This window comes from Camarhynchus parvulus, chromosome 4 (assembly GCF_901933205.1).
Source record: "Camarhynchus parvulus chromosome 4, STF_HiC, whole genome shotgun sequence".
Classification (NCBI taxonomy): domain Eukaryota; kingdom Metazoa; phylum Chordata; class Aves; order Passeriformes; family Thraupidae; genus Camarhynchus; species Camarhynchus parvulus.
Window position 1 is genome coordinate 18,580,187 of NC_044574.1, and position 72,089 is coordinate 18,652,275.

Sequence of the window (72,089 nt, forward strand, 5' to 3'; positions counted from 1 at the left end):
AATCTGTCCCCCGTGTCTGTAGCGGGTACAATCAAAACAGGGGTTCCAATCTGCAGTGAGAACCAGGCTACAGAGCTGGAAAACCTGTAAGAGAAAGGACAGTCAAGCCACAGTTGATGGCAGATTCTTCAGCAATGATGACTTTTACAAATAGGATACAGAAGCTTAAGTCTTGATTGGTAAGGTTTGGTCTGGTGTCTCTAAATCCCTTTCAGACCATAGCCCAGATACAAACCAAGGGTGACGACACACACAAACAGAAGGCAGGGTATGGCCTGTTATCAAAGACTGGGTCTTTTTAGTACACTAAGGATAGAAATATCTGAAAATCATGCTCAGTTAATCCATGATGATCATTAGACTACCGAGACAGCTGCTATTAGGTGTCACAAAAAGAGAAATTTATTCACATTTAGTTATTTGTAGGTAACCACTGCTCATACATCTGACCTAATGGTCCAGCATTCCTATGGCTTCCAAACTGCAGCTTGAAGCTACACAGAGAGCTGAAATTGTGCAAATATGCTCAATGTATGCAGTGTGCACTTTGAAATTGAAAAACCACAAGATATTTCCATTTGTGGCCATTGGGCACTGAGCTTGAAAAAAGTCTTGTGTTTATTTCTTGTCTCATCTCAAACAGCAAACCCCTCATCAGATTAATGCTACAAAGAGGAAAGTATAAACATTTTATAAAAGATCAGGGAATAAATGCAAACACAAATAATAACCTAAATTATCTGATAGCTGGGCTCCATCCCTACTTTTTACATTACATATTTATATTTTACATTCGCATGTGACAATGAAATTCTGTTAAATTAGGCTGACAGACTTAGAATGAGTTTCTGAATGCAGCTTGTTCTGAAAGCTTACTTACAGATCATCTCTCCCTCACTCTCATGAAATGATTTCTTCACAAGCTATTAAAGAGGAAGAATTTCAAAAATTTTTCAAATTGGCTGATGCAGAGTAGTTTGACAATTGCATGAGCTTCTATTTGCAAGAGAAATTATTCCCCAGAGAGAACAGCGCTGTTTCCTTTTTGTTTATTTATTTGAGTTTTGTTATGGGTAATGCCCTGAAAAGTTTGAAATGCTTATAGCTCTTTTGTAAGAATACTATAAATAGATGCTTATCTCAGGCAGTAAATATTTTTATTTCTTTAAATAGAAATACCAAGCCAAGGAACAGGATTAAACAGGAAGAATAACTCATGACCAGCAACAGATCTTCCATTTGCTACAGGAAAATGTTTCATTTTATTTTCTTTTTTTGTTTCATAGGAACTGCAAACCAGTTGCTCCATCACAATTCCTGCGGAATGTGGTGCTGCCCACAGCCCAGGGCCAGCCCTGTCTTCCCCACGCAGGTGCAAAGGAGAAAACAGCTCAGCCCTGGGCAGCACCAGAGCTCCAGAGAGAGAGAGGTCACAGGCTGTGAATGGCCAAGGACACAGTGCCTTCACGGCCCCAGCTGCACTGCTGCTCTCTGTGTCCTGCTCCCCTGGCTGCACTGCTGCTCTCTGTGTCCTGCTCCCCTGGCTGCACTGCCTGCAGCAGCACAGATGAGAGCCAGCCCTGCAGGCTTTGGCTGCAGATCCTGGTGCAGGTACCAGGACCCTCTGGATGTCACACAGGGCAGGGGCACACGGCACACACCACACCTCACCAACTCAGGGCGTAGAAGTTTGGCTGCCTTGCAGTCTCCAACTCCACACAAATGCTGCCTGCTCCTGCTGCTGCCTGATAAGCCACCAGCACAGCTGCCTCCCGTGACTCAGAAATGGCAGAAAGTGCCCAAAACCAAAGGAGCATATCAGGTGCCCAAGGATCTCGACTGTTTCCTTCAGACTACAAATGTCCCCTTTTTTCAGCTGCTCCAGCTGCTGCCCTATGTGGAGAAAAGCAGTCAGCTCCATCACTTACTCCCAAAGACAAGGAAACAGAAAGTTTACTTGTCTGGGTGTTGTTCTTATGGAAAACTATTCTATCAAAAAAACAGTGAGAGCAGATCCAACTGCTGGAGACACAAGAAAGGAGGCTACAGCTTGCTATAAAAGGATTCTCCCCTATGCAGTGTTTTCCTCATCATGTTTAACTCTGTGCTGGACAAATCAAACAACAGGATGTCAAACAGCAGAGTAATGCAATAGGAATTGTGTCATTGCAAAACAAGCCCACCAACCAACCAACCCACCCTAAAGGTCACAGCATGGACTGAGAGCTTGTGAGCAGAGTCTGCTACAAAGCTCAGTGTAGAACAAAATTCTTCCTATGCAGTCCAGAGAGCCTTGCAGAAGTTGTTTTGACTTGTCTGTCTTGCACAGCCCAGGAATCTTCAGGATATTGCTTGAAACTCAGGATAAAAAGGATCTGGTAGAACTGGAACAAAAGCAGAGGTCTATGTTTTTTAGAGCAGTGATTGTAACACAAGTGCATGGTCAGGTCACTGTGGGCTTTCTTCCCAGTAACTGCTGTCTGCTTTAAAGGCTGTCAAGCCTATTATTCACACCTCTTTGTAACCAGAAAATTAAAACACAGGCAGTGGGTAACAACAGACTTTAATGATGCACCTGGTTAGTGCTTAGTGACCATCTTTCAGGCTCAAAATGAATGCCAAATCACCCTGGCTATTGCATTCCTTGTAGTTATCATCCCTTCTCCTTTTCAGAATACATCTTTCTGACAGCGGCCCACAGCTACTATTTCCTTTTCATTCTCTGAAGTGCAGAGCACTACAAATACATCATTTCACTTTGCTGCAGTCCTTTCTGTCCCTTTGATCATCTCCTTTACACCTTCTGCATTTCTGCTTCCCTCCCTCATGTGCAGTACATCAAAAGAGAGCAGCAAGTAGGTTTTTCCAGGGACAGAATCCCAGCTGGGGTAGACAGCACAAATGCCACTGAAGTCAGAAACATTGCTGTATTTAAGCCAGCTAAAATTCTGTCCCTAGTATGTATCTCAAAATGCCTTAAAATTCAATAAAAGCTTTACAATTCTCTTTTTTGAGTACTGACTGCTGCCTCAGGAATTTCCTTGTGAAAGTATTAACCTCAATTGCAGTTCACTACTTTGTGATTCAAAGAGTAAACAATGAATGATGCTCCTTTCCTCCTTCCATTTATTGTGACCCCTTAATAAAATGGTTTATACTGCTAAGAAGTAATTTTTCTAATACTACCTAGACTGGATGTTTGCTTCCTGTATTTTACAAACTTTAAACTTTGCATTTGGCTTGTCTTAGGTGAACATTTTTGTGTCTATTTATAAAACTTGATTATAAAAAATTCAAATGCTTTAAACCCAAGCAATTTCATTGTATTACCACACTGCAAGTACAAGTATGGCCTTTCCCAGCTGAGCCATTTGCAGCTTTCCTTTGCAGCTCTTCCCACCTTCATTCACTGGCAGTGAATGAAGGTGGGAAGAGCTGCAAAGGAGGTGGTGCTAGGCTTGGGGTGATGGACAATCCTGGCTTCTCTGAGAGTTCAGCTCTCTCTGAACACTGCACGGTGCCCAGGAGCACAGGCATCTGAAGAACTTGTAAATACCCTGAAGAAATACCAGTTTTCCTGTTTCACAGATTAGGAACTGAAGCCCAGAGCTAAAGTAACACATTCAATATCCCAATATTCAAAAATGAAGTTAGTTAATTCTGTATTTCCCTGGCTAATGATCCGAGCAGTTGGCATTCCTTTAGCTCCACTTTCCCTCATACATAAAGAAAAAAAATTGTTTCTCTCACATACCTGAGTATCTTGGATCTGATGTAGTGTATGATACTGGTAACATTAACACCCACAATTTTATCATTGCAGAAGCTGACAGTCCCATTCCTTACCCAGCTGGCAGAAGACGTGAACTGGGAAAAGGAATTTTCTTTGCAATTTTCTTGCATTGAGAATTGTTCCAGAGTAGTAAAAGCTACTCTTTTCTCTCCACAGAAATCTCACCCTGTTAAATTGATCTTGTGACAGACAAATCCACATTTCAGCTACATCAGTGGAAGTGCTGTGGGCAGGGCAATGCCCCTGAGAGGAGAGCATTTCTTAGTTCATGGGATGATGAAACATATGTGAACTCTCCATGCTCCAGCCAGCTTCTGAGCAGTTTCTGTGCACCTCAGTCTGATGTTGCACTGCCTCAGTACCACTTACTTCTCTCTTAGGAAAGAAATCACTGCTACTTAAAAAAAAAAAAAAAGGCAAAAAAAAAGCAAAAGGGCTTCAGTGGAGCAGACATAGAAGAGTAGATGCTGACTAACCCCAAAACTTCACAGGCATCATTGACTTGTACCCCAACAATTACACTTTAAACTGTTTCTAAATCCACAAAAACTTTTGTATACATCCATATAAAACAGTTTATGTTGCTCAAGCACCAGTTTCCATTTTGATTAATGAAGAAATAAAAATGCAAACTACCTCCGGACAACCAGCACACAAGCGAGCAAACCGCCCAATTGTGCCTTAATAAAACTTCTCCTTCTCCCCTCCCTGTCTGCTCAAATTCACTTATTTTAGATGAGTGCATGAAGTCACTACAAGGCAGATTAATTTCAAAGTTTTGTGGCTTTTTTTTTAATTGCCTGTGAGGACCCAGAGTCAGACCAACAAACTCACCAGGAAAGCATAAACATTCAGCTCGCCCAAAGCAAAAATGCCTAGAACTTTCTCCCCTCCCTTCCTTCTTCCCCCCGTCCCCGCCTCCCTCCCCTCCCACATCTCTCCCGCCTCCCCTGGGCCAGCGTTACCTAATTTCCACACAAACACGCACTTTCTGTCAGCATCACCTCCACGCAGCTCTGGCCTTGTGTCCGGTCACATCTTGGTTTAGGGGAGCAGAGGTGAAGAGCTACAGCTGAGGGGTTCTGCAAGGTAATCAACTTGTTGGATTTTTGCTTTTTGTTTGTAATGCCTAACTAATGGTTAAGTAGATGGACCAAGAAAAAATTCCTGGCAAACTGCCTTGCTGGAATTTGTTGAAGTAGAAAAGCCTACTTTTCTACAATACAAAATACAAACTCAGAAATAGGTTTTAAAACGTTTTGGCTTGCTTGCTTCCTGCAGGGAAACAGATGTAGTTTTTGAGATCAAGATCTAATTTAAAATATGTAATCACTAGAATTTCTTTTAGGCACGGGTGCCATTTGTATGTGTTTAAATACACGTATGCATTGTGATTGAGTTTTAGTTCATCACACTGGACAGGTTTAGCAAGCAGCAGTCCCCTGGGACCCTGTTCCAGCTGTTTCACTCAGCTCCCCACTGGCTGTGTGTGAATTCTTTGTATGCTCCTGTATCTTTTGCAGGCTCGAAATTGCCAAGATGTTTCTGATTCTTTCTCTGGTCACTGGGCTCACCCTGTCTGCCTCTGGTGTCATGACAGACAAGGAAACTGACCCACGCCAGGAGTCACTGCATGAAATACAGAAACAAGTGAACGACCTCTGGCAGAATTTGCTCTACCCAGTAACACGTGGTAATGACACTGATGGGATGATTTACACTACTTGTGAAATGAAGCCCAGCTCCAAAATAGATGCTGACAAGCCACAAGTGACTGGACAAGTCTTATTCAGGCAGAGTTACTCATATGGAAGACTGGAAGCCTTATTTTACTTGGATGGGTTTCCACTGGATAACAACCAATCCAGCAGAGCTATACACATCCACGAGCTTGGAGACCTCAGCAATGGCTGTGATTCTACAGGGGGACACTATAACCCTTTCAGAGTCAATCACCCTCGGCACCCAGGAGATTTTGGCAACTTCCTTCCTAAAGAAGGCAAAATCAGAAAATACAAAACAAACCTCTTTGCCACAGTCTTTGGTCCGTATTCCATCATGGGCAGATCTGTGGTGATCCACGAGCAGGAAGATGACATGGGCAAGGGCAATAATAAGGCCAGTTTGGAAAATGGAAATGCTGGGAAACGTCTGGCTTGCTGTGTGATTGGGATAAGCAACAAGAACTTGTGGGAAGAGAAGCTGCCTGAGGTTATGGACAAGAAGAAGAGAGGGCTCAACAGAAGAACATACAACCAGGCTTAGGTGAAGTGCAAAGTGCCAGCTACAGCCTGGGCAGCACTAAGTAACTCAGGCTGTGCTGTTGCCCACCTAGATATATGGCTGAAGGATTCCTATTTGCTTGCTCCTCTATGAAATGTATATCACTTTTGTAGAGCTTCCTTTATGTAAGCCCATCAATAAAACCAGCATCAGCTCAACATTGTGAGTGTTTTCTTGAAGGAGCAAAGATTCCATTTTATGCAGTTGGGAAGTTGAATGCATGTAAGCAAGACTGCAGATGGATAGGGTGTGTGGGCTAAAGAATGTGTGCTCTGCAAGGGTCTTTTAAGGGATTGTTAGATACTAAAGGAAACAAGTAAGAATTTGCCTCTCATTAGACACTCTTCTGTAGTTAGGTGCCAGCTTGAAAGCAGAAAGGTCTCCATGCTGTTAACAGTGTTGGGTGTTGTGTTGCAAGGCCTTGGTAGTGGATGTCCCCTGGAAATAAGGGAAAGTACAGAAATCTCTGTGTTGAACTTGAGATCCATTATGTTATTCTGCTTCTGTAGGTCTCTAGTCTGTGCCTGTTAATAACAAAGTTATATACAAAAGTTATAAAGCTGCTTAGACAATGATGATAAAGTTAGCAGATCAGGGAGAAATATTATTTTCAAAGCAAAAAAATACTGAGTGTGTTACTTCATACAAAACTGTAGGAACAAAGTCAGTTTGGGCTGGGAGAAGTGACAGTGAAAAGATTTAAGTAAGATAATTTTCAGATTTAAAACTTTCACTTAATAAGGCTTTACATTTTAAATTTAACACAACTCAGAATATTAAAACACCACCCCATGGCTATCATTCATCTAATACTAAGAAGAGAAAAGGAAACAGAAGAGAAAAGCAGGTAGAACAAGTGTATCAGTAAATATTTTTATTAAAGATGACAAAATTTATTAATATGGTTTAACCACATTGTGCTGTTAATCCAAGCAGCAACAAAAGACTAGTTTGCAAATAAATTAAACTGCATAATTTAGAAAGCAAACTACAAAACAGAAGCTGGTAAACAAAATGCTATCTTTTAGAAATGCAGCAGATTTTCAACTTAATCTCAGTTAAGATTTTGAAATACATTCCTGAGCTCATAGGGATTAAAGAAATTCCACTATCTTTATTATACAAATTCCCATATGCTTAAAAATAGTCTCACTTAGAAAAGAAGCAGCATTCTAAAAGATGCTTCTTAATCTGTCATTTTCACACACTTATTTTACAAATTCACTTAACATTATTTTTCCAATAACCACATTATCATACTTTCAAATGAAATCCTTCTCACACATAATGCATGACTTGACCTTTAAGTATGACAACCTCCTTAAAATGAGTTTGTGAAATGCAGCTTCTCCATACTCCTGCTACAAAAATTCCCTCCCCAGTTTGCTTCCTCAAAGCCCAACACCAAAAAGGCTTACATGTCTGGTTGTGATTTCTGCACTTCTAAAATAGGACAAAAAAGGAACACAGGTCTTAAAAAACAAAACCAACCCCTCCAAATCTAAAGTAGAGTTGAGTCCACGAAAAACCACAATTTAAATTTACTGGGAAAAAAAATCGTATTAGCACAACGATATCAATTAAAGCAATATCCGAGGAAGATACTGACAAGAATATTTAATTACTTATCACCTACTGCAGCAACAATGTCTTACTTCTGCAAGTCTCCTTGCTTTGAAGTCTTGTGTCCTGGGAGAAAGCTAAAAATGTAGCTGGAATACACATTTGCTAGAAGAGAAAGGAGAGGGCCAGTATTGCAGCAGTGGCATCACACTGGAAATGAGGTTTCAGAGATCTGTGTATCTTACAGGAATTTAGTGATTGCAAAGATTTTAAAATTACATCTAAGAGGGGGAATGGTGTGAGGACACTTACCAAGCTTCCCTAATTGTTGGGTTGTACATCAGTATGCTCTCACAGAAGAGACATACTGAAAAGAATCAGCACATGAGGCACTAACAAGCTGTTGATCCAGCACTGCTTCAACCTTACACCAAGCTCTTCATTAACTAAGAGCATTAAATGGCTGTTAAGGGACCGTGAGCAAAATACTCATTCTCACCTCTCTGGGTCAGGAAAGACACAGGGCAGGGAAATAGTAAAAGACCCTCAATGTTTCTGAGTTCAACACATGAAATACTGACCCTCTGCTTTGCTTGCCTCAGTTCTGAATGCATTGGTATTTAGCTCTGTGCAGATTCAGTCTGTGAAGGATGGAAAAAATACATCTCAAACAAAATGCTATTTCATGTGGCATTCAGGCATTACAGGAAAAAATCCTGCACATTCTCCTGGAGATTTTAGTTTCTACAGCTATTTTTCTTCTGACTGTCATGAAAATGAGTCAGTAATGCAGTCAGTTACAATTACTGGGAACATCTTAACACTCTTTCAAATATTTAAACTCTTGGGGTTTTTTCAGGTAATGAGGAATTTTAATGGGGAACAAGATAACAAAATGAAAACTTTTTACTGCTTCATATCCCTAATATGCTTAACTATTTATATAACTTTTGTTCCTAAGGACTGCTGCTTAACATCAGTGGAATGCTGCAATGTCCAATTACCCTTAAAGACAAAGTACACATATTTGAAGAGCACTCCAAGTATGGCTTTGTATCCTGCAGACAGACACTGAAAGGGTTACACAAATGCACCTGCTGGGGAAAACACATGAGAACAGAGACAAGCCACATTTTTCACCTTCTGACTATCACTCCTTATATTTATATGTAATAATTTATATACAGCCTTTCTTCTGCTGAATACAAACCGTTCATGGGCTCTGGCACCTTGATTATGGCAGCACCTGCTACCTCATCTTACACATACAGAAGAGTTTGTCACTACTGCTAATATAAACTCTCTTTATGCAGTAGCTGACAAGTGGGCTGTAAAAACTTGCAGCTGGCAGTTATTTGCCAAAGAAGTACTCAGTCTGGGAGGGATTTCCCTTTTTATTAGTAGTATTTTATTAAATTTGCTTTAATTCTCTCTGATTGGTTTCAAGTTCTAGGAGTGAGAAATGAACAGTTACAGACAATTAGGTCCCAAGCCAGCAGAAAAATTGCCTTGACGGCTGCTGGCCCTCAGAAGTTCCACAGCTGCAGAGACTGTTCCTTATGCTACAAACAGGAGAGGAAAGACCTGCCTCCCCTTCCCCAACAGCTGCTAACTTCAATGTTAAGCATTCCCTCGTGCTGCCTTCCTAGAAGCAGAGTGGCACAGCTCCAGCATTAGGACCAAGCTAGGGAATGACACAGCAGCTCCCTTTCCCCCCAGTCATTATAGGAATGTTTTTCTATGACTAAACCCCTTCAAGAGAAGAAGTTTAAAAAAGTGGCAACAATGCAAATAATCCTTCTATCATACCACAGACTGCTGAAATGAGGAGGAAAGGAAGAGTTACCCTTAATTCCAAGTAGTAAGAAAACAAAAAAGACACAAAATTCCTTTAGAAAGGAGAGCACAGATGGAGTAGGCTGAAACCTATCACCCATTAACCAAGCCCAAGGGCCCATTCCAGCTCCTGTGAGTAGAGGAATGCAATTCCAGAAACTGACAGCCAAGTAAGCTGGACAGGACATCACTGGTTCTCCTCTTGCTTTTTCTCTGCTTTAGAAAAGCATTGCTGTTTCTTACAGTAAGACTTCTGGCTTCTTTGATGATGTTTTCTTCAGAGCTTCATTAAATTGGGCTCTCAGTATCTGGTGAAACAACTTGCTTCATTTTCATGAGACGAGCTGGGAGAGGAAAGGAAAACTTTTGTACAGTTGACAAAATACAAAGGTATAAAGGTTTGTAATGAGAGAACTATATACATGCAGGGATGGTTTTCAGAAACATCCTGTAAGGTAATAGTGATCTTATGCTATGGATGTACTGACAGTCACTATATGTAAAGAGAAGCAGAACACAGTCTGAGAAAGAAGCAAAAGCTCGCAGCCTTAAGATGCTTCTCAATTTATCACTCCAAATTTTTCATCCTGGAGAGACATTTCTCAACATTATATACAGTCCAACACTAGGACCATACATGTTTCAGGAGCCTAGTGATAACAAGATAAATCATTATCACTGGCCTCTTTCCTACACTAATGTCAATTACATCAAGCTATATAGAAACTTCAAATCATTACAGAAAACCAACATGACTAAACCTCATCACTAATTCTTTCCCGAAGGTAATTTATGGTTTTGGTACACTACAGCCAGAACTAACAGAAAAACATATTTTTAAAAGAATTATTAACAGTTCCGTATAAAATAATCAACCCTACAGCACAATATTTTACTGATCATATCTGCAGCAGCACAGACACTGCACAAGGATTACCCTGAGATGCTCGAGGGCCTGGATTTCATACCTCAAGCCAAACTGTTATCCAAATATTCACGGTTTTCAGCAGCATCAGATGGTTTCTTGTTTTCAGATTCAGAGAGCTCCTCAAAGCTGTTATTTGTGTCTGCAGTTTGAACACTGAGCCCTCCATGCCTTTCGGCATCCTCTGTATGCACCGCATCCATGGTGCTGCTATTTTGATCCTCTCTTTCATTTGGAATTTCACAATCTCTCTCTAAGGTTTTGTCATTGTCTTTCAGGGCCTCAGTTTCACCAGTTCGTTCATTCTCAGAGTTTGAGGGATCTGTGGGGTCAGATGGATCAGGGCTGGAAAGTGGGAACTCTGCCTCTGATGAATCATTCAGCTCTGCTTCAACTCCCACGTTCTGCTCCCCCACAGGAGCGCCTCCTCTTTTCCCTTCCAGTTCTGCCACTGTCAGTTTAATTATCTGACTTCCAAGCTTGTTTATGTCTTCTTCCTCAGAAGGTAGCTGGGGTAATGAACGGTAAAAATGTTTATTTTGGATTCTGTTATTTAAGTTTGTTCCCTCTGGAGCCAGAGATTCACTTGCAACAGCGTAAGTTTCATCACGTTCTCCCTTCTGTTCTGCTGAAAGAGAAATGGAACAGCAGGACACTCAAATAATTTGGAAGCATTTGTTATATATCTGATCTGAAGAATATTACTACCAGTGCTGGACCACAGAGATGTTTATCTCAGTAAGGAATTTATAAGAGTCCTATCCCTATCCCTTCCCTATCCCTCCCAGGCCTATTTCTTAGACAATAAACAATCAACATTAAATTTCTTGCTGGACCTGGCCCTGTTTTGGAACCCATCTTTCCCTAATACCAACAATTCTAAAAGTCAGACAGTACCATACTGTAGAACAGCAAGGTCAGGAAAACTTTTCTAGAGGAGTATCAACTCCAAGCAAGGCACTTAGCTATGGAAATTTTTGGCACAGCCCCCATCGCTACCAGTTTCAGGGGTTAACACAAGTTCCATTTATTTGGAGCTTTTCACAGGTTTTCATCCAATAATGAAGTTTTGTTATTGGTCCTCCAACACTTCTTCAAACATAAAAGATTATTTTGATTAGGGTAACAGCGTAAAACAAAGCAACAGCACACAAATTTTAAGTATAACATTATGCTAAAATGCAAACACTGAAAAAAGAGTCAAAATAGAGAAAAAAAATCAATGTGCAAACAAACACCCTTGTGAAAAGTGTCCTTTAATGTGCCCATTAAAGGACAGGAAGCCTCATTAAAAATAAGCTTGCAAAGTAAAGTAAGAAAAATTAGGAAATGCCGAAAATAAGTCTGCCTTGAGAGCTTAAAATTACTCTTGTTGTGCAGATGCATTACATTTCACTATTTAAGAATTTACTCCATTTCTCTCACAGGAATCCTGCTTCACACAAGAATGGGACTGCCTGCCTGCAGAGGACCAGCCTACTGTCTCTATCATACCTGCCTCACTTAGAATTTGGGAGCTACTGAGTGAATGAGACCAGGGCTGGCACCAGGGGAACAGACACTGCCATCAACAAGGCTAGGAATGCAACTCTGAAGAGCTGGAATTTAAGTCTGTGGAAAAGGCAGGGATAAATTAACTTTCAAAAGGTGATCACCCACTGGATCTAAGCCTCATTATCTGAGAAGTCAGCTGGAAAACTAAGAGCTTGATGTGCAGTACTGCTCTGCTCATGCTGTACGTCAAAGTGCTCCAAATGAGCCAAAATGTATGTACCTCCAACTAGCACTCCAAATTAGCAGGGACTCTACCTTCCTCTTTGCATGCCTCAGTTTCCTCCCTCTTACAGTAGAAAAACACCAACCTATTACCTTGCTGTAATCTTCTGAAGATAAATTGTCTCAAAGCACTAAATCACCAGAGAAAAGTTCATAGAAGAACAGCACTGTTTTCTTCAGGGAATGCCTGAAACAGCACCCAGGCAGTACAGCAGGGACAAGGCATTCAACAATGGAGGGGAAAAACTCCAAGCAGCTGTTCATTAGCAGCTGAGATGCTCAGGTACAATCCATCCCATGACACTATCCATCCTGTGCAGTGGATAAAGGGAGATTTCGTGGCACAGCACAGGCTTTAATTCATATGATTGTACTCTGTCATTATGCATGTTCACACAGGAACTGCACAGCAGATCCTACAGACATCCACCATCCAGCTTAACAGAAACAATGATAACAAGTGCAGATTAAAGGAGGCTTTGATAAGACCAGGGTAAGCAGATAGACTGGATAAAAAAAGCCTGCAAAAGCCCTCTGATTATCTACAGATCTAGCTAGAGCAACACTTGACGCATTATAAAAAGTTCTGGTGAAGAGTAAAGTGTTTGTTCAAAAGCTAAGAAGATTTCTTGAGTCAAACAGGCACCAAATATCTGTACTACTCTTTAAAAGGCCATAACTGACCAATGTGACATGAGATCTAATACATAACAATAAGTAAGAATTTCATTGTTATTGTGGTTATCAACTGTTTTCACTCAAGTGATCATTCAATTAATAGGAAAATAACAGTGGTTTTGTTTTTATTTCAGTAATACTTTAACCAAGAGCATACTTGTTTGATGAATGATGGTGGATGAACAGACTCCTATTTTCTTCCCAGTTGTCAAGGTCCCCCAGATTTTGGATGTACATGGTATAGATGAAAAATTGCAATATGCTGTAAATTCCTAAACCTCAAGACCAGTCATTCTCTGTGCAGAGTGGTACAAAACATACCCAGGTACCATTCCCATACAGATACTGACTGCAGAGGAGTTGTGTGACTCCAAGCACAGGGATATGCCCCACAGCTGAAAAGACACCGCTTCCTTTTCAGGCTTTGATGGGAAAATGGCACCCCCAAACATCCTTCAGAAAAAGCATCTGGAGCAGCAGAACAGGTTATTGTTCTGTCACCTACTGCTAGAAACTATGGTGTCCCCTGCACAGCTGGTTTTAGATATGTGCTCATTTATGCCACCAAAAGGTTGGCCCACAGAGATAACTTTTTTCTCAGTTCTCACTGCAGGTTATCAGATATACTGGGACATAGGTAAGGGGAAACCCAAGCTGTCAGTGTAGGCAGAACAGTAATTTCTTGACCTGCTCCAGTTTGATGACAGAATTTCTGTGATTAACCTTGGTTCTCATTATGGTCATGGGACGGAGAGGAGAAAAGAAGGAGATGACCTACTGGGAGCTGATTCTCCCTATGACTGCCACAGGTCTAATCCTGGTCTGTCCTTTCTTATCCAAGGCTGTTTACTTCTGCTCTTCTCCTCCCCTGCCTATCTTTCTGTTCCTCCTCCATATCCCCTTATTTATTCAGTCCCTATACTCACTGTGCCCACTTCTCATCCACCTTTCAATATTTTTAATCACATCCTGCTTTCACTGCCAGTGTTCTGTTTCCTCACTCCTGTGCTCTGACCTCTGCTCAGCCACATGCAAGTCCCTCCTCACTCAGACTTCCATGGACTTTGTCAAGCCCCATCTACTCGAATCCTGATCTTGGCCTTTCTTCCTGCTCTGCTCCAGGTTTTTTTCCCTCTAAGTTTACTTTATCTCAAAGGAATGGTGCATCAGTGTTTTACCAGCACTGGTGGCACACAGTAAGCTTAACAGAATAACTTGTTTGTTTTTAGCAGATGAGATTTGTAAGTGAATCATGCAGAATGAGGTAGGAACTCCTGCTTCCTCAGGCTGGAAACCTTTTCCCTAGATTTCAAATTCCTATAATTGTAGATACAGGAAATGTTTGCATATTGGAAAAAAACCAACCCAAATTAAAATGTACAAAAGACAAAAAATGCCCACCAAAAACCCCACATGGTCATCAGTATTTAACATAGAAAACATAGAAAACACAATGTGGAAAGCTTCAGCCCAGAGTTAAGGTTTGGCAGTGCTACAAAGCAACAGCAAGAAGGTCTGATGAGATGTGACAGACACATCAGACTCCCTGTCTGACTAGCTTGTAGTCACAACTGTAATACCAGCCTCACCTAGGACAAATATGGAAATAAAAGCGCATAATGCCACCAAGTAAATACTTTCAATAACTGCAGATTTAATTAAAAATTAACATTTAAGTAGGTGAATGAATATTTATGAGTTATTATTACTCACCAGAGAACCATTCATTACAGTTTCACTTCTTATTTTTAGCAAAAATATCAGCTGATCAAGATTATAAAAAAAGATCAGCCTTGCTGTCACATTTTATCAGATAATGACATGGACTATAAAGTCAAAATTAAGCCAGAATCTATTTAGTTTCAGGACTAACAAATAAATTGTTTATGATGCTTCATGGTTAGCTGAGAAAGATCTGGGCATATCATAATGTTATTCCCATTAAAGACTTTATCCAAATGCCAATAAGCAAATATAATAATCCATCTCCCATCCATTATGAAGAACTAAGGAAAAACAAATCAAGGTTATCAGCAGCTGCCAAATACAGCTAAGCTTGACTTTGGAGAGATGTTAAAGCTTGCTGCTGGAGAAGGATTTTTAACAAAACACAGGTAAGACTATGAAAAAAGCAGTCAAATTCTCTGGGAAAATGAACTGGGTATTTCAATTTACCATGTGCAATCAGGAAGCCATTCATCTAGACATCACCTATAATGCAGGAAAAAGTGCTAAACCAGTTCCACAGACTGCTTCCTACTGTGCATTTTAACTGAGGGGAAAAGTGCAGGAATCAGTTAACTGCAACACAGATGGCATGAATAACTTCCCACAGTGTCATGTTATCTGGCAGGAAAATTCTCTGAGGTGTAAGGCCTGATCCCTAGCCTTAGCAATCCATTCAATAGTAACTTTTCAGTCGTTTCTTTGCTATTTGTACTGGGACCATCTATCTGTTTTACTTGTGGATGATGTATTCAATCTCTGTGATCACTGAAACTTTGCCTTCTGCTATCCCAGCATGAAAATTTATTACATTTTATTTGGAAAGAAATGACTGCTCAGTTCTCATCATGTTCTTATGCCCCAGGTGCTCACCTTGTACTTCAGTTCTCTGAGGCTTATCAGCAAAGGCTGACAAGGGTGACCTGGAGCGCTGTATCACAGGCAGGGCTGGGTCACTGAATGTTATCGTGTCCTTCCCACCTGCAACAACCACACTGTTAGAGCTGCTGGCTCACCAATTACAACCACTGTGCATCAGTGATGTTCCCCACAAATTTTTAACAATGATATTGAAAAGTACAGAACAGGAAAAGCATCTCAAATGATCCTTTGACAGCACAGAAAAAAATACTCTGTACTGGAGCCACAATATGCAAGGCAAAGGCAGAAAAGCTGTGTGTTTTTATCTGCAGTACTGAGTAAAGGCCAGATTTTGAAAGACCAGGGGCTGTATGCAACAAATTGAATCAGCAATTAGAATTCAATTAAAAATAGTAATAATCAGATCATACCAAAGTAATGGATCACTTGCATGCTATTACCAGCAAGTGTTCAGCACTGACTCTTTACTCTCTATTATTCTGTTTCATGTGATAAAGCAGGTTCATCATTATGTAGCTTCATGCTTCAAATTTACATATTTCCTGCAATGCTTCCTTAAAAAAACCCTAAAAACTTCACGTAATTAAGAACTGAGGGAGCAAACAAGTACACATTGCTGGGAAACAGGAGGGATTTTAATCTGAAAATTCCCAAAACATTTCTGAGCATTTTAGTTTTAAACTAAATGGAAAAAGGCAATTTTCCAGCTCTTTTGCAGACAAAATAGTGCAAGAAACCCTTCATCTGAGGACTCTGCTGTAGATGCTTAGTGTTTACATATTTTAGCAATGCAGAAAGCAACACCTGCAGATCCTTTAGGAAGTCCTCCACTATTCAGGATGCTCATGTTTTTAGTGACTGACACTACCTTAAACCTAGAGGGGAAACGGCAGGAAATGTGCAAGATCAGCTAAGCGTGGTGTTTGTGTGGCCTCCAGAACAAGTGCCAACTGATAAGTAATGGCTGGGGAGGCAGCAAGACACTGCTCTATTTATCTCCATGAGAACGACATTTATGTAACAGCCACTTCGCCCCTCTAAATCTGTTAGTATGTTTCACCTTAAGGCAACATCCTAAATCTAATCACCCATCCAAGACAAAGACTTCCAAGACAACACCAGGTCAGGAGATACCTGGAATAAATCCAGCTCTGAGAAAGTTCTGGTGCATACTAAGGAATAATGAAAGTCAAGCTGTTCCCATGGAACACTAACTGGACCACTCCAATCCCTCATTCCTTTTAAGGGCACTGGCTGCAAATACCTTGATCCTGAAGGTAGTAATGATCTTTTATACCCTTGCCATGTTGAGCAATACACTGCAGCATTATAAATGCAATTAATGCTTTTGAAGCATGGATCTTGTGGAAATTTGGTCCCTCTGTCAAGTATGCATCAGAATTCTGCCTTCACCAGACTCAGTAATAAAAAACAGCATTAACTAACAGCAAAGAGGATAACCCTCCCACTGTAAGACAAAATGAATTAAAAACATAAAAAAATGCAAAACAAATCCAACCAATATTTCAAAATGCAAAAGCTCCTAGATGAATGTGCTTTCTGTAACAGTGAAGGAATTTTGTGTTGGAAGAACCAAATTATACAGGGAACTTGTGGTATGAAAATACCCAACAGATATTCACACAGTCAGAAGCAACCATATGTCCAAAAAAATACAAAAGAATGCAATGGAAGAAGTAAAAAGATGATGAATAAAAAAATGGGTAGTGGTTTTAATACGAAAGTAGAAAGCAGAAGATTTTAAATTTATTTAATAAAAAAGTAAAGCCTGAGCTGAAGTCCCGGAAGATTGCAAGACAAGCTTCACGAAAGATACTTCTTGACTTTCCAGCCAGCGTTTACAGAGTAAATACATTTACTTTCCCATTTTTCTTTGAAAACCAGCCTGGTTACAGAAAATAAAGCTAAGCTGAGTATCCACACATCTTAACAATAGATGTGACCCAAAGAGTCTGATGAATATTTATTTATTAACAGCGATTCACATCCATTCATGAAGGAGGCACATAGGGGTACTGCTGCACTACATTCTGTGAATCATGATCTGAAGCTGGATTACACACAAAGAATTTCAACTAGCTGCTGTGTAAGCTCAATTTCATAACTTATATAGCTTCGTGTTCCTCTAATGAATTTTTCAAGGACTATAGTGAAAAGTATATGGATCTCAAAATACATATAAGTTTTCAGTAACAGTAAATTTTTCATTTTCTTCTCCAGGGTTGGGTATTTTCTCATAACCTCTGCTGCACCCTAAACGACTGTAACTGGCTACAGCCAGAGCAGCTGCAGAGCCCTTTAATTCTACCCTGCCTCTGCTCTGCGCTGATTACTGCAGGGCAAGAGGAAGCATTGAAACTCTCTTATCATCCCACACAGAAGAAGGCTGAGTCATCTTTGGCTCTTTCTTAGACTTTTTCTTCAGTGGAAATCTGGAATTTTCAGGAAATGATAGATTTTAAAAAAATACAGAATTACCCATCTGAATGTCTAGTGACATCAGACTGTGAAAAGAATTAAATGGAGTTTATTATGTACTGTCATTGAATACATTTAACTTATTTGTGTGCATATTTCAACCACAATGTAGCCAAGACAAAGCAAAGAATTAAATGCTTCTGTGAACATCACATTCTCTGCTTCCTTCTTAAGGGAAACAGGATTATAAAAAGAAAATCAAAGGCAAATCTATGCCCAAACTTGCTTTCTTTTAAGCAATGAAAACAAACCTCACAAGAGATTCACTTAACTAAAGCCCATTTTCTAAGCAGGGCAATATAAAGTCTGGTACGCAGAATTTCCAGAAGGAATGAAATTTTACCTTCTCAAAAACTAAATATGCACTTCCTATCGATTAGCTTCCCCATAGTTCATTCATGACTTTCTCAAAAAGCAGATGACAAATATGTCATCTAACAAAAAAACAGAGGCATTCAAGATCTTTCTTCAATAGGATCAAGTATATAAACAGCATTTGGAAGATATTATTATCATGGTGACAGCGTATGTCATAAATGTTATATAAACAATGATGACTAAGTAGGAACATTAACTTCAGATTAAAATCCTGCAATTTGTAATGTGCATTTATTTCAGCGCTAGAATGAACATCAGTTTTTATTTGCTTTTTCTTTCCAGTGACAAAAAATTCCACTCACAACCAAATAATATTTTTTCACTCTGGATTTAAGACTGACTAGATGAGATACTCTCCATGTTCTGCTCCTCACCCAAGCCAATATTTAGCTGCAGAATCCATTGTGGTATTCCCACACTAACTGTTACACACTGCTGTTTCATGGAGCTGAAGCTTTACACTCTCTGAAAAGAAAACTGATGACCCACCAGGTGTTGCAATGCTCTTTTTGACCACCTCAGGATTAGAGTGCACTTGGAAACAAAAGTGCACTCCTGATTTAAAAGGCAAGCAAAAAATCAAGAAAACGTCAGGGCTCAACAGAACTCACAATCCAGTGTAAAATTCCTTAAAAAATATTTAAGATCATCCTCTCTTACTATTTTCTGTAATGCAAATGAACTTTCATGTAGAGCAGCCTCCATTTCTCCTGTGGTCATCTAACTCAATTGACTGAACATCTAAATCTGCTGGATATAAAAATGTTCAGATAACATTTCCATTTATTTACATGCAATGACAATATTTAACGTACTGCTAGGATCATTTACTAAAAAAATACGTTAAGCAGAACCTACTCCCAAATCCCACTGAGACATTGTAGCTCAGGCCTTCAGGCAGCAAAAGAAAAGAAGGAAAAAGACAGTTGTTATTGTATAAACATTAATTTGATGTTTTACCTACATAGATCAATACGGTGCAAGAAGTTCCCACTTCCATTTTTTTAAAATACATTTTGCAAACATGAGAAGTGCTGCATTTATCAGTGTAAAAATTTTATGGAACACTAGTTTTGAAAAACAAAACTAAACAAAAAAAGCCCTACAGTACCTTGAAGCAGTGAGTTTGAAAGACATGTTTGTAGTAATGTACTAAACTGCATTAGCAGGGTCTTAGATAAACATTTCACCTTCATCTCTTGGAGAATGAAGGGAGGTACAACTGCACTAAGCACACTACACATGTTAGTGACTAACTGTGGAGAAATCCATGGAAACACATTTGGACCTCCAGTTCTGGAAACAGTCAAGCAGGACTGAGAAAGCCCAAACAGGCAAGCTGAAGCAGAAACACACCACGTCAGCCCAAACAGCTGAATGGCATAGATTTGTTACAAGGGCTCTTCAGCTCTGTCAAATGTTTCCTTCTAGATGTACAGGTTAGGTGGAAAAACCAGAGCCAAAAAAAACAGAAGCCTAAACCACTCTTTCCCACTCTTACTAGCACTGATAGAAATCTGTAAACAACAAAGCCTAATGATGCAAACACCACCTACAAAGTAGCATAATTTACAGTGGTTACAAAAGACACAATTAGGTGCAATGGGAAGAAAAGAAGCAAGAAAGTAAATGTAAATTAAATATTGCACATTTTCCTAACAATGATGTCTATTAGGAAGCAGATTAATCTCCCATTACTTGAGTAATTTAAAACCAAATACAATACTTAAGGGACTATAGGGAATAAGCCTGTTCTAGAGAGATGGACTAGAAAATTTAGAACCATTTACGTTTCCAATTTATAGGAGCTTATGATTCTACAGAAAAGCATTTAAAAACAGTAAAAAACAAAATCCATGGTTAAAAGAAGTACAAAATTAATAAAATTGGTTGAAAAACATAATGACCAATGACCTGTGCATCATTTTATGCAATGTTTAAATAAAATAGTTCACTTTTTTTTTGCCTGCTGTCTACGGAAATAATTTGATTACTTCAATATTTAAACAGTTTTTTTAGCACTTTTCATGTTATTCCACTTAACATTTATTAGACATTTCTAATTTTGCAAATGTGCTGAACAGAACATTCACAAGGTAACTGTCATAAAAAAAATCACAGCCAAACTTCTCTTAAATGCAAACATACCCTTGAAAACTAAATAATGCAAGCTATTTGCTTGAAATTTTACTAACCTGGAAGACTCCACAAGCCAGCAATTTCCAAAGTTCTTAATTTCTTTTCTAGTTCTGCCACTCGATTACCTAGAATTCTGTGGAAAAAGAATAGTTGTTATACCAAGGTAACCAAAGCCCAATTACTTATATGACTACAGTTGAATTTTTAAATTGCCACTTAACTAGTGCAGTAAACCTGTATACAGTCATCTCTTTTCACTAACAGCGATGGACAACATCTCCTGGAGTTAAAAGAATATTAAATATATTTGTCTAATCTATACCATGCTCTTAAAAAAGCAAAAGGCCTAGGAGGATGTACTGTACATTCTATCTTTGCAGTAAAGAAAAAGAAAAGCAACTCACAATATTTCTATCTTCTTGCCTGCAAATATCACTTTATTTTTTTATAGCTAAAACCAGAAGGTAAAAGCTATATAGACAAAATATCTCAAGACAGCATCCAGACTGACTCTGAAGTTCCACGACACACATTTTTGCATTCCTTTATTCAGGGAATATTTTCTATCACTAAGATTGCTTAAAATGGTAAGGAATAATTTTTCTATTACATCTTATTTTTTTTTTTTAGCATTAAACTGCTTTCTACTTTACTAAAAAGCTTCAAGCTCTTTAGTGCCTTTATCACCCACTCAGTATTCACTGTATTTCTCGGGTCATGTCTTCTTTTGTATCTGACTTCATACACAAATACTATTTGCAGTTAGCTCTCCTGCAGGATTTAACTTTTAGTCTTAATTCTCTCCCCAGATCAAATGAGAGATTTCTATCTTGAAAAGAAGGCTTGTTTCTCCAATGAATTTTTGCAAGTGTTTCACAGGCACAGCAAGTCTGCAAAATCTTTAAATAAATCCCAAACAATACTCACTAGACTGAGAAACGTAGAGAAGGCAGCAATTCTAAACATGACAGCAGAGATTATGGACAGCAAGTTTTACTCATCAAATTACAGCAACAGGATAAATCAGTTAAATTTGAACTGAATGCTGAGAAGCAGCATATCCCAGCCCAGCAAGGCAATAGAATCTTCCTGTGCATCCCAGAGCTGTGTAATACTGCACCGAGAGCTCCTCAGCAAGGGCTTTATGTGCAGACATTTGAGCACACTGGGAATGTCATTACTGACAAGATGGCAGATTCTGGGAAGGACGTGAAGAATAGCACACCCAGCAAATATCAAAGGGGCTAGGAAAATTGATTAACAAGGACTAAGCATTTCTGAAATCTCTACTGTGAGGGCTTTGCAATGACACAATGAAAGCCTATAAGTATTTTAAAGATTACAAAAATATCAAGATGAGAGACAGAATGTAAAATAGAAAGAGAAAGCTTGTAACAAACATCAAAGAAAGCACTGAGAGGTACAGGGGTGTGTGTCAACTAAAAAGAACAGTCCATCACATTCAAAAGCAGAGGAGAAAAGACAAAGCAGTTATGTTTATTTCCCCATTGAAAACTCAGTATTTCAGTAGGTTAAAAAGGTTACAATTTACTACCGTCTTCTCCAATGAAAAGCAAAATTATTCAGGTCTAGATTTCACTTTCAGAAGGCTTCCATCTGGTATGAGAAACTCAGCCTTAATAACACCATTTTCATAACCCTGACATCCAGCAGTTGGGCTCTGCAGTACAACACACCAGCTGACAGCAAAAGGCACTGGAGCAGCTTTAAGGAAACCCCACCTTGCACACTGGGAGCCCCTTCCCACCTTCCTGCCTAAAGCCTCACCAAGGGTCAGCTAAAGAAATTGCAATTCCCCAGGCCTAGAGGGGAACAGAAAGACATGACGTAAGACTCTTCCACATCGTGTTAGTTCTGGTAGGGAGCTGACAAAGCAATGTTGATTTGGCTAATGATTGTCACCACAAAGGAGTCAGAAGTTTAACACGTCCAATCCTTATTATTTTCATAAGTAGTTCACCACTAGTTCCAGGGCAGAAAATGGGAAGGATGCTGCCCTCCTTGCCTGCTAGCCATACCACATACATCTCAACCCTCTGTAAGAAGTTATTGCTACTGCTCTTGTTATTCCGGTAACAACAGCAAAGTCACTTTTCTCTTGATTCTCTTAAAATTTATAATTTATTAATAATTATTTATAACTATTTTATAATAATAATATATTATATATTATAATTAATACATTCTATATTACATAATAGAATATATTATATAATTATATATTTTAAAATATTCTCTATATTATATAGTTATAATTTAATACTGTATAATATTATGTATTATGTAATATACAATGTATTATAATTAATATATTATATACTATAATATAATTATATTTAATTATAATTATTTTTATAATTATATAAATAATCAGAATTATTTATAATTTATTTATAATTTATTTCTTTATCAGCTGTACCACACTAGTTCTAATGGTTTTGAAGAGAATATATCCTGATAATACCTACTGAATCCTCTGAAGAGGCACTGAGTGATTTTTTTTTAACCTTTGTTGCAGGTTCTCATATAGAAGGATTATTTTGTCTCTCAGAACAATGCTTGGCAACAGCAGAGGACAATATTTAACCCCACTCCTTTCATTCAGGAAGAGAGCAAAATACATTCAGTGATGAGTATCATTCTAGCTTGCTTAAAAACCCCATTATCCTAAGACAGGTATGGGAGAAATAAAACCTAAATAAAGCTGCAGGTTCCTATAGCAATAAATTTTTGAAAGATAAATGTGTAAGTTATTCTGAACACAATGTGGTTTATCACATTTCTTCCTTTCCCCTGAGACCTCCAGACAATTGGCCACCTCCATACATGCTGTGGGAAGACTGAGCTGCGGTGGCCTGGGTAGGCCTACCTGGGTGGGTATTTTTAAAGGGACTGCATGGGCTGGTACACCCAGTTCCCCAATCTCTTTTTTTTATCTCTAGACACAGTGAACCAGATCCTTCTACTAAAACAGAAGGATTATGTCACAGACACAGGTGATAGCTATTTCCATTGTTCTCTGGTCCTGTGCCTAATGCAACAAGGGAGTTAGTATAAACCTCCCTCCAGGATAAGGTTTTACAGAAATCTGTTGTTCATGCAACAGTAGCAATGGTCCCACCTGAGCTGCCTTCACCTGACTTTAATTTAGCTCTTGCTGCAGAAGACATACACCCTCATACAGATACCATCACTAAATGCCTGTAAATAGGACTGTCACAGTCCCATATCTGGCTCTGCACCTCTCATGGAAACATGTGCTCAAGTTACAGACTGACACACTCCTTTTTGTAATTTTGGACATGACTGAACTTGCTCAAGTTAGAAATGTTAAAATTAGTGCAATATATCTAACCACCAGAGCAGCTTTTACGCTGATGCAGCTTGCAAAAGTGCTGGCAATTTCAGGAACAAATTGCACTAAAAAGAACAGCTAATAAATGGTTTATTGCTGGTAGAATAAAAAAGGATGTTTATCCATTTGCTAAGCAGAGTTAGGACAATTTGGTTTTGCATTTATGGAACTGTTTAATCTTGCAACACACTACTGCATAGAGAATTAATTTACAACTGCCTTTTCAAATTAAGCTAATGGGTTTGTGAACAAAAACACAGGACGTTACTTGAACTTAGCATTAGTAGCTACCCACCACCTTGGAAAAACAATCTGGCTTTTTCCACAACAACTTTTTTTCTGAAAACTGGGGATAAAAAATAAAGGCTAGATTTAGCCTGCTTGTCCCTAGGCACATACTCCCACAGTTCCTTCTATCATGCCACATCTTTAGAAGACTGGCAATAACCGTAGCGTGCCTTCTCCAAGAACAAGCGGCAATGGATTTTTTTAACAATAGTGTAAGAACAGAAAGTAAACTTCAACAGAACATCCAAATTCCAATCTACACTAAAAAATCCACTGTCTTGTTATTGCTTCAGTTATTCTGAAAGCAAATCCATCATTCTGCTATTGTAAACTTATACAGCCAACTCTCAATCTGCAAGCTACCAAAGAGGTCTAGACCTCAGAGTAGGTTAACTGTATGGGGGAAAGTAAGTTCATATGGTCTGAAAAATCTCATTTACTGATAGTGAGAGAATCACTACTAGGTCATTCACCCATCAAATATCAAATGCACAATTTCATCCACAAAAAGAAACAACCTCCCCAAAATCTCATGTTCTTTACCCAATAAATCTCACTTTCTTCAAACAACAATCTGAAAGAGTAAATGTGTCCTCCAAACATGCTCTCTGTACTTGGAAAGACTGCTGCCTTGGGATTTATGTAAAACTTTTTATCACTACAATTCTGTCTAGCCCCACATCCTTCTCAGCTTCCTATTTTGAATGGAGAAATGGCTTCAACAAAAGAATGCATCCTCCACTAGTACCAGTTTACAACCCAGTCTTTTTAACTTGTGCACTGATCATACACTCACATCTAACCTTCTCCAACAGGTGGGCAGTTTCTTTTCCATTTTCACAAGTCAGCAGACTTTTAACTTTTTATATGGCAAATAAGTGCCCTCATTTATTTGCATCTCAAATAAAGGATGTTTTTCCTTGATGCCCTACCTGCATTTCCCTTTTTCACATTAAATTTTTATGTCTTAGGTGTTTCCACTCGTAGTGGTTCCCATTCCTCCTAGCTCCTTAATAGCTTCTTTAATCCACCTAAAGTCAAAAGTGACAAAAAGAATGAGAATACCACAAAGGAATGTTTTTTAGGCTCTTCACTCAACTTGATCGGGATTTATCTATTTTTTTTCCCTGAACCATCCTGAACAGAATATAACACTACAGTTCTGAGAACACACCTGACCCTGGACTGATATGGACTGTCACTTCCCTCTAAGACCTGATCTTCTGCTGGCCATAGAATAGTAGTTGGCATTTATCCAGTCTGTACTGATGGCTTTATGTGACCAGTGGGGCACACAGACATAGGGATCACATCTCCTCATGTGGGTTATCTCAAGATAACCCATACTCAGGAGGTGAAAGCAGAAAGAGTAGTATGAGAAAACAATCATTGCAATAATATTTGAGAGATGCAAGAGACTGCATATCACCAAAGAGGAACAGAAAACTAAGAACTTTGCAAAAAAAGAAAAATTATGCAAAATAAAACACTGGGTAATGATACAGTATCAGGATGTAAAAGGAAAGGATTGGTTACACCTGGAACAACAAAAGTTGTTCTCTGGATGTTTTCCTTCTGATGTTACATTAGCAGTAAGAAGGAAGTAAGCAGCTGTTAGCCCTTCCTTAGCACTGCTCTGTGCAGCAGCTCCTTTTGTATCACAGGACAGGAATTGACTAAGCTGCCATCAGTTAGATCTGGGCTACATTTTCACCACTTTAGTCTCCTTTTAGCTGATTAGCCATTTGATGTGTCAAAAATATTAAAAGTGGCTCTTAACTGCTCCTTCACTTCTGTTGCCACACGGCTCAGAATTATGCAATGGAGTCTGCCTACTATCTAAGTTATCAATTTTCAAAGTGAATCATCCATTCTAGTGTAATACAGTTTACTTCAGAACTACTTCTTTTCAGGAAAGATGTCTGGCTGTTGCTGGCATCTGGTCCTGATGTGCTTTTGAGAAGCCTGAATAACCTCTGATTACCAGCAGTGACTCAGGGTTAAAAAAAAAATAACAAAACAAAACAAAAAACTCACCAACAAAAAAGAGGGGGTGAAATTGAGCACAAAATCAAGGAACACTTCCTAGCTCTGATTTTTATATACTGTATAAGGACAATAATATCAGAAAGTCACAAAATGTGTCAAAAATTTTTATAGTCTGCCATGATAGTAACTGCCACAAAGAATTCTACTGATGAGCAGAATAGCTAAGAGTAAACAAATTTTCCTTTAAAGTTCAGTTCAGATTAAAAAAAAAAACATATAGTAGCAATCAAACTGTGTTTATCTCCTTCAACTTTTAGCAAAGAAACTATAGGAGCAACAGGTATCATCTGTATGACACAGGCCACTGAGCATTTGTCAAATGTTACATTAACCCTTTCAGACTCTTTTCTAGGAGCAACACTTACTAACCCCATGAGAGCTTATTAGAAATTTCCTGCATTGACAACCAATTACCACATATCTTCTCTCCAGTTCAAGGGTGTCCTTCCTCCCAGAAGCTTTACTTTAGCTGTTTCTACGGACTTCCTGCTAGAAGTCTGCTTTGAGTTATTACAGTTTGTAATAACCCAAACAGCAAACCAATCCTTGCCTAGCAGAGGCAGACAGGACTCTGTCAACCCCAGAATTTAAAATGAAAATGTAATTTTTCTCAAATCACAAATCTGGTCTTAAAAACTAAAGAATCCACCGCTCAATGATGATGATGAATTTTCTGTGAAAATGAATCTTCCTTCCCCAAACCAACTTTCCCATAGCTTGGTATTTTACTTAGAAGTCATGCCACCTACTTGTTGGTTTGTCTTTGGTGTTGTATGACCATGTTTTTTTCATGGATGGTTTCCAGTAATGCAGTGGCCAGTGATTTGAGATCTGAAATGGATTGTGGTGTGGCTGGTAGGCTACATCCATGATCCTCCGACAACAACTCTTGGACTATAATGTTAAAAACACAAATGAGTTTTGGCTCCTCATGCACAGAAATGCAACACAAACATTGACTTAGCATTAAGGAACTATTCCAGTTACTTAAATGAATACATGTATTTTTCTTTCAATTAAAAAACAAAGCCAAAAGATCAGAACTGTAATTTCTAGCTGGCATAAGTATGGTGGCTTTCCAAGTTGATTGTTATTCACAGCAATAGCCAGAACAAGTATAGGCAGACACATCTTACATTAACTTGATTCTGCTTTTCGAAAATTCTTTGTGTTCAGAAAGATACAAAATAATTATTCTACAGGCCTGCTAAGTGGTAAAATCTGTAACTAGAATCTGGCTCAGCTTCTTTACATATATATACATATACATATACATATATATATATATACACACACATATATATGCAAGTACATGGAGAAGAGGAGAAAAGAGAAGTCAAAACCAGAAAAATGAGTTTCAACTTACCATGACACTTACTGCTGATCTCATGTGTGTGTATGAATATACCTACATTTAAACAGTAGGGTGGCAAGATATACTGTTTGCTTCAAAGAATTTTCTCATTCCCTTTCTTTCCTAATCTTGATATCTTCTTTGAAACCAGGAAAAGAGATTATTTTGCTACCCATGAAGAAACATGGGACACAAAGATTTCTTGTAAAACATCTGAATGTAAAAGCTTCCAAGAACAGCAGCAGAAAACCTGACTTAGTGCCCCTCCTCCACCACCCAGTCTACTTTTCATTGGAATGCGAATTGTGACTGCCATTGTTAGCAGAGCAAAGAGATGAATAAAGAAGTGATTTGTCAGGGTCTAGAGAGTAAAGAAATATTTGATAAGACTAATGGGGGAGAGAATGAATGGCAAAAGAATTAACAAAAGAAGAAGCAGTAATCCAGAGGCAAATGTTATATTGTAAAGTCAACTGAGAAGAGGACAGAATTAGCACATAGTAATAAAAAGGGAATGGGAAGAGAGCTTTTGATTTGGTTGGTAAGGAAAGGGTTAGAAAATTAAGAGGTTAGATGAAAGGAATTCAATGAGATACGCAACACCATGCTGCATTTATGCAATACCTTGCTTTGCAGAAAGGACTCCAGTCAGAGCACTGCTACTGGATCTACTATGAGCCTTTGAATTTTTTCGTCTCTCTAGTGCATTCTAGGGAAACAACAAATATCTTATTTAGAAAAACAGTAGCAAACAAATCCTGTCATTAGGAGGAAAGAATCCGGAAGTTCGGGTTTTGGTCTCAGAGCAACTCTGCAAGGCCTAGATTTTACACCTATAATAAACTATGGGGGTGTAACTCTCTAAGATTATTATTCTCTAGCCTAAAGTCTTTGGAATGTTACAAAGACTCATCTGTCTCATCATAATCACTTTACTGCAGTCTCTCCCACCCACTCCCCCCAGTGTATAGTTAAGACTTGCCTATTTTTTTTCATAATCTGCTGCCTGCCAGTGAAGATACTGCTGTGGACAACACCAACTGGAAACAAAAGCAAACTTTTCCCAGCATTTCTTTGGATAGGTTTCAAAGGGAAAGTTCCAATTCCTCTATCAGAGTTTCTATAAGGCCTTTTAGTACCAAATACTGACTTCCAGGAATTAGAAGCAGAATGGTCCTGCTACAGAAGTCCAGATCTTTCAATTACAGTTCTGTGAAACCCACTGGACCACCAAGATGCTCAGTTCTCACCAAAAAACTCACATTCCAAGAGACCCAAGCTGCAAGCAGGAACAGACACTGAAATGAAGTTGGTACTTTGAGGAGCTTTGCTTATGCACAAAAAACAATCAGGCCTGTGACTACTTTATAGTGACCTAAATGAAGAAGTCCTATTGACAATCCTAAGATTACCTTTCTCGTAGTCTGACAAGCAGCCCTCCCCTCCCACTCCCCAAAATGACCTGCAGAAGGAAATAAGAGTGCACAGCTTCTGGGAAGGGCAAAAATCAGTCCTGAATGTTTTATGTAAAATAGCATATAGTTTAACTCAGGAGAAGACGAACAATGAAAGCTTAGTTACCATTAAGCTACATGAAAAATAGCACAGCCACCACAGACTGCGACACCAACATGGCTGCAGTTATTCATCACTGCATGATCTGGTACTTTTCACCTAGCAGCTGGCTGGAAGGCTGATCATCTGCCCCCCAGGAGACTGATGGTTCCCCCACAGAACTTAAAACAGGTATTTCATTAATTTTTCAAAATACTCTTAACAGGTATCCCTTTTTACTACCCTCAGCTAAGAAGCCTACAAGGAAGAATGAGCATGTAATATGTATACATACTAATATTGTCAGAATGTCAATGGTGGACTTTTCTTTCAAGAACAAATTTGTTCTTCAAACACATTTAACATGAAAATGAAGAGTAACTTCAATGAACAAAGAAGCACAGTTTAGATGATACACTGAGAAGATCTTACCTTATATTTAGTAATACTAGACTTCAGAAGGTTGACTTCCTCTTGAAGTTGTTTTAATCTCTCTTGAAGATACCTGAAAAAGAAATTTAATCCTTTACTTCATGGAACCTTCAAATACTGCCTCAAGCACTCTTCTTTACTATTTGGCATGTCCTCTCTTTGAACTAGTGAGAGTTCTTTTCCCTCTGCAGTTCTCTGAGGGATGAAATAACAAAATCTTACTGTTCTTGACCCCTTAAAACTTAAAGTAGGGAAACAAATCACATCAGAGCAGGAGGCTGCCCTCCTGTTATATTTGTCAAGCATGCTGCACAACTATTTTGTATTGGTTGTCAGGTTTCTGGGGAAGAAAGCTAAAAGAATATATTTGTGTCTAGAGGAAATAGTCAGGAAGCATTTATGTGTGCCCTCCATACTTGAAGTTCTGTGAGATGGACATACGAAGATTTGTATATATGTCAACACAAGACTCAGCTATGCAGAACTTTCACATTGCAATATCCATCACTTACTTGGCACTTCTCATTAGCAATCACAAAGTTGAAAATTTAACAGTATAGCTGAAAAATGGTACACAGTTAAATGAAACAGCACAGTTCTTCCTATTAGAGTTTATGCACTTGGATGAGACAGTTATTTCCAAGTAGGAAAATATATTTTTTATGAATAAAGGGTTTATAAGGTATCTTCTTTCATGTAGTACAACTGCAGCTGTATTAGGGTTTATGACAATTTAATTATTTCACAGGAAAAAACTCACACTGTCAGGGGAGCAGGGGGCTTAAATTGATACAGAATTGATACATCTGTAGGCCACACAAAACAGAAAAAAAATCCCTGAAGCTGCAGGGAAGAAGAAATGCCTTTGGTAGTACACTTTCTTGCCTAAAGCATAGGTTTTGTAAATGGAAACTGTCTTACAAGTTCTATTTCACTTTAAGGTAATTGTTGACATCAAGGGAGATACCTGCTATGGCTCTGTCAGTGACTCCTCCCTGTCATCCCTAGTAGAGACCATAAAACACATTCTTTTCCCAAGAAGCCAGCAAGAATATCTACATGGGTGATTTCACCAGCAACTTTTGTTGGCAAATCATTCCATGCTGACAACCTCTCCCTGTGGAGAAAATTATGTCTGTAGCTGTAATTGAGGGTACTCAAAGTCCCGGTTTCCAATTCAAGATTAGTCCACTACAGCTCACGGGGGGTTTCTGAATACACAAAATTTTAATATTCTTGCTTTTGGTGCCATACAGTGATGGGAATAAAAAGGTCTTCTCTTCCTTTTCCTTGTTTAGCTTTATTTGGGAACATCACTGGCATCTCTGTAGCCAAATACAACACTGGTAATTTCCTGCAGCCTAGATTTCTCAATATTATTTAATGCTTAGTTACAGTATAAACAAAACAGGCAAAACGAATTTCCAAAATGTCTTAATTTTCATTCTTGGATATATTTTCTTTAAAGTTTTGTTGTGACTGACTTCCTGATACTCCTATTACAACAGCACACTGTTTTTCTAGGGAAACAGTAAAGCACTCACCTGTTCTCCATGCAGAGAGCATCTATGTCAATGATCCGGTTTTCATGCCCTCCTAAGACATGATTCAACTCTTGGTTCAGTCTGTCAGACTTGTCTTGGTAAACAGAGCGTTCCTCTTTCACATCCTGTAGCTCATCCAGTGCAGCCTGAAGATCATATCTCAGAGTCTCAATCTGAGAAGAAAGGAGAGCTGTATCAGTATGAGTTTAAACAATAGCTAACATAGGATCCAGCCTGAAAACAGCAACAAGCACATGTTTGAACAGCATTGATTTTGGACAGTCAGAAGTCTTTTCAAAGCTCATAACCCCAGGTATTTTTACACAATTTCATTTAACTTTGAGTTAGGTAACTCTACCAGTTAGATTAGTTTGAAAAAATTTCTAGAAAACAATTAAAATGCAACAGCAAAAGAAATCTCAATCCCTACTGTAATTCTGTTCTACAAACATATTAAGATGGCTTTATCATATAATTTCTAGGACTTCAGGAATTAAGTCAACAAACCTTGTCAAAAAGCCTGTAAGAGGGAATTTGCACTAATCATGGGACTTGAGCAATGAGGCTCCATAAAGTAAGAACTGAAAAAGTACAAAAATAAGCAATCATGGAGGCAACAGGATGAGCTGTGCTGTTAAGCAAAAGGGTGAAGAAGTCCAGCATGAAAGATACTCAAGGACAAAGAGCTGCAAACTTCCAAGGAGATGAAACTGAGTGTGAGAAAAGTCTGCAGGGACGGAAGTCTCCACCCACACCCTAGAAAACATGGATAAGCCAGGAAGGACAACAGACCACCATTTAAAAGAGGCTGGGTGACGAACAGAAAGAACACAAGCTTGGTAACAGAGTTAGCAGGGAGGATCACGCTGTTGGAAGAAGACCAACAGCCTTCCCAGTAAGGTACAGTGGTGCTGCATTGAGGGAAGACTGAAAAACTAGAAATTCCTGGATCACAGAATGGCTAATTCAAGTAGGAATAAGTGTGGGAAAAACTGAGAATGCAGAGCCACAAACTGTCCAGAAATTTATGTATCAGTGTTAGGGAAAAAGTCTGATGCTGCATGGTAAAGAGCATTCATACAGACCTCAGGAAGGGAAATAGGTCTTGATGTGAGATTTCTTCAGAAGAGGAGAAGAAATAGCTTGGAGGCAGGAGGAAGAGGACACTAACAACACTTTTACAGAAATTTTGATTCAGAGGGTATCTTTAGGAAGTACATCAGCCACTGCACACTGTGTTGAATACTTTTAAGAGCCTTCACTAAAGGGTACCTTTTATTGACATTCAGTGACAATATCCAATTGCCACAAGTTGTTGTGGAACATTAAAAAAAAGGAGAATCAATAATCTAGAGAAAAAATTCCAGAGATTAGGAATTCACTCTAACCACTACTTCCAACATCAATCAGCTCCCAGCCCTTCAAACAGAACAGAAATGATTTAGTTACTACTACAACAGCTCTGTAAAACATGACACTGTATGCCCATTTAATTATTACCTGCTCTCGAGCCTTCTCCAGCTGCTGAACGAGGTCCTCCCGTTCATGTGCTGCAAAGTGGCGAGCCCCAACTTCATCATCCCCCAGTCTTTGCTTTGCTATGGTCATTCGAAGGAGCTGCCAGGACAAAAACAGAATCTGGTAAGCAAGAAAACATAGGCTGTAGCAGCAGAGTAGATCTGTATTAGGAAGAGTGAAGCTGTCAGCTTTAGATTTCAGCTCTTCCAGGCCAAACAGCTGCTATTATTTAAATCAGAGGGAGGCTTCTGAGCTGAGGGTCAAATCCAATTTTTAGTGAAAAAAATCCATTTGGATAGTCAAAGCATCCACAGGAATTGAATCAGACCCTGCAACAAGAGTCATCAGAGTATACAAATTATGAAAGACCAAGAAAACACAGACATGTGGTCAATGTTTTTTAGGAGTGACAGGAACTAATTCCACTCAGACTAGAACTAGAGAATTATGAGAAAGCCTCTTAGTAAATATGTACATATTAAAATTCTCTGCAGCAGAGAAGTCATTCTGGTTAATAAAAAGGAGCAAAGTGGCTAGTCCAGCTTCATTTTACTGACACTACTTAAAACCCCTCCTGTGCTACATCACTGCAGAATTTGTATTAACAGCTGCTAATACATTTGCTTATGCATTATTTTTTAGTCTACTCACAAAAGCTAATTCATGTCAAAAGCAAAAAAATGGGCCAACAACAAAGAGACTTGGCCAAAATGCTCAAGCAAGTAATGAACTTCTGAGCTTGTGACTGCTGAAAACAGTCTGACTTGAATTAATACACATTTACATTCAATATCCAAAGCAAAAAGCAACAACCTTTCAAGGACCATGTAGTATTAAATACCAATCCATAAGGCATTCAGCATTTACAGATGTCTATACTCAGTACAACTAGGCCTCATCTTTAGGAGCTCCACAGAGACCAGGGAAACCCACTACAATAACCAGTCTGACTTTCCCTGTATCTTGGACTGCTCCAAGGAATTAATGCACACCATTATATTGCAGAGTTAGGAAAAAAAAATCAATCTTCTGAAGTAGAAGATTGTACATTAAAATCTCTCTTTGGTATTTATGGGATGCCAGTCACCATAGCTACAATGTGCCAATTAAAATCCTGCTGATGCAAGACGGACTACCAAAATCATCCTCCCTGCTTATTTCAGCTCCAGTTCAGTGCAAGTCACTGAAGCTAGTACAATGTGTGCTGATAAGAAGTTCACTTGTTCAGGGGAAGCTGTGGCTGCAAAGTAACTGGTTTTGGCAAACTATATTTCACTATCCCCACAGGTGAAGTGCAAACTACTGCACAGATAGTAAGGCTGAGTGGATACTAAGAGATGTAAGTCCTATTAATTTCTTTATCAAAACAAGTTAAAAAGGCAACTAGCAAACCATAGAATGGCTTCACAGCTATTGGATTTTCTTAAAAGCTAGAGTGCTGACGAACAAAAGGTGTGATCACGTTATGTCCTTCAATTCAGATAAATTAATTTAATTTCTAGAATTTCTCTCTAGTGATAAAGACCACAAAAAACAAATGTAATAACATTCTGAGGTTTCAATCTTGTTCAAAAAAACTGGAAATGAAAAGAGGAATCACACTTTATTAATGTCTCCAAAGCCTGCAGCAGAGCAAAACTTCTGCCTAACACTTGGCACCAGGCTGGGAACTGGACCAAAGCTGTCACTCATGCACTATGACCAACTCTCCTCCAGCCCAGGAGGGGGTGAAGCATAAAATGTAACTGCAAGCAATTAGAACTTGCAAGGTCAAATACTCTGTCAATAAAAGGAGAACTCTTTATTTACTACCAATTTTGAGGCAAAAAAACCCCAAAACCATGAAGCCTTATGAAAAGAATGCTTCAAAAATCCAAACTGATCCAGTAAAAGCAGCATTATTAACATACACAAAATACAGTAAAATATCAATCCATAAAACAACAGAGTGCTTCTTCCACACAGTTGGCCAATCAGAAAGTTGACAGGGCAGAACAGGCCAAGTCGTTTAATTCTGCATTGCGAATGTCTCATGAGGCAGCACCACCTGCTATAAAATTCTTCCCTGAAAATGCTGTGACCCAAAGAGACACTGTTATGCCAGAGGTTTAAGGGTTTATTTTATATATTAATGCTTTGTTATAAACTTTATACACCAGCCCTCTAGCTGCTAGTATTTTTGTTTCTGTCATTCAGAAATCACTGAGGAAAAGACCACTCAACTTCATTTAGGCTAACACTACCCCTCAGGATTCAGCAAACAGCATTCACAGCTGAACAGATTTAAATTAATGGCACCCTCCCAGAGAAAACTCCTGCTTGTCAAGAACCTATAAATTGTTAACTAAAAGAATCCACTGCTGCAAGCACTGTCTTTTTATTTTAATATCACAGCTTCTTTTTACATCACTTTCAGCTATGACAATTATTTACAAAGTAGCAACGCTGTAGTAGCCCCACAATGACTAAAAACGACATCACTGGGATAGGTGCTGTGCAGGCTAGGAGTCCATAGGCAATACCTGCACCAAAGTTGGACACTCCTGATTATCAATAAAACACGCAGAAAGAAAAGGGAAACAAGCACAACCAATTCTTCATGGAAGGCAGAAACCATCGTGTTTAGCCACAGTCACAGCAATTGTCTTCACCATGTTATCTTACAAAATCTTAAAATGTGGACCAGAACTTGCAAATGTGCTACCTGAAGTCCCAGTTCTGCCCCAACATACACACCCCATTTAACACCTTTCCCTGCTGCTGCACGAAGGACTGTCTGCCTGGCAATAAGGAAGTGACAGTAACACGGCAGCCATTGTTCTCCATGCACCTTCCTCTCGCTCAGCACCGCTCCTGGCAGCTTACAAAAGCAATTCTTTGTGTGGGTAGGCATTCAGGTAAAGGCAACTAAGTCATCTTGTCTTGCAGAAGTCTCCAGTTTCTCTTAAGCTTTCCATTTTTACCCTTTCACATGAGAGAATTAGATATTTTAACTATCTCCTTCTATGTTTTACTAATTGTTTCCAAGCATTGCTGCCAAAACATTAGGAAGGAAAAAGATTAACTAATAACTACCATAAAGATAGAAGAGTTTTCATGTGTCAGAAGTTGCAAGATTGTGATCAATCATAAAAATAAACAGCCTTAGATATCTGTCACTGGAATGCTGCAGTCTAACTACTGCTGTATTTTTCAAACTGCAGCAACAAATCCTTCCAGAGACTGTCTGAACAAGTTTTATTATGTGCAACAACAAAATTCTACTTGAAATGAGAGGAAAAAATTATTTCAGTTAAACCAAATGCAAGTAATTCATTATTGCCTGATGACGTGTTTAACATGATTTCAACAAGTAAAATATCTCCGGTTCAAGGTTCTCCTGCTAATCCAAGTGACTGTATCCTACTTGTAGCAAACATTAAAGCAGTGAAAAACAAGCCAAGCCATCAAAACATTTCTTTATCAATAGAACTAATGTGTGATATTTAAAGAGGGTTTTTTTTCTTTTTTGGTCCTGCAAAGCTCTTGCCACTCAGTGACAAAGCCTGCATGAGTCACCCCTGCTCAGACATAGGCAGAATTGTTCATCCATAAGCAGCTTCACTTGCTGCAAAAGCAGCTGTTTGTTCATCTCTTGCCAGAAGTCAGGCTGACGTAGACCAGCTGGGCAGGATGCCCTCCCTCACTTTGGAAAAAGCAGTGAGAAGAATGCAGGGGAAAAATGTAAGAACAAGCAAATTATTATGTTTTTTTTTGTTTTTGTATATACCATGCATTATCTAGACTCCAGTGCCTGAGGTATCCCAGCTGCCAGTACAGAAGAACTGATGAGCAGAAGAGAATGGCTTTGTGAACAAACCTAGAATTTTATCACTGAAGCTTGTAGGGAGAGAAATCTGACACAGGAGGAGAGTGTTAAATCCCTCAGAGAGATGGCAATGCTTTTTTAGGCACTTCGAAAACCAGCAACCTGACTCTAAAATAAGCTCTATTTCTCATTTACTTGGAGAGTGAAGAATGTGTTCCAAAAATGAAAATCCTAGTCTAAATTAATCTGTGTCTGATGCAGCTCTTTCCTCCCACTCTGTATTTAGTGATGCACTATTTTGTACCTTTCAGAGAAAAGCACACTGGGCAGAATAACCCCTTTTGTACTTTTCCATTCATTTTGAGGATCATGAATTTAAATCCAAGCTGAGAATACAGATGTCACAAAGATAACTAGCCAACACCATTTTAACCCACAAAGGTGAATCTAAATAGCGCCAGTTCAGGCATAAAGAAGGAGGCTCTGTGTTACCAAGATCATATATCGTCATAAGGAACAGAAAGAGGTACATAACCTTGATATTTAAATGTGTTGCAGTTTTCCTACCTTTGTTTTCTGTTTGTACTTACAAGCCCTTGCTATCTATTCAGGACTGGCTTGGGAAAGGCTGTGTGGCATAATATTGGTACTGGAGAACTGAAAGGCACTGACTTCTACACAGTAATACAGTTCGAACAGTAACATTCAGATGAAAATAAACAGTGGGAAATCTGATCTTTGAAGAGCTGAGCAAGTTTTGCTGAATGCTATGCATACTACAAATCCAGGTTTCTGGATACTTGAACCTTTCCCAGCTCTATGAAGACCTTGAAGGGAGGTCTGTGACAAACAGTGAAAAAACTTGCATTATCACAATATACTCATGTTTAAATGAAAATAAATAAAATAAACTTAAATGGAAAAAGACAAACCCCATCTGAATAATTAAAAGCCATGTCATTTTTATTCAAATTTTAAAATGCCATAATTTTAAAACTGTAGTTGAGGAGGGAAGTTATCATTATTTGTTTCAATTTTTTACTTTGTTAACCACTTCAACTCTCCAATTCAACCTCTCACTAGTTTGATCTCTGAACGTACTTTTGCATAAAGCTCCAGCTGTGAATGTTACACACATTTGGCTTGACTTTAAATATTTCAATTAATGGAGACAACAGGAGTTTGATTAATACCAAATGGCAGATTTTGAGCAATGTTCCATATAACTTGCTAAATTTAGCAATGAAATAAATTGGTTATGTAAGGGTAATGGGATGAGGGCTTAATAGAAAGCTCACTATACATGTTTCTGATCAACTACTCCAGATTTTTTTAAGGGAAAAATTATGCTCCTCCAGCATCTACTAAAATTTTGCAGTTCAGTACAAAAATTATCACATGTAGAACACATACTTATCTGTAGTTATTTGTAAGAGAAAAGACCAATAATAAAATAATTTTTTTTTCCAAAAAAGAAAGGAACATAGAAAGCAAGGCTAAATACAAAATACATCGTTAAGGACAACAGAGCAAAAGCAGCATTCAAAAATACATAATAAGATGCACTTACTGGTATCCTTTACAGCTTCTGTAGTTTCACTGCTCTAAGCACTCTTGTATTATAAAAATATTCTACAAGTTCTGTAACCCATTATTTTATTTGTTTCCCTAAGAAGTAAATGCAAAACCCTAGCCCAATCTACACATTCCATGAGAAGTTCTGTAACCCATTATTTTATTTGTTTTCCTAAGAAGTAAATGCAAAACTCTAGCCCAGTTTACACATTCCATGCCATTTAGTGGCAGTTTGTAATACCTTATTGTCCCCTTGTACTTCTCCCAGTCTCTGCTGAAGCTCTCCAATCTCTTCTCCAAGATGTTTATTTCGATCTTGAGCCTCACTTAGTAGCTGAGCAAGATTTGCCTAGAAAAGGAGTAAACATCAGTCAGAAGTCAGTGTCTGTGGAGAGAAGTGTAAGTAGTGCTTGAAAAGAAAGCCTTGAATTAGTCCTTATCCACCAACAATCTTTACTTTTATTGTTGGTGGTACCCAGACTTCATGCTTCATTAGAGAGATAACAAGAAAAGTCACCTGGCTTCCTTTATCTTTCTATACAGTAGAAAATACATACAGCATGACTGCATACAGACCCCCACAACAGCACACAAACCTCAAACGAGACAAACTGAAAACATCTATGCTGGTTCCAGTATCATGGCTCGTGGGAAGAATTCAATTCAGAATACTTTGACAATATTTATACAAAGCTGCCAAAATAATAGTTTTAAAGTTGCATATAATTAGACAAAAGGCACAGCTGAGAAAGAATTATGATACAATGAAAGTCCTTAATAGTGTCTAGAGCAGATTTCCAGCCAGTAAAGAGGCTGTCAGCCAAAGTCCCTGACCCTGTATGGAGCTATACCATGGATATCTACTACTGCAAAGCTTCAAATATGACCTGGTTTTTGTTGTTAGGTATTACCTAGATTCTGGAAAAACAGAGGTGAAAGCTGAAGTTTAAAACCCAACCACTGCTCCCCACCCAATAATCCAAGTTAAAAGCAGTCATTCACATTAACCTACTAAGTTAGCAGGGCAAGCAGTCTGGTTTATGATCTTACAATTTAATTACATCAGTTTGATCACTAACAAAAAAATAAATGCAATCTGCTCTTTTCCTATATATGCTATCTGAAAATGAGCAAATACTACAGGTAAATTTATTCCATTTTTACCCTAAAAACATCTCATGAATATACAAACATTGACTCAAAACAGGAAAAGCCTACCAATGACAGCTTTTCTAAGAGAGTTAGAATCATAGTGGCTAAGGTGCAACCTTTCAAGACATTGCCTATGGACAGGTGTGTCATCCACTGCCATAAATCTCAAGAATATGAAAAGAAATTTAAAAATAATCTTCGGATCTTCTAAGTATGACTTAGTAAAGCCTTGTGTATCAGAGTCAATATCTCTGAGCCACCCTTACACATACTCCCTGGATTTGAGGCCAATGCATTAACTGACTGTAATTCATCAAGGGACTGTTCCAAGTTCCCTTTTGGTATTTTAGGTTTAGTTTTAGATTCCCTACCTGCTGTGCTTCTCTTTCAACTTCCCCATTTCTCTATTCTGATATCTCTCTTTTTCAATCTGACTCTTTTACCCAGTGATTCTACTACCACTGGAGTCTCATAGGATGTTTTCATTAATTTTATCTTTACAACTCATACACTGCCAAATCAACAAGGTATCTGATAGCCATTACTGCAATCTTGCTCCTTGTTCACTAACAACTGCTATTTCTACATGTCCTGCTTTACATTTAAGAGAACTGTTAAGAGGAATGTATGAATGTAAATAGGAACATGAACATAGCTGCACATGCATATGACCATTTGCAGGATTAGACTATTAAACTACCGAGTAGAATTTTGCACATTATTATTGAAGAAGGTAACTCCAAATTCCAACTGGTCTAAATTAGTAATATCTTCAAACTTTTGAACAGGAAAAATAAGAAACTGGCAACATCCTACTTGATGAACAAGAAGCCTAAGTCACTGCTACAGCTTCTGTACTTCTGATGCTTTGAGACCAAAAGTTCAGAAGAAAGTTAAAAGAAAGTAAAATTTCACACAATTTTGGAAGAGATTAAAGCATTTTTTAAACTACTGCCAAACCTGAGGACTGCAATAAATAATTTGGGGAAAAAGTGTAATAGCAAAAGAACCCCTATAAATAGCCAATTTATAGCCAATACAGGACTAAAATTAAGCTGTTTCTAATTTTATTTTCAAGACAACAACTATTCAAGCAATACAAAAGATTCCTCATGTATGCTTTGGTGGACTGATCTTTTTCCTACCTTTTAAACAAATAGTGTAATAGTCATTCACAGGATGAATGAATCAAGGAGCTTCAGAACACATTCAATCAATGGCTTCGAAAAGTACTTCTTAATGGCCATTTAAAAGAAAGAAAACAAATAACCCATGTTTGCAGGAAACTATTTAAATTGAAGTATCTATGGCTACTGCTTAGATGCAATTTTTTATTTTTTTAAACAAAGTTTGACTTTCAATAAAGCCTGCATTAGTTAAAAGGAATATGATTTGCACAAACCTCTCTGAAACACCTCTATTTATAAAGCTCCTTTTTATGACGAATTGGCACAACTCTTAACACTGCAATAGCACATGTAATTTCAACACCTGGAAAGAACTCAATCTCACTAATCAGTGTTTACAACCGTACCGCCAGGATTTCAGCAGTCTGTAGTTAAAACCTGGCTCACAGTAACGGCAGGAAAGGCATTACCATGCCTATACTAAATCTTCCTGCTCAGATTTATTTCCTTTAAAACCATTTCTCTGGGGTTGCAATTCTATGCTGAATTTTATTTGTCAGTCATATAAATGACTTAACGTGACAAAAACCTTTATACTCACGACAGAGGTTTTGGAAGAAATTTGAAACAAAGACTTTTAGACACCAAAATAAACCAGCTTTTTTTGACCATGCCAAGAGCATTACAATGAGCTAAGTATAGATTTGCTCCTTCCTGCAAGCCTTGTATTGTACTTCTATTAAACTGAAATAACCAAGCTATGTCACAGAAGTAGTCTCCAGCAATTACTCATTTCCCTGGCTTAGAGGTTCCATACAATGTATAATTTAGACTGTTACGAGTTTCAAAGGTTTTGGCAAGACCTCATTAAAGCTCTTGGTTAAATATGGATAGATGGAGAAATATTTGATTTTCCAAAGTGCTCTATTAGGCTTAAGGACAGCCAGCCAAGAGGATATATGGATTGATACCTGGACTTGGTACCATTTCTTAGGCATATATAGAAAAACATACCATATGCTTGAAAGATGATAAAACTAACAACAGAGGACTGCCTTAGTGAACCTGCAAGCATATATTTTTTGAGGAAAGTGGAGAAATTTATGCAAAGGCAATGGCAATTCATTTTTCCATTTGGCAACTCTTTTCAATAGTCATAGAACAAACACAGAATTCATTCAGAAATCCAAGATTAGTTACTTCAACAGACAATAAAGTTCATATCATTTACCTATGCAAAAGAGAACAACTCTCTGTAAATTAGCCAAATTCAGCTTCTCAAAAGTCAATTTCTTCAAGAGTTTCTTTTGATTTTAGGTGAAGCCTTTAAAAGACTCCTGAAACTGTGAAAGAATTTACTTTCACTCACACTACACAAAACTAACTCCAAAGTACTGATGAAGAGAGGTTTCTGAGGCAGGAAAGAAGGGAAAGATGCAGAGGTACCTTTCTGATGCCTCATCTTGTCTTCCCGCTGCAGGAGTGGAAACTGTTTCTCCTACCCTCTTCTCAATGCAGCTGTTTCTAATACAAAACAACAAGTATTGCTTCAGCCCTGCCTCTGTAGCTGGCCAGTATCAGATAAGCTTGCAGAGCTCCAGCCACAATCCATTTCTGGCAGGTTCTCTGGAGCCTCTGCAGCACAACAAGCTATTTGTTTTATATGCATCTGTTATGGGAAGCTTGCATGTATCATTGACTCAAACAATAGCTGGAAGGGATTCATATTCATAAAGATCACCAAGTCCAACTGCCTGTGCCTCACAGGACTGCCCCAGAAGGAAGGCACACCCTTGGAGTGTTGGCCAGATGCTGCCTGAACTGTGGCAGGCTGATGTTGTGGCTACTTCCCAGGTAAGCCTGTTCAAGTGCCCAACCACCTTCCCAGTGGAGCACGACCTGAGCACTCTCTAAACCCCCACTGCAGTGCTAGACATAATACACTGTTCCCATATTCCTTTTTTCTCTGACCAAATAAAAGTGCAACCACAGCCAACAATCCCATCACAAGCTAAGAAGAAAGGAGAAAAAGATGGCTCTGAGAGTGCCAAGTGGAAAAATACGGACAAAAATATCTATAAATACTTATTAACATAAATATAATAATAATACTAATTAATAAATATAATGATTAATTAATATAATAATTAATACTTATTAACATAAGCCAGTAAATACCTGTCAGGCAGCAACTGATCTTTGCTCACTAGTGACCAATGGCCTGATGAGAAAAAACAGTAACTCCAAATAGTCATCCCTGGCATTATGCACTGCACTGGAGTTTGGCTCCTTTAATCATTTTGCAAATCTAGCTACACATACACACAGCGTTACTTTTCTTCAAAGCACTTTAAAAATGATGGACAGTAACAGTCTTTAATACAGCTCTCAATTCTTTTGCACATAAATCTTATCCAACACTTAAAAAATGGGAATTTAAAAAAACTTCACTTTTTACCTTTAGGTTACTTCCTTAAAAATAATATGGCAAAGGGGGGAAAGGGGGAAACTACCAATATACCTTTACAGTTTAGAAGTATTTTTAAATACAAACATTCCTATATTGCAATTTACAGTCTTTATGTTTGTTCCAGCTACACCTTCAAACAAAGAAGAACACTGAATTATAGGTCTGACAGAAAAAGGTTTGATGAAACATTCAGCACACTTGATGGGTGTGACTGATCACAAATTTAAGCGCAGTTTCTCCTCCAATGAATTCATTTGATTGCAATGGCTGAATTAATACAGAAAAACCTGTTTTACTTACCAACTACCACTGTTCACTCCAAGATATGGGAACCCTTAGCACTAGCTTCCTTGCAATAAAATCCTCAAATTCTTGTATTTTTCTCTTTAAGATGAAAAACCAGAGAAGACTTTTAAAATTACAGATCCTGGGTATACAAACCAAAATACACTTAATATGGGTCATATTTTCATGCTGAAAAACAACACCAAAAATCAAAGCTTTGTCAAGCAGTCACTTGACACAGAACAAGAGAAGAAGAAAATCCTCTCCTAAACTTTGCAAACTTTGAGATAATGCACAAAAATAATCAAAATGCCTTAAACATTTTGAGTGTTGCAATTAATTGATGGAATATTTATTGAGAGTACTCAGGCGCAGAGGTGTGCACAAGTGTCTCCTCTATTCCATTAAGGTAAGACACAGCAACCAGAGAAGAAGCTGTTGTACACATCAGGCCTGAGGGACTATCACATCTATCACATGAGGATTTCTTCTCTCCTAGACTTCACTGGTGGCCTTGGCAGCAGTTGGTTAATGGTTGGACTCGATGACCTTAGAGATCTTTTGCAATCTAAATGATTCTATGATTCTGTGTTAGTACAAAACCTATTTGTTGAAGAAACAATGGTGTCACTTCACAAAGCATGACTCCTAGTGTGGCTAACAAGTTCTAGGTTTTACATACTGCCACCTGCTCTGACCAATGGAATAGAAGATCTCAGAGTCCAGAAACAAAAATCTCTCAACTGGCTATGCTCTTGGAGCTGGCACATTTTGAAATCCATAGGAATATTGCTTTCTATGTTTTGCAAGGACAAACAATGTCACTGTTTTCCAACTGCTACCTCATGCTATGGGAGTCAAAACTCATGCACCTAAAAACCAAAGCAAAGTGCACCAGTCCACATTTGGCACATGCATAATGTTTTTCATCTTCAAACCCCTTGTAGAGAGAAGGAAATCACATTAAACTTCACAGCACCGCTGTGAGATAAATACAAAATTATTCCTTACCCTGTAGTGTATTTTATCCACAGGTTTTATCTCACAGGACTCTGAATGCAGCATTTGCACCTTAATACAAGGCTAGCAAAACTTAGTGAATTCATTCATTTACAAGAAATAGCCACATTTGTCATTATTTATGATCATGTCATGAACAGTCATAAGGTAATCCCTGAAGTTTGTTTCAGAAGTGAACTGTGATAGCCAAGTACACTGAGCTAGAAGCCAGAAGTGAAACAGATCAAAATGGGTCCATTTGTGGTATGCCACAGCATAATCCTGTCTGGAACCTCTGGTCTTTCTGATGCTATGCCTGCCCAAAAAAGCCATGCCCAAGGACATACTCATTAGCAGGAGACAAGCTGTCTGGCCAGCATCTCAGCGAGTGGGTACCATGCTGCTGTGATACCAAGGGCCCTTGAAGCAGTCAGAATGTTGGTTTGAATGAATCACCTTGGGATATCCATGGATAACTGTAACAGCATTAAGGGCCATGACCTTCAGGTTCTCTGGTGGGCCTTTTCGGCTGGTAGGAAGATTAACCATCAAGCTGTGCTCTGTACTAGGAATGCATCACCATTACATATGGGACTTGGTATTAGGAGCCTCAAATGTGGTTCTATGACCATGGGATCCTCTCTAAGGCTCAGCAGCTGCTTGGGAGACACAGGATCCACATGACTACCTGAGCCTACCTTTGCCAGTAGGCTGGAGAACTTCAAAAGAAGAGCTTTACTCTTGAAATTATTTGGGACGGAATAAGGAAGCTTAGGATAGGGTGGGCAAGCCAAGAGACTGGGATAATGGGAAGAGAAAGAACTTAGCAACTCACAAAGCAACAGAGCTGAAGTGTAATTCCTTTGACCACAGGCATGTACAGAAGGAGACTACCATAGAAGAGCCTTGTAGGAAAGCTCTAAGACTGTACCACAGAACCAGCACACTGATGCCCCTCCAAGGTCTCTAACACATGCAGCATGGGGGATAAAGAAGAGGAGTTTGAAGACTGTGTGCATTTACAGGATTACAGACTCTGGGATCATGGAGAATCAGTGGGATAGTTCATACAACTGGAGTGCTGTGAAGGGATACAGGCTCCTTAGAAAGGACAGCAAGAAGGTGAGGAAGTGTCTTGCCCCTCACCCTTTCTTCTATGAGGGTGCTCAAACACTGGAACAGATTGCCCAGAGAGGCTGTGGAGTAATAGAGAATCAAAACCATACTGAAAATGGGCAACCTGCTCTAGGTGGTTGTGTTTGAGCAAGAAGATTGGATTAGTTGACTTCAAGAGCTGTCTTCCCACCTTAACTCTTCTGTGGTCTCACGGCGTGCAGTTCCATTGAATTTGATTCCTTGTACATTTAAAATACAAATCTAAGACCTCCCCAGTGACATATGCATTGCAACTTTACTCCTGACACACAGCCCCAGTGCAAACCCACTATCTCCAACTGAGTGATCTCACTGAGACCAAATTAAGGAAAGCATATTTAAGACTGTGGCCCCACACAGTTGTTTTCCTAACCATGCATTTTACTTCACCTTTGTTTATTCAAAGGATCTCATTTGTATTAAAAGAACTTCCATTTCATATAGAAGGTTGAAGGATTCACTGATTTGTTATTTTAATGGCAAAGCTTCTCCCAAACTGAAGCTATACAGAAAATTTAAGCAACGTAGATGAAAATAACAAGCAGTATATATTAAGCCAGAAATCCAATCTACGTTTTTTTCTTTAAGTTGTAAAAAGAGTGCAGCAACACTGGCCAACAGATACCTAGTAAACTTCCATTAAAATGTCCTGTATCACAGCAAATGCATAAAAATACATATCATTGCAGAACTGTAGAATGGTAGAATTTCTATTTATATAGGATGCTCAGCAGATGCTATGTATACAGAGAAATATTTTAACATGTGTTTCAAAATGGGGAGAGTTTACCATTGTGCTGGCTTCAGCTGGAGTAGAGTTAATTTTCTTCACAGTGGCTGATATGGGGCTATGCTTTAGATTTGAGCTGAACATAGGGCTGATACTATGGAGATGCTTTTGTTCTTGCTGAGCAGGATTTACACAGAGCCAAGGCCTTTTCTGCTTTTTGTACTGCCATGCTGGCAAGGAAGTTGGGGGTACATGGGGGCTGGACGAGACACAGCCAGGACAGGTGACCCAAACTGACCAAAGGGACCATGACCAGACCATGTGACATCATACTCAGTATATAAAGTGGGGGGAAGAAAGAGGAAAGGGGATGGGGGGGTGTTTGCAGTGATGGCATTTGTCTTCCCAAGTCACCATTATGCTTGAAAGGGCCCTGCTCTCCCAGGGATGGGTGAACACCATGCCTGGCCATGGCAGTCTTGAAAGAATTCCTTGTTTTGTTTTGCTTTGCTTGTGTGAGCAGCTTTTAGCTTTTCCTATAAAACTGTCTTTATCTTGACCCACAAGTTCTGTAGCTTTTACCCTTCTGATCATCCTGGTGAGGCAGTGAGTAAGGGGCTGCCTGGGATTAAACCATTACAAACATATCTAAATTAATTTTAACATAAAATGCACTCTTCCTAATTAATATTGTCCTGAAACATTTTGCCCCTCCATTACTTATCCAAAAATTAGTCTACAGCTGACACCATAAGACATTATAAAACTACCTTCAACCACATAGGCATGAGGGGCCAGGAAAGCACTGACAGCTCACAAGCTGTGAACAACACTAATGGTGAAACATCTACAGTAGAAATAAAGATTTCCGTAGCACTGTTTCTCATTTTCTGCTTCTGCTGGTTGGCAGAATGTGATACACACAGAGTAATCTTTGGATAGAATCATCATAGTATCACAGAATTGTTTTGTTTGAAAAAGACCTGAGAGGCAAACACAGCTTTGAGCAGGAAAACACTACAGAGCACTGCATGGTAAGATACCTTAAAGTAACAATTTTACAAAACCAGATTTTGAGTTAGCTGCTTGCTGACAGAAAATGTCTGCTGACATGATATTTCCATAAAAAACATGAAAATTCTGTGCTGGAAAACAGGATGAGAAAGCATGGTAGAAAACAAGACACTTTAAGCAATCACCAAACATAATTGATAATAAAAGGGAAAAATGAGGACAAGAAGGAGAAGACAGTAGCAATTCCAACCCACCTATTACACTTAAGGTTCTAGACTGGAATTTCAATAATAAGCAGTAATTTTTCAGTTGTGGCAAACCAATGCAACAGATAGCAAACTGTTAAGCATATTGTGTTTTCATCTTATTTCTGACCATGAAAACAGTATGCACTTTTGTGTTGTGTAGAATTCATTGGAGGATCAGGGTCTCCTTTCATAAAGTGACTGAGGTCACAAACTTCTCCCAGCACACATCTAGGGTTCCAGGAAAAAAGGGAATGGAAGAAACACAAAACCAAGAGAGAACTTCACTCTTTCTTAGGTGAGAAAATGCTAAGAAATGTATGTATGGTAATAATGGAAAAATATTCATAACTTTCTTTTATTATTCTCTGATGCATTTCTCAAAGCAAAGCTACACTCTTCTTCAGAAAGGTTGCACTAACTACTCTAGGTTATCCACCTTGTATGCTACAGACACATTTCTCAGGAAAATAAAAGCTCAAGAAATACACTAACAGTCTACTACTGCACAACCTAACATATATATTGTTCTGGGGGGAACCTATCAATGACCCCATTTTCTTCCTTTCACTACTACCTAGCATGAATACATAACTTCCTCAGGGAAAAAAAAGACTTCTAGGTAGATTATTAAAGGTTTTCAAGGCACTTACCCTGGTAAGACAAATGGCCAAAACTTAATACAATCACAGCTTCTGAATTTAGACTGAACTTGGCTAGTATTTTAGAAACAAGTGTCAGTTTTATTTGTTTTTAAAGATGAAAGATTAATTAGAAGAGCTATGGGACGGCAAATCTCCCTTCCTACTTATCTTTCTGTAATGATCCATACACCGCTTTGGTTGTTTTCTTTCAACTGGATATTTCTCAGCAACACTCAGAATGCACAAACTTGTATCTGGTCATAAAGTTTTATTAGAATTCTGTTGAAATAACAGAATTGCAAATAAATTATGCTAAATAATGAGGAAGTTAAATGATTCTACACTGAGCCACTGACTTCTTGGCAGCTACTTGTTTAAGTGCCTGAAGGAGTAATTATATTGCCTCTGGAAGTTTAGTTTAAAGCAACCAAAACCCTAAGCCGTAAAATTTTAAGCAAATAGCAGGAACTATATGCAAACTCTCAGGGAAAGGGTTATGAGTAAAACTTCTGATCCATTAACAGGATGTAATAACCATGTTTTAAACATAGTTAAAAGACTTCCAAAACTAGCAATTACAGCAACCATTTTGTTGCTGTAGGTTGTCCTCATCTCCCTGCTCCAGACATTGAGTTTTGCGTACCATTTTTCTCTAAAAATTAAGACAATTTTAAGATGTGACAACCAACATTCTGCAATAGGGACACACTATGTAGATATCCAGGAACAAAAATGCATGCGAGCAGGCAAAAAGTTTTTCAGGGGAACTATAAAATGCAATTATCATTGTTTTACCACTTTATCTCATAGAGCCAAGTGGCCTGGGAGAATACTTAATGGAAAACAGCCCTCACAACAATAAATTAACAATTATGGAAAGCAGACAATGCATTCCCAGCTTACTTTTAAGTATGAGAAGTCCTGTCACAAATCCATTTTAGGACTCAATATGGAAGAATAAACAAAAAGCAGAACAACCTCAAGTCTCTGTACACTGACCAATTTCAGTCTCAGGTGAACACGAAAGCAGTAGCCATATATTCTATGTTCAGGTATTTCACAGTGAAATGTGTAGACAAAAGCAGAATTTCACAATTTAAAGACTGAGCTTTTTAATACTCAGAAATGCCTGCTTTTTAACCAGATCTCTGAATTAATATTTTTATTCTTTTGTGAATATACTTTTGTAGCAGATAAATAACATCAGTTGAAAAAAAATTCCTACCTGTTTCCTCTTTTCAGGTGGAAGTGATGGATCCCCATCCTAAAAATAAACACATATATTTTATTGGCAGCTTATTTCTGAAACCAGAAACTATATTAGTTCTGCAAATCTTAATTGTAGAACAGGTATTTTAACTAAAATGTTATCAAAATTTTTTAAATACTGCTGATTAATACCAGCAATACTAGCTTTAACATAAAAAAATTCTCTAAAGTTGAAGATTTGTTTACATTTCTAGAACAGCAGTTCATTACAAATTTGTGTTGCATTAATTTTCATACTGGTACATTAAGTTGCTGTGGAATAATAATACCACAGTCAATTTTTAAATGGAATTATCACTGAAACGAATTTCCTCAGAGCATGCACTGTGTTTCTGTGTCCTATATAACAAGCACTGCCTCATCACTGCAGAACAAATGAGTAATAATATGATCAGGGCTGTGCAACTGCAGGACTACTGCAAACAAGTACCTAAACATTTTTACAGCAGCCATTATGGACTTCTTTCCAATTTTTTTGAGGTTCACCTTTGTCCCCCAGTTACACAGTCCTCATAAAGAACAACCTACAATCAGCTCCCGATACTTCTTTTTCAGAGACTGGTGTCGCTCCCGCAGCTGGTTGGCCATAAGTTGGTACTGGTCTCTTTCCTGCTGACAGGTGTCCAGCTCTTTGGAAAGAATGAGCAATGCCTCCTTTTTACTTTCGAGTTTCCTTTTGCACACCAGATACTGCAGAAGAGAAAAAAACATACATGGAACAAGCCATTTCTACCCAAGCCAGTACTGAATACAAGAGGCTCAAGTTCTTCTGTGAAAAGTTGGAAGATTGCACAAGACCAAAGTCTGCCACAAATTGTCTTGACTTATCATTGACAGTCATGGGGAAGATATTTTGGATAGAAAGCTTGAAATCCATCTGTAAGGCTACATGTTCACATGACCCCTGTGACATAGAAATATTTACCAATTTGAGTTTCTCATTCTTTTTCTTATATGCAATAGCATGAAGAACCTTGCAATTTACCCTGCAGCCCTGATAAGGCTGCTAGAAGGAAGAAACATTTGCAAAATCCCTTTTCTACATGCGTTCACAATATCCAGCCCCCAGGCAGCAACCACTCATTCCTGCCTCAACTCCCACTGCTGTCCTTCTCCCCACTACCAGCATTGTACTCTGGGCTCAGCCTCACAGGTGGACACTGAAATGGAGCTATGTTATAGCAGAAGGGGCTGCAGGAATGATAACCAAAATTTGCCTTGACTATGAAACAATTACAGTGTGGTGCCCTAACACCAAACGTATAAAAAAAATTAATTCTGCTGTGATACTAGAGGCTAATGCTCATTTGAGGCAAAAAAATGGGAAATAATGCAGGGATGCAAGAACACCTAAAAGAGGAGAGAAGGCAGAGATGAGCCTTCCCCTGCAGCCATAACTTCTCATGTGAAGGGGTCATGCACTAAGCAAAGCAGAACATACAAATCTTAGCTGTTCTGCATTAGTCTGACCTGCCTCATTGCCTTTCCACATTGAAAGGAAGAGTAACATGGATGTCATCCTCAATGTTATCTGTCAGAACTTTCAAGTAACTTTCTTCACTTAACATGATGTTTGATCAGCAGATTCTTATTACCCATCACTTGTCACTGCCCATGCTAAAGTATGTCTTTCCATTTCGGATGATACTGACACACAACCTGGCTCTACTTTCTGGATGTGATCTGCAAAAGACCAAATACCATAGCAGTCATGAAAACAATTTATAGTTTCATTATATCCTCTGACAAGAATACTTTGCCATTATGGGCTCTTGCATAAAGCAGCAACATCAGCACTTCCACACTGTTCAAGTCAGTGCTATTCTTTGGGACAAAAATCATTCTTTGTATGTACTACTTGCTTGGAATTAACTTTGTTAACCTCAATTTCAAGTCAATGAGAGAGGAAAAAGTGAGTTTGGTATATTAGTACAGACAACCTTTCCCAAAAATGGTAAATGCTTAGTTGCAAAAAAGTGGGAAGGAAATGAGAAAAGCAGTTCCAAGAAGGATTTGAACTATCAAAAAGGACACTTCCACCTTGGATTAATTTTATTTCTGGCAATACTGAAGTTGAAATCCTGCCATAAATTTTCTGGATTATGATGGCTTGGCATCAACAAAGGCAAGTGTACCTATGTACTTATGTCCTTACTGATACCTTACACAAATGTCAAATCCCCTGATAAAGGACTGAAAGGTATGAGAAGCTAAACTTTAATATTGTCAGTAAGTGATTATAGTAAACTGCTTCAAACTCGATAAAGTAATTCCTTCCCTTACAGTGAAATATTTGTCAATTTCTCTTCTTTTTTTCCTTTTTCATCCCCTAAGTAATTCTATAGCAAGCCTTTGCTAAATTGTTTTTAAATATTAACAATCTGATAGAGTAGTTGCAAATAAAAATTAGTAAAAGCAAACCTCACAACCACTTTAAAAAACCCCAACCCAACAGCCTAATCCCTGAACCAAGCAGCCTGTCCTGGTCCTTTACCAGGAAGAATCCCATGAAGAATGAAGCTGACCCATCCAGCCAACACCTGTGTGGAGTGGAGCACCCTGTACCACACACACAATGTGAGTGGAAAGAAGCCAAACATCTTGCCTGCAAGCCTTGCCACAAGTGCTGCTGGATGAAACCATGTATGAGAGTCAGGAGTGAACCAGAGCATGTGGATTACACTGTAAAACCCAGTGCTTACCCAGCAGGAAATACAGACCTAGCAGCAAACAAATCTTGCTTCTGCCAAGAGTCACAGCCCTCTTCAAAGGACACATAGAGCATATGAGAAGGCTTCACCTTTTACAGCAGCATTGGCAGGGGCTGGGGAATTCTCCACTACCTATTAGCCTGAGGATAATGAACCACAAACAGATTGTAGGGACAGTAATGTTCAAGTCTGAATGAAAAGGAATAAAGATGGCCTCCTTGTTTAAAATCTGTTTTAACTAGATGAACTATATACTGATGATATTGGCATCTCTCCTCAGTGTACAGTTTGGATTTTACTACAAAAATGACCACATAAAAGATTTTTTGAAGTAATTTTTGCCTTTTACATATATTGACTTTCCCAAATAAATAAAATCAGTTATAACATAATAATTTGTTTCCACGGGCTTATGGTACAAGAAACAATAAAGCCAGAGCATTTCTGTAGAATTTGATTATTCAACAGAGCTATGTTTGCAGTTGCCATTACCATTACTGAAGGAAAACCAAATTTCACAAAGATGGACCTCAAAGAGGTTATTCAATATATTTATTTCTGAATGTTAAAAAACAATGTAGCAATAATGGCCATAAAATGACCTAACAGCTGTATACCAGAAATGGGTTCTAGTCAGGGAAATAACTGAGTCCCATCAGTGATTTCCCTTATATAGACAAATAAGTGCAACAAAATTGGTATGCTGTCAAAAAGAACACAGGAGAGTGACAAGTTGTTTTGGAGCAACGAAAGCAATAAGGCAAATTTTCTCAAACAGTCTGAAAAAAAGTATTCAGTAGATGCTTCTGGCATTCACTCATGCAAAGACTTCTTCCCCTGCAACTGAAGGAAAGCCCACATCTCAGGTGTTTTTATCAGTGAGACAAACAAGTGAATTCTGTTATGCACTATAGTTACTATGAAATATTCTTACTGTCTTTTGTTTCTTTTTAATTATTGGTACAAAATAATCTATGAATTCCAAAATCAAAGTTAAATGAGAACCAGCTGCTATACATTCAATCAAAAAGTTAAAATGTACAACTTTTCATATCTGTCTAGTGGCTTTTATCTACCAATGTGCTGTTATCTGCAATAAAGTAAATTATAATTGCTACAAGGAAGAACATAATAATTAAAGGGATATATATGACATCCTACATAACTGCCTGAACTGCTTTACAGCCAGATGACTACTTTAGTGAAATTGAGTAAAAAGAGACTGACATTACAGGAGAGTGTAACTGCTCCAAGGTGACCCTCTACATTGAACACTTACTATTTGTCCATTGCTATTTTTAGTCACAAATCTGGGTAGATCTCATTAATGACGCTGTAGACATGGTCTAATAATCTGATGAAGCTGGGACATGGTCAAGGTTTTAGAGTTTCTTTTTTTAAACCAACAAACACACTGAATTCCTATCAGAACTTTCTTAAAAATTTGTACAAATTCCTGGCCTATATTTCAGTATTTAATGACAATGTCATGGAAAACATCTAATTTTCTGAGAGTAGAAGTAGAGATACTATCTCCAGTCTGTGCTTTGGAATCACTGTGGATCATATTCTGTCTTCTCTTGACACTTGAGGGCCTTGTGTCCTCAAATACTGAAGGGCTACTACATTACAATGGGCCTTGAAACCTATCATCGACCATGCTCTCTGAGAAACCATGAAGTCTACTCACCATCTTTAACAAGAGATCCAACTGCTACCAAACTGCCTTAAGTTTTATCAAATTTCTCCTGACTGTAGTCTTGGAGACAATTCTGTTGTAGAAACCGAACGGTCCCAAAATGCATTGCTATCTCACTGTTTGGGACGTTTGTTGACTGTGTTTCTATAATGTTGCTCCCCTTGACTTCAGATTAAACTGTTAACTTATCTGAAAGAGTCAAGCATTCAGACCTAGAGAAATTACTGGCCATTTGCTTGCCATTCACTTCCTGATGTGATTTATCTCTGATAAAACCTAAAATAATGCAGTGACCACAGTTTTATCCCACCATATCAACTCTGCTTTTCCTGCTGCCCAGCTCTAGCTTGACTGGCTGCCTCCTGGCTGCTGAAACACAAAGCAGGCTGGTATCACTCCCTGATGACAGAAGTGATACAAGCAGCTCCTCAGAGCACCATGTCTTGTCTTGATGGCAATGCTACCCCACACCACCTTCACCAGCCATTTAGGAATACCATAATTTAGCAGTTAACACTACTGTGCTAGGTGGCTCAGCCCTCAGAAGTTTTGTATGCTGGGCATCAGACAACACTATTAATTTCTCTGTTTGTTTCACAATATCCCTGTGGGTCTCTTAGTCCAACCTGAAACATGGAAACATGAAAAGCAAACACTTGTTTTGTTACCCAAAAGTCCAGCATGCAGGTCTTCACAGCACCCTCCCACAGCTCCAGAGAATTTTAGAGAGCAGTAAATCACAATGCCAGCTCTTTTAGCATTTTCATTTCATTTTCCAAATGTCAAAGGCATTACAATGCCAACCCAACCAACCAGACCTTAGAGTATCCACTCCACTTTGTTCTTCCCTACAGCCCCTGCATTTGTGCACATTAAGTAAAGATTAAACTAGTTAAACTAGTGGCTCCAAAGCCTGTTAGTTCCCTCATAGAGGTTTGGCAAATTACATTTCATGCTTTGTTTGAAAACGAAACATGACAGAATGTTACAGCGAGAATACAAACATTAAAATCTCACCACTTTTCCTTCCTCTTCTCTCTAGTCTGCATAAAAATTGTGGAACCAATGGGAAAGGTGTGCTCTGCCAGTTACAGGCAGGCTAGGTATCTCTGCTCAACAGTTTGGTAAGTCCAAAATTATTAGGCAAGGAAGCTCAAGAGACAAGCACATCACCTCCCTCTGTGCTGCTGAAGACCATACACAGTCAATAACCAAGAAATAGGCTCATGTGAATGAAAAATTAAACGGAAATCACATCTCTTCAAACTAGCTGTAGGAGGCACAGTTACATATGAGTAGCTGTAAACAGCATACACCAAACACTCTAATGTGTGGGAGGTGACAAATGAAAGAGAAGCATTTTGACATTGGATTTAATTCCAGAGGCTGGCAAATCTGAGGCACCTTGATGATCATCTAGTTCCAAGTCTGCTGCTGTGGACAGGGACACCTTCAACTAGTCCAGGTTGCTCAGACTCCCATCCAAACTGGCCTTGAACAACTCCAGGGATGGGGATGAAGAATGGAATGTACTCTTGGGATAGTATTTTGATATTTATGATCTGGCTTATGGGGGACTTGGGCCACCAGCAAGAAAGTTCTTGCTGCAGCTCAGTCTCTTGTGTCAAACCAGCAGTTACTGACCAGGTCCTCACCCTACAAATTTACACTAACTTTTAAGTACTCTATATGTGTGTCACTGAGTGACATAAATGTTAGATGAAAATCAAGAGTCCAAGCAGAAAAATCACATGGTAACTCAATGGAGTAATTAATCTTTCATATATGTGTGTGTACCTATATATACATATACATATATATATATATATATCTCCATACATCCATCACCAATATGTAAAATAAGCTAGAGAATAGGAGGTAAAATGTGGATTCCTTGCTCCTGAAGTGAGTTCTTCCACATCCAGTTTGTGAGATTACCAGTGGAAAGAATAACTCTTTTATGCTCCTTCAGTGTTTGCTAAGTTGGCTTTGTCCCAGTATTCCTACCCACGTCATCCTATTCAGTTAGTTTAAAGAATGCTCAAGGTACACGTGGTGCAAAGATTGTTCAGAGTACCAGGTGCACACTAGGCCTGAAATACATGTGGCTGTAAATTAAGTGGAAAAATACATAAATATGGAGGCAAAAGAACAAGCAAGAAGTCAGTGGTGAGCATAATAAAAACAGAGAAATATATGTGAAAGGGTAGAGAGCAAAAGGCACTGAAATAGAACCAAAGTCAAAAGGAAAAAGAGTAAATATAGAAAAAGACTGAAACAGACAAAAATTTTCTTATTTTCTAATGAAAAATGAAAAGGCAACCTAGAAAAATAAATGCTGTGTGTACAAGTGTTGGTGCATGAGGACCAAACATTCATCCTTACCACTTTTCTTAACACCTGTAGCACCACAGTTTTAGAAGTCAGAGTTGCTTTGACAAGTATTCCAATTATTCTTACCTTTCAAAGCTAGAAGATTTGGCTTATGCAAATGAAAACGTATGTGACCACAGGTCTGAACCCATCAGCTTCTGGTCTTTTACACCATCTTATGTTTTAACTGTCTACCCTGCATTGGGAGAGTGTTTAGAGCTATTATGTCTTTTCTTGCCTGTGTTACCTCGTATTTTGAAAGCATTTCACAATTTTTATGAAATACACAGGGGATGAAAATTACCCAGCAGACACTGAAGCTAGGAGGCCTTGAGAGAATCTACCACTGAGGGATATGGTAAATTTTTTTACAGGTTACTTCAGAAGTCAGAGCCACTTTCTCACAGACCCATTAGGATCTGGAGTTAATGGGTAAAACACATGGAGTGAATTACAACAGCCAAAGGAAAAGGAAGGCAAAAGAAGAAAATCTTGACAGCACCCAGAACAACAGGCTGTAAGCCTGCTGTGGAAACAGAGAGAAAGTAAGGAAAGGTGGAATGTAAGTCACTATGCCTCTAATTTTTCCTGAAAAAAAGAAATTATATGTATGTTTAAGTATCTACAAGAATGCAGCTTAGCACAGTCATTAAACTTTACTACAATCAAGAAGCCCCTAAACTGAAATAGGTGTTCAATTTTAGGATAGAGTTTTTAGGTTTAACTACATAAAAATTTAAAAAGTGCCAAAGTAATTCTAAATGACATTTTAAAGCAAGGAACAGCAACATTTCCTGTGAACACACCTTGTGATTTGCCTCCCATCTGAAATCACCCCCATCCCAAATAAAACTCCATCTGATAAATGAGACGTCAGATTCAACACTGCACAACCAGAATACTACTAAAAGTGCACTTTTCACTTTCTCCTGGATCATTTTGTGTTCTTGGAAGTCCTGTATTCACAGTCTCCAATTCTGGATGCACTGTGGTAGCACAGATCTGGGTCCATACAAACTCCCACTGAAAGCACCAAGAGCAGTGACAGGTTCAACATCCTAAACTCAAATATTTATCTTTTTGACAGGTCAGGGCTTTAGGCCTTACACTCAGTTAACATAATGGAGGCAAAGCCCTCCTGAAAACAAGAGAATTCACCTGTGTGCATCCTACTGTAGGACAGCAGACTCAGTCAGGTTTACCCAGGCCAATGCCATTTGCACAGAAGTTTTATCTGCTAGCTGTAAGTACAAAATTACTGTTTTTACAGTAATGCAATGTAAAAATCAGCATGCCAACCTGCTTCATGAGTTTGGCTCATTAACAGATTTGTCTTCAATAATACTCATTTAAATGATACTGACCTCAAGTTGGTTTGAGTTTGCTAACTTACCCTACGTGAAAATATGTACCTATAAAAGCTGTGGATGTTTTAATGGGCATGCAGTGGACAATAAAGTTTCTATTCATGTAACTGGAAAATCCTCCACCTGTTGAGGCTCATGGACACGGTGCTATTACATTCTTTTCTCCCATAGTATAAATGTCACCATGGGTCTCACAATCCTTTCATATGTGATTGAAGTGAAGTGAGAACACAAAGCATACGGCACAGAGGTAGCCCGGTCACACAGGCCGGTGCCGCAGCTGGGCTGGGCTGCGCTGCTCCTCCGGGCCCGAGGCCTCGGCCACCCCCGCAGCTCAGGGAATCCTGGGCGGTTCCAAGCCAGCCACAGCAGCAGCGGCAGCGCCCTGAAGCTGCTCTCCGCAGCCCCAGCGCGGTTAACACACGGAGCGGCTCACAGGCCCTTCTTGCGGCGCTCCGCAGCAGCGCCGGGCCGCGGCGGCAGCCCGAGCAGGGCAGGGCCGGCGGCAGACGTGGCCACAGGGCGCAGCCGTGCCCGGCACAGCTCGGCGCCCTCGCCCGCTGCCAGCCGTTCGGCCGGGTCCCCTGCCGGCGGCTGTGCCCCTGTCCCCGGCATTTCCTCGCGGCGCGGGAAGCAGCCGGGCCCGCCCGCCGCTGCTCCTCGCTGCCCGGCGCCCCGGCCCGCGGCCCCCCCGCCGCCTCACCTCGCTCAGCAGCCCCTGCCAGTCGCTCTCGCTGCGGTGGGAGCCCATGGCTCCGGCGGGCCGCGGCGCCGGTGAGCGCTCCTCCCGGCCCGGCCTTCGCCGAGCAAGCCGCGGGAGAGGCGGGGACTGCGGCCACCTCTGCCGGCCCGCCCTGCCCCCCGAGTGCCGCCGGGGCCGCACGGCCGAGCTGCCGGCGGGGCCGGGCCGCGGGGCAGAGCGGTGCGGCCCGAGCGGCACCTGCCGAGGGCTGTGCGGGAGCGCCTGGGGTGCGTGCCCCAGAGAAGGGTCCTCCTCTCCTTACGTGCGCCTCCTGCATGACAGCTAGGCACTGCTGCCATCCCAGGCCCTGGACAGCCAGGCTTCCGTGAGGACTGGTCCATGAGGGAAGCGGCATCAGGGAGACTTTTGTATTATATATGTGTGTAACAGATTTATGTACGCACCTGTGTTGGGTGTGTATTGCGAGAGGACAAAGCAACCACTTTCTCAAAGCATGACAGTGGAACACTGCCCACTTTGGGCACAGATCTCCGTTGTAGCTCAGTTCACGGAGGTGTAAACAACCTCGTGACCCAGGACTTGATCTGGCTCCTTTATTGTCCGGTTAGCACAGACGCTCCTCCATCAGCGCTGGAACCCAAGCACGGCGCACACACAGCGCTGCTCACCGTTCCTGGTGCCTCTGCTCCAGCCGCGCCCTCCGCAGCTCCCACGCGTACAACATCCCCACAGACCGGGTCTACCATGAGACGCATCATGTGCCATCTTTATTGTGCTCCTAACGCGGCGAGTACCCCCAGGACTTACGTTTTCCAGGCAGAGTCCAAGCATAATTCGTATTCGAGCAGTTTAAGCCACAAATACTCTTTGTTTTAAATAACAACACAAACAGCACAAGACAACATGATAAAATATGGATGCCTTGTTCCTTACCACAATTTACCCATTGTTAAGATTTGTTTGTGGTTTGGTGTCTAGGCACAATGGCCTTCTGTTCTCTAAAATGGCTTGGAGAGCCCCATTTGACAACTTCACATCCCTTTGAGCACGTGATGCCTCGGCCTTGCCACTGAGAACATTTCTGTTCCAGGTGCTTACATAGTTATATAAGCTCATGGCTTATATAGAAAGAAACATAGGCCATATTGAAATTCAACAGGAAATCTCTTTGAATGGAAGATTATAAATTTTAATAAATGCCTGTGGTTATCTCCATATTAAAAAGGAAAAAAAAAGAAGTCCAGGAGAGCAGCTAGCTTTAGTATGCAACTTTAGTTGGATAGTTGCAAAGTTCATACATTTCACCTGCTAAATTATTAACATAGACATTTTCTCCAAATTATGAACCATTTTCTCCTATATTAGCTGTTCCTCATCTCTAGGCATTCTGTAACTTTAATGCCGTAGAGGATGCATTTGTCTTTGCTAGTTGTCCATATTTTTCTGTGGTTTATGTTGTCATGTGCGTGATATATTCCAGTCCTGCATCTCCTTGCAGGCTTCTCAGCAAACTGTTTCTGAAAACAGCACCTTATTTGCACAGGCAAATAGCAAATAATGAAAATTAAATTAACAAGAACTATAATTTAAACCACTGCTTTAAAGAATTGTTAATTATATTAGAAACTCAAACATTTTCTTAGTGTTGTTAATAGTTAAAGTTATACAACTGCTAGTGCAGATGAACCAAACAGAATATTTTTCCCAGTTCTGCTTCTCATTTACAGAATTTCTCTCCTTTGTTTTCTTGGTTGTGTAGCATGCTGGACTCAGAATACTCCTGCAGAAAGAGCACTGCTTTAAGAAAGATAACCCTTCAAAAGCCCTCATTTTTGAGGGATGCCACTCATTTTAATCCCAAATATGCTCGCACTCCTCACAAACGTACAGTTTTAATTTTTATTGATGATAAGTATTCAAATGAGAAGTAAATATTCAAGAAAGGTTATTAAAACAAAAGGAACTCTCAATGTTTTCAGCTCTTATGATTTTATCAAAAGGCTGATGAGAGCTGGTGTTTTTCAGAAAGCCCAAGCTCTTGTATGAGAATAACCACTTTCTTTTGAAGTAAAAGTAAGATTCAAGGGAATAAATTAAAAATAAGCTGAAATGTGCCTTGAGTACATTTGATAGGATCAGAAAGAAAATAAAAGGACCCAAATATGTATTTTTTAGTAGTCCTTTTCAGTTCCTGATATCAAAACTCTTGTCAATTTCTTTCACTTTTCTTTCCTCTCTGCCTTACTTACCCGTGGTTAGTGCAAAACCCCAGTGTAAGTCCCAGTTGGAAGCAGGCTATTTCTGCAGCCACTAGGCAGGAACAGATTGAGATATAGGTCCTGTTGTAACTCAGGCAACCAAGTTAAGAAGATGACAGAAAAGAAATACTATCACCCTAGTTTATAAATAGGAAACTGAAGAGAGTAGTGATTGCCTTGCCCAAGAAAACGGAAGTTTCAAACAAAACCAGTAAGCAAAATTGCAGGTTTCATGAGTACCAGTCTGCTGTTTTAATTGCAAAACTAACAGGGTGCCTTGTTTTTTTCCTGCCTGCTGCAGTAACTGCTTTTGCACCATTGCATTGCTCCTATTAGAAGAACACAGTGAATGCCTGAGACAAAAAAATCATCTCTCAACCTTCCTCTTCAGCTACCATCCCGTTGTCTTTGTCTCTAGATCTGTTATCTTCTCTGCTTTCTTCCTCTATACATTCACTAGATAAACTTATCTGCTTCTAGTGTTTCATCTTCCTTCTCTGCAATTCTGCTTTGTGATCAATCTTTCCCTTAGTATCTTGATTTCATCTGTCTTTTCACCAGATTACCCTCCACTTCTCTAAGCATTTTCTACATTTCATTAAGAAAGCTCCAAACTTTCTGAAAAACTTTTTTTGGCCTGGACAAATTACACATTCAGAATCAGATCTAAGCTACTGTGTCTCATTGATGCGAGTACTCAGGTAAATACATGTAAGAGATTTAAACAACAGTTTTCATTTGTAGGAGATTTAATCAACATTCCTAAAACACAGCTTTCAGAAATCAGTGTCTTTGTTATAAATTAAGAAAGAAAACACCCTGGGTTTGTATCCATGGGTAAGCGAATGAAGGGATTGCTTCAAATTTTGCAGCCTCTTTTTGTCAACATTTGTCTGCTGCACTAACACCATCATTATATCTACATCCAACTGTAAGGAAATATATGAGTAAAAACCCAATGTAAATCCTTAAGATCTGGACAGGCTACATAATTGAAATGTAATGAAAACATGTAGTGCTTGTCTCCTGAAGGATGATTCAATCTGACTCTCCATGGATGTTTCAGGGTTCCATTTAATCAGGGTTTAAATACCTCTAAATAAGAATATAACCTATCAAACATAAAACATGCATTTTAGTACTCTTGGTAATTTATACTGGCATTATTCTGCTTCATGTTCTTGCTAATCTGATGATAACCACATGCTCAAAACTTCATGCACACATTTTAGAGGACATATACTTTGTTTAGCTTTTGTCTGTTCCCATATTTGTTTTCTTCCGCCTTTCCTTTTTTAGAGGCTGCTTTTTGTCCATTTATATTCCAGCTGCACCTTCTCAATTTTCTCAGGTTCATTGCTGGTTTCACTATCCTGTATCAGCTCTTCTACTTCACCATGCATGATCTGTCAGCAGGACAATGTGATCTGCAGATCAGAAGCAGTTTAGCAGTTATTAATTTGTGTTGAATCCTTTTGTGGCCAGTCAAAGCTGTGAAGGGCACATCTTCGGCAAACAACAAAGATCACTAAAATGATGGTGTTTCTCTTTTCCTTTTCAATGGTTTCAGACCTTCAATATATTGCTTTCCTTTGTGAATTAGAGGCTTCCTGTAGCATCAAAATTGGAGGCAGTCTTTATTTTATTATTTTTTGCTGATTTTAAGCTATCTTATGACTGTTGGTTCAACTCAATACAGGAATTCAGAGTAGAGTATCTCTCTCTTCTAGAGAGAGAGTGGAGAAAAGAGAATTTTGGGGAAGAGACAGAAACAGACTATGATCTGCACAAACCAACTCTAGGATGAAACTTGATGTTGAGGTCTGGCCAAAGAAGTGGCCAGGCAAACCAAGGCAAAGCAGCAGGTAAGAGCAGGGACTGCAGGTAGTGGGGCAGGATGCTCATGGAAAGAGTTGAAGGGAAAGTTGTAAGATGGTGAGGTAGAGGAGAAACTGCAAGTTTGGAAACAAAATTATTTTGGAAGTGAACAAACACAAAAGTACTGTCCTAACTTTTAGATTTTCTGAATGACTGAAAATCCAAACTCAAGAGTGTTCTGTTGTACAGATTTTCTAGTAGTAATATTTTATACCTAAGTTCATATGCAAGTGCTTTGAATAATTTTGTTTTAAAGCCTGATTTCTCCAAAGCCCGGTGATGTTGCAGTGTCTAACTCTTAGGCACACTCCTGTCTAGAGAAACCTCTGGCCTCCAAATACTAAAATCTTCATTGGGAAACAGCTGATTAGGTTCTTCTTAGCTTGCCTAGGGTGGAAATGCTCAAAAAAATGGGTTGGTGGGCACAGGTGTTAAAGCAGGTAACTAGCCCCTAAAAATTGCTAGCAAACACTCATTACATGGAACTGTTCAGTTCACTCGCTTTTGTGGACGTACTTAGCCTGACACCAAGTCTTCAGTGGAGTCCCCCAGGAACACCAGCCTGTGGATGAGGCTGTGCTCTGGGTGGCATCAAACCCAACTTGGACAAGAAGCCTCTAAGCTCTCTAAAAGCATCTATAAAATTAATAGGCTTGATCCAGCCTGTATTGGAAAAGTTTGGGACTGTTGTCTCTCCTAGTAATAGCAAATAACCATGTAGGGTTTAATAACAAGTTATGTTCACCAGCAGGATTTGTGGCTCTTCCCACATCATAAGAATAAGGAAAACTCACTAAGAACTAATAGATAGTGGTAAAGAAAACAAATACAACATCTCAGAGCCTGTTTTAAGGCTTGTCATTACAGTTGAATAGAGTTAGTGTAAATGAATTCTGTTTTCCCAGAGGCATCAAATTCCTCCTGTCAAGACAGTCTCTCAAGAGAGGCTTGAAAGTCTCTCACTGCCCTCCTGCATTATTATTATTTTCCTTAAAATTTTCTTGCTACTGATGTAACTAAAAATTGACTATAAGATCAGAGGACGTATTTTGTCAAGTGATTCAGACAGGCACAACTGATGGATACTAAGAAAACATGTACTGCATTTTATTTTCCTCTGAATGCACGACAAAAATATAAAAAAATAGTTAATTTTACTAAAAATCCAGGTGGTAAATTCACGCTACTTTCTGCTACTATGAAATTGAAGAGTGACCCAGTACTGCCATCAAATCTGACATATGAGTGATTTTTCAGACCTGTAGGTTTAATTTTCAACTGGTGGGGTATGACAAATCCCTGAAAGCTGTCAGACCACTGTAGTAATGTTTATTGCGGTGACCATACCAGTCTCTTCAGCATGAAGACTGTCACTTCACATATGTGGTCAATACTCAGCAGACTGTAAGCAAAGAACAAGATGGGATACATAAAGTACAGCCAGGTTGATCCTGTTCTTTCTAGTCAATTTAGAGAGAATAAAGAAAGAAAGCCCACTCGCAAAGAGCAAAAAATGCAATTGAAACAGAAATTACTGGGACTATCATAGCAAAATCATTTTTCATTTGAAAATGTCTGTCTGGAAAAAACCAAAATTCCTCAGCTTTGGTGTGAAGTTTCTCTGGGTTCCTGAGGAAATTTCCCATCAAACCCTGACTGTATGCTCTTGAATGGCAATGGCACTGAGCTAAGTTTGCCTGGTTTATGTTCAAATTACACAGACTTTTAGGACTACAGCCTTAGCCTTTTTTAAGTGAAGTTTGGTGAGCATTCTCTTACCTCCCTAGAAACTTGTCCAGCTAGTAAAAGCAGTTCAATCAAGAAGCTGAAGCCTTAATTCTCATCCCAGAAAAGACTGTGGTAGAAAGGATATAACTTCTCTCTCTTCACATAAATACTTAGTTATAAAAGTACAACAGATTTAACAAGTAATTAAGGGGTCTGTTGTTGAAGATTGCATGCAAGATGTTTTCTACTACCGTCAGTATGGCAGATTACCTTTGTCAAGTGGGCAGTTTGCCTTATCTCTCTCTTTGAGTGACCACATTCACACCTCCCTCGGGAGGGGACCTCTGCTGATAACAGACTATTGAATATCAGTGCATGACTGATAAGAACTATAATATCCCATTGGGAGATGCTCCGCCCAGAGGGAGGAGCCAAGCATTGCTGCCCAGATATAATCTGAGATTCTGGAACACCGGCATGACTTTTCTCCATGGGATTCCCCAGAGGAACAGCAGCTGCCTCTTCCTCCACTGGATCTCCAGAGGAAAGATTACATCCTTCTCTACAGGTCCTCCTTGCTCCAACAGAACCACACCTGATACTTCAGAGGACTGCAGCCACATCTTCAATCGGACTGCCACCAACACCCTGACCAACAGGGTGTCAAGTTGGGTTCTGACTCTGTCCGTGTTGTTCTAGTGGACTGCATTGTTTATTTTATTCTTTTTATTTCTTTCCTATTAAAAAACTGTTATTTCCTGCTCCCATATTTTTGCCTGAAAGCCCCTTAATTTAAAATTATAGCAATTCAGAGGGGTGGGGAGGGTTTACATTCTCCATTTCAGGGGAGGCTCCTGCCTTCCTCAGCAGACTCCTGTCTTTCCAAACCAAGACATCTGTTTACATACTCCAGTTTTGAATCAAATACAAAGAAAGAGAACCTTCTAATTACCACAAGAACCATTGGAGTAGATGCTGTTCTAGAGTGACTGCCTCTTTTCTTTGCCCCTGCTGCTCTCCTGTATGGGGAGAAAAGAGTCTCTTTTCTGCATCTTTTCCTTTATGAATTCTAATTGTTCAATGTCAGATAATTGCTCTTATACCTAGTACTACCAGGTGGCTTAGGATCATTTTGCAGGTATATGCTTCCCCTTTAACTGCTCTGGACAAGATACAGATATATAAAAGTTGTAACATTACTCCAGAATTTCACTTGACTTATCCATTTAACTGATTCGATTATGATCTTACTAAGTTATTATTCCAGTGAAAATAGATCTATAAATTTAATTTGCTTATTACTGCTTGATCTACATTTGAATTTCATACCTTTTTGTTGACCTCTTATTGCAAAAGTTCCATACCGTCTTGGTGATTTCTCACAGGCAGCTCCTCACAGCACAGCCAACAAACTCCAACTCTCTCCTCACCTAGCTAACCCACTCTTTTGTAGCACTCTTCTTCTTATTGGACACAGCTGTGGCCTATTAAGGGCAGGCCTGTTCCTACTCTTTGGTGATTAGTGCAGCTGCAACTCCTTAGGAGTGAGATTACCCTCTGCACTATCTTTATTTTCTTACATTCTATCCCTCCACACCTTTTTTTCCTTTTTGTTCTTGGTTTGTTACTGTTTATTTTAACTTTCACTGAGATTTTTTTTTCCTCATGCTCGTTGGTAACTGAAACAATTTAAAATATAATCTCCTGCTCCTAGTGAGAGGTCATATGTGGATGCTATGTTTACTTATTCACTCTGACAAATCGTGGAGGCATCAAACAGTCAGTACCAAGAGGAACTCCATAAAACTAGATAAGGTAGTGGCTCTGACTTGTATTCAGCAGTGGGCAGAAATCAGAGGCTGAAATGTCTCCCCCTGGCTCTTGCCTTGTTCTCCAGACACAACTTGTAGGAACAAATAAAAAATTATGAAACACCTTCTGAATCACAGTTTAAGCCAAACATACTGAAATGAATGAAAAAGAAACAGATTTCAATCAATTTGTACATGTCATGCATATCTCTGGTACTTTCTTTAGCCAACTGGTTTACATCTACTATCTTTTAAAAGTGAGATTCCTGAAACCTGCCAGCAGAGCACAAGAAGTAGTTTTGTGGGTGTGTACTAGCAATTTGGTGTGGTATCCAAAAATAAGGAGACGAAGACACTGAGATCTCAGCTGAATAGGTCAAACTCTACATGCTTTTGCCAAAAATATTTCCTGCATTAAGAGTTTCCTGCATGAAGTTTTGGCACAGACTTCAAGGTTTAAATCAATATTCTCATTAAGTAGAAGTATCTTTGGTTTTAGAAATACATTTAAAGGGTGGAATAAATAAAATTAATTAATGCTTTCATTGTTGGAGGTGTGGTCCAAAAGCATCAAACTGTTCAAGCAACTTCAGGGCTAGAAGCTAAGTTATGGAACTTTAAATGCTATGAGGTGCCTAATTCCCATCAAAATGTTCAGATGTGTAGCCTTTCTCCTTTAAAAGAAGCAATAACATATCTAACAGAGTCTATTGAATTATGTGGTCCCTCATTTCATGTTTGAGCCAATCTGTGTACACAGAGAATGAGTCTTTATTGGAATATTGCTATTTTAGGAACCTCCTTTGAGCTTGCTGTTCTCAGTCATATTTGTACTCAATCCTATGCTATTCCTCAGTCTGTTTCTAAAACAAGGAGGAAAAAATCCACTCAGTAAGAAGAAGTCAAAGCCTGGTTGTTAAGGTACTTGCTTGGACATTTTGCTGATGGAGAGTGAGCTCTGTACTTCCAATTCTGCATTGTGCATGGGTTTCACTAACAGCACAATGTCATTTTTTTCAACTTTAGTGGTTGGGTAGATTCTGACACACGAGGAAAATGTATCTGTTTCAATTTGGTATTTAACTAGGTGCACAGATGGTGTTAAAAAGCAGGTAGAAGTGGTTAATCACCTGTGAATTTTAGGCATTTTTCTGCTGTCCATAGAGGACTTGAAAAGTGCATTTACTGCATGGGTTTCTCCACCATGATTTGCATTTTCACGGTTGTTTTCAATCAATCAGCCCAGAGTGGTTTGCAAAGTCTCTTCATTCCAAAGCAGTGAAGACCTGCCCATGTCCACATTCGTAGCACAACAAATGATTTGGGACCTGAATTGTGTGGTACTCAGCATTCATGTTCAGGCAAATCCAGACCTCACTGCACGCTGAATTGTTTCATTTTACTGACACCATCTGTTTCTTGAGCTTCAACCAATTTGTATTCCATTTCAAAAGTTGTCCCCTATGCTCTGCTTTCTGACCTTGTAAATTGATCTCCTGTACAGTCTGTAACAAATACTTTCCTGAAATCTGGATGAATTATGTCAACGATTTCATCTTTATCAATTCAGCAGTGCTTTGAAATGGCCCTAATACATTTGTCATACATGATCCTCTTTTAGCAGAACCAGGCAGCTTTCCCTTTACTAAATCACATTCCTAAATGAATTGTAATCTGCCTTATAAATGTTTCCATTATCTTGCTCGCTACTACAGTCAGTCTTACAAGTCTGTATTTCATTGGGTCTTCCCAGTGTCTCTTTTTGACAGCTACTGAAGACACTAAACAATGAAATGCCTTTCAGGTAAATATTAAGTGCTCCTTAAAAGAAGAAAAAAATTAAAACCTAGTAAGATGTACTCCTGGTGTTCAGTAGTAGTTTTAGAGATTCACTTAAATGAATGGAGAATAAAGGAGGATTTCTTTATTGCTGGCAGTTAGTGGCAGTGATGGATCATGGCATAGACATTTTCTCAGTATGGCCAAACAATTTCAGTGTATAGAATTTTATATAGCTACAGCTAAAATTCAATGAACTGATTCAGAAGGTTCAGGATAAACTATAACAATAAGTTAAACCCTTAAATCGATTTGGTATTTTAAAAAGATAGGGAGCAAGAGATGTCATCTTCCTTCACAGATCTAACTTTAACTGGAGCTGTAAATCCAGAGCAGAGTATTGGTGGATAAGAGTATATAATGTGTGATTTAAGACCCATCCTGGAAATCAGTGAGGATTTCAGTATACCAACTCTAAAACATTATCAGAGCATTATAAGGGTCCATCCAGAAAGTTAGGAAGATTTTTTTTTTTTTAAGAATAAAGATAAATTTCATATCTTAAAGAGGCTATTTTTGAAGAGTGCCGGGCAAGATGAGAAAAGAAAATGACTGTGAAAGAAGAAGCAGAGTAGCAGAGGCATAGATAACCACTCATCCTACTATCCTCTCAAGATATGAGCTGAGGATGATTTCTATCAATGACTTCCAAATATAACATTATTCAGCTCTCATTATGTTGTCAATCTAATTTGAATGTGAGTTATTCAGAGCACATGGCTGTTTTGCCTTTGTGTTTGTCTGTAAAGCACTGCTCCCCCAAGCCAGGAAAAAAGAGAATTCTCGGATTAGAGGAGATAACGTCCTCATTGAAAGTCCTGTGTACAAATGCTTGTTTTCTAATCACCTTTTTGAAACTTACCCCTGCTACGCTACACTGAGAAATTCTTCTTCAAAGTAAGAAGAATTGCAGCTTATTTTTTATTAACCCTGGAACAGCCTCTCTGCTTTATGAGCAGTGGGACAAACTCCTGCCAATTTTCCAACTCTCCTACATTAGATTCTAGGAAAAAAACCACCTGAATCCCAAGGTTTGGTTTTGTTGGTGACCTGAAGTTCACAGAACTCTCGATATTGAACAACCTTCATGTCTGAGATGAAATCCTGAATTCTCACTGAAGTGAAATAGAGTTTTTTCGTTGGCCTTAGAAAAGCCAATTCTTCAATTCTTCTTTTTGAGACAGGAGTTATTAAAGTTTTTGCATTCTGTGGCATGGTTGCATACAATTGACTGCTATAGAGATAGCGCACAAGTAATACAGAAAATGTTATCCCTAGATCTGCAAGATCTAAGAGAAAAGCCAAAAAAAAAAAAAAAAAAGAAAGGTTGTTATGTGCTGGCAAGTCCACCTTCTTTATCTTAACTCAAATTATCTTTATCTTAACTCTAGAGCAATCAAAATCTGAGAACATGCTCTTTATTAGCCTCCTGAGTAATTTTCTAGATTTCAGCTTCCCTTTCCTATCCTCTCCCTCTTTACAATTAATCTCCTCTAAATCTCTGTGGTTTTTGTTGCACTGTACTTTTGTCCCTCTCTTTGTATTTATTTTTCTTTCTGCTCTTTGACTCTAGGTGGGCTCGTTTTGTATCTGACTTTATTTTATGTGTCTGCCTGCCTTTGAGCAGGGCCTGACTGAGGAACTAGTTCATAACTATAGAACTCCAGACTGGAGAGGCTTTCCCTGAATCCCCACATCCACCACTGGCCAACCCATGGTTCCAATCTCACTCTCAAACAAGGACTGGGAGCACCACTGTCTCTTGTTTAAGTCTGACAGTTATTTTTGGGCATGAGCTACACATGCAGCTGGATCAGAGGCCATTGCAGAGCACTTGTGAGTCACTGCAGCACATCCTACATGAGCCTCCAGTAACACAAGCCAAGGATGAAATCAGACCACAGGAGTAACTACTGGCAGCAGACTGAGCCCCACGCTCACCAGGCTGTGTGTGACAAACATGTGTCGGTCAGGGTGCTGTTGGACCATCACCTTCCCAGGAGAGATACACCAGACCTGGGTCCAGCAGTTCAATCCATGGCTCTCAAAGAGAATTCGCTCTGCTCCCTGTGGGTGTGGGTCAGGCGTATGAGGCAGGACTTCAAAAAATGTCAACTAATGCCAGCACAAGAATTGACCAAACAAGATGAATACCTACCATAAAAAGACAGTGATGTAAAAGGTATAGACTTGAGCTAAGCCAAGTGCATTGAACATCCATCTGAGAATACAATGGGAACCAGTTGAACATATGAAGACAAATACTGGCTCCGCCTCAAGAGAAAAAAAAAAATACAGCAAGGAAATCAAGGAAAATTAAAGGGCTAAAAAGAAAAGGAAGCTTTTACTTAGGGGAAAGCCAGGGGGTGGTTCTTGCCTTCATATACCAGGATGAGCTTATTCATGGTGTGTTGTGCTCTGGCTGTGGGAGCTGGACTGCCCTCTTTTCACAGCAGCAAGAGGTATGTTCAAGCATGTGATGCAAAGCGTGGCCAGTCCAAGTGCATGGAGCAGGTCAGGCAGAGGTGCTGGTGTGCAGCTGCAGAATGGCTCAGTGGGGAATGCCTGCTCAGCAAGCAAGCAGCACAAGGCATGAAGGACAGGCATGATGCAGAGGAACAGGGAGAATAATGGTGGTTTTAATCCTTTAGAGACTAAAACACAGCCAAGCAGAGGCTGACAGGTAAAACAATCGGCCTCTTAACAACTTGCAAAGGGTGCAGAAACAACCTGGACAACACCAAGCTGACCTGAAAGCACGTTCCTGTGGCAGAGTCAAAGCACTAGGGCATTACCTGCCAGCAAGCAAGTCTGAGTGCAGGCACTAAACACCTCCCAAGCAACAGGAGAAAGCAGCATAGCAAAGCTGAGGAGAGGCAGATTCTCAGGAGAATGCTGGACACAAAGCTACTTGGCTCCCAGCCCATGTGGAGTGGTCCTGGCATGGAAAAGCAAGCTACCCATTGTGCAAGCTACGCACAGAATCAAGGGGTTTACATGATCCTATCCTACATGTAAGTGAAATATGGTAGGATTTTGTGAATTTTCAAGGGTCTGATTCATAATTTTTGGGCTCCAAGTGAGCAGCAGTAGTATTACCAGTTCCGTTAAACATTCCCTGCTCAAGGATCCATTCCACATATATCATACTTTTTCTGAATTTTACAAAAACGAAGCATGGTAGAAGAAGATATGGGGAAAAAGCAAATTATGATAAAAGGATGGAAAAAACTTCATGAAGTTGAGCAGTCCACAGGATAGCATTTACCCTATGGCTTATCTATATAAAGGCAAAGAGCTTTCCTGTCCCATGCAGGCTGCACCTGAGATGTTCTCCCATAGACATCTTGTGGGTAGCAGGGCTGTGTTGGTGTGTGTGACCTGGACCACGGGTACCACACCAGCAAGGGGCCATGTGGGAGTGAACTCCCCTATTGCATCTCCTGTTGGGTTCATGCCTGCCAGTACAGCTACCATTTGTCTTTTTAAGGTAGTGATTTAAATCAGTTCCCAGGTTTTATACTGGCATAATGTTAGGGGAGAGCAGTTAGTAACCAGTGGGGAAAAATACACTGCCACAATAAATAAATAAAAATGAGGTGTTCTGTTAGAGTATTGGGGCATTTCAAGCCTCAGGGGTTATTCATGTAAACGAATCTTGTGCTTATTCTGTCAGGGAACACAAATCAATAGCACATGAAAAAATAAGAACCAACAGTCTTAAATCCCAGAAGAAAACAAACCACACAAATCAGATCCCATTATAGATTTCAGGACCATTCTCTTGATTAGAGACAATTTTTCTTCCATAAATAAAGTTGTTAAAGGTGACCCCACATTAGAGTGAGAGTTTTGAATTTACCTCCCAAAACATCTGAGGTGTTTGAAGCACAGCTTTTCATTTGGATCAAGCCCAGAAGGTCTGAAAATATGGTTTATTTGGACAGCATGTGAAGGTTTGATTGATCCCAGAGCTCTGTTGGCATAAAGATTTATTGAAGTGTGCTTTCAGGAAAACATAGTTGACTGTCCAGTGCTATCACCATGAGCACCAGATTCCCCACAAAAACTAACAGCTTGGCTATGACTCTAAATAACTAGTACAGAATTTTTTTTAAATACTATAAGAAGTGATTGCAGTAAAGCGAAATCAGTCTTTATATCAACACCATTGGCAATCCAAATATCTGATATTTCCCTGCTGCCCTGTCATCTGCTCACCAGAGTCACAACATTGAGGGGTTTTCTGCCTCTTTGTCTCTGAATCCTGAGTTTCTACTAGCTCACATTTTCCAAGTGTTTAGAGGCATATGAAAGCAAGATGTTGAAACAGAAAGACTTTTCCTAGGTCACTTGAACCTCGGATTTCAAGCATTCAAGTGAAACACTTGAACAAGAGACCTTAATTACATGAGACCAGTCTAAATTACCTTACTTGCTTCTAATAAGAATGGGTTACAATGTTTAGATTGAATCAGAATGTCCATGAAAAACATACTTTGCATCTCACAGGTATGTGTAGTTCCATAGCACAGAAATGCAGATTCAGCCCCTATCTGCTCTAGCCATATTGGTACCCAGGTACCTTACCTTGCTTATCTGTGTTTAGAGGTCTTTTTTCATCAAGAGAGCATCACTTTAGTCTTTCCACAGCTTG

General features: G+C 39.2%; 2 protein-coding genes across 4 annotated transcripts; one reads left to right on the forward strand and one right to left on the reverse strand.

Annotated features, from left to right (window-relative positions):
• Window positions 1-4,751: 4,751 nt before the first annotated feature.
• Window positions 4,752-6,218, forward strand: SOD3 (superoxide dismutase 3). Its single transcript, XM_030947901.1, has 2 exons — window positions 4,752-4,882; window positions 5,317-6,218. Exon 2 carries the CDS (start codon window positions 5,333-5,335, stop codon window positions 6,056-6,058), a length of 726 nt encoding a protein of 241 aa, XP_030803761.1. The 5' UTR covers window positions 4,752-4,882; window positions 5,317-5,332; the 3' UTR covers window positions 6,059-6,218.
• Window positions 6,219-6,985: 767 nt separating this feature from the next.
• CCDC149 (coiled-coil domain containing 149) lies at window positions 6,986-58,050 on the reverse strand. 3 transcript variants are annotated; one of them, XM_030948154.1, is made up of 14 exons: window positions 57,919-58,050; window positions 49,594-49,755; window positions 49,022-49,060; window positions 38,217-38,324; window positions 32,575-32,691; window positions 31,075-31,247; window positions 29,531-29,603; window positions 28,169-28,253; window positions 26,940-27,084; window positions 20,534-20,610; window positions 19,197-19,229; window positions 15,453-15,560; window positions 10,444-11,025; window positions 6,986-9,819 (listed from the first exon to the last, which is right to left on the reverse strand). In XM_030948154.1, exons 1-13 carry the CDS (start codon window positions 57,964-57,966, stop codon window positions 10,445-10,447), a joined length of 1,749 nt encoding a protein of 582 aa, XP_030804014.1. In that variant the 5' UTR covers window positions 57,967-58,050; the 3' UTR covers window positions 6,986-9,819; window position 10,444. The 3 variants fall into 3 exon arrangements, with proteins under 3 accessions (XP_030804014.1, XP_030804013.1, XP_030804017.1); XM_030948153.1 differs by having other exon boundaries at window positions 10,444-11,028; XM_030948157.1 differs by lacking the exon at window positions 19,197-19,229 and having other exon boundaries at window positions 10,444-11,028.
• Between the last annotated feature and the right edge of the window lie 14,039 nt (window positions 58,051-72,089).

What these genes read in the sequence shown, in the direction of transcription:
- CCDC149 (XM_030948153.1), bottom strand. Translation starts at nt 57,966, where the DNA reads ATGGGCTCCCACCGCAGCGAGAGCGACTGGCAGGGGCTGCTGAGCGAG. An exon ending in CACCTGAAAAGAGGAAACAG is followed by an intron (nt 38,325 to 49,021) that starts GTAGGAATTTTT and finishes CTCCTTTTCTAG; the next exon opens with GCAAATCTTGCTCAGCTACT. An exon ending in CTAGTATTACTAAATATAAG is followed by an intron (nt 28,254 to 29,530) that starts GTAAGATCTTCT and finishes TTGTTTCCCTAG; the next exon opens with AATGCACTAGAGAGACGAAA.
- SOD3 (XM_030947901.1), top strand. Translation starts at nt 5,333, where the DNA reads ATGTTTCTGATTCTTTCTCTGGTCACTGGGCTCACCCTGTCTGCCTCT.